This window comes from Elgaria multicarinata, chromosome 1 (genome assembly GCF_023053635.1).
Source record: "Elgaria multicarinata webbii isolate HBS135686 ecotype San Diego chromosome 1, rElgMul1.1.pri, whole genome shotgun sequence".
Classification (NCBI taxonomy): Eukaryota; Metazoa; Chordata; class Lepidosauria; order Squamata; family Anguidae; genus Elgaria; species Elgaria multicarinata.
In genome coordinates, this window is record NC_086171.1 from 22,346,295 (window position 1) to 22,418,383 (window position 72,089).

The following is a 72,089-nucleotide window of genomic DNA, read 5'->3' on the forward strand; positions in this document are numbered from 1 at the left end:
GATAGCTAAAATCCAACACCCGGACTTACTTCTTTTAAAAGTTTTCATTTCAAAATGTGTGTGTCCTAACCACTTTGTAAACACATCTGCCTTCAATTTCACAAACCTATATATTTTAGCTTGTCTTACAAATGTGGCTCCCAAATGCTAGAAGTTTCAAACTTTGAAAAAGGTTTAACATAAACAAGCAAAATATTTTGTTCCAGTGCCAAAGAAAGGATGCTGACATCCTACCAGGATTTGCTCCAGTAGGGATAAGTCCAAAAAATACATTAACTTGAGGAGTTGAGTTGTTGTGGAACCTTGTTTGTTGTGTTGGGTACAGTATTCCACTCAAGAGGGTGTGGGGGCAGAACCCTAGGCTCAGAATCACCACGAACTACAGACAGACCGCTCATCACTGAATATATATATATCAGCCCACTTCTTTGAAAAGATAGGTTCAAATCTAGGCTCCAGATTTAAGTATGATCCTGTTCAGACGACACACTAAGCCACGTGGGTTAAGAAGTTTGAGCTAAACATTATGATTTAGTGCAGCCTTCCTCAACCTGGAGCGCTCCAGATGTGTTGGACTGCACCTCCCAGAATGCCCCATGGCTGGGGCATTCTGGGAGTTGTAGTCCAACACATCTGGAGAGCCCCAGGTTGAGGAAGGCTGATTTAGTGTGTCATGTGAACCATTCCTAACCATGGTGGCTACATAACCACAAGTTTAAACATGCTCACTAACCATTTACTGCAAAAGGGTTAGTGGCCTAACCCTGGCTTGGCGTGTTGTCTGACCAGGCCCTGTCATTTCAAAGAAGGGAGGATGCAATAGCAAGAACATGTTGGCTTGGGGAAATTTTTAATAGGTATATAAACACTTTGGGTTGGATCCAGATTTAAGATGGATCAAGTACGCTGGCAGAGGTGGACTTCCCTTCCCCCTCCTTCCCATGAAAATGCTACACAGTGGGCCCCTTTGCATGTCACGCTAAGCCACCATGGGTTCATTACCCACAAGGCTTCTCAGTGTGTTTGGCTAGGTGGCCATTTTGTACATTCAAGCTGCAAACTTGGCTTATCGTGTCATGTGAATCCAGTAACGGTGGGTTGTTGCTGTGCTTAACAAACCACCCAGGACCCATGGGCTGTTTTAGGTTTGTGTGTGGTTTATTAACCGTGCCAACAGCCCACCCTTGCTGTGTTTGCATGACACGACAGGTTGAGGTCAGGACTTGAACAGGCAACCTGGCAGCCACAGCAATTGTTCAAAACTGGTGACTTGAGTCAGGAGACCCTGCTGAAGGGGGTGAACTGTAGTGCATGGGGAGGAGCCCCCCCCTGCTAAAAACAAGCAGATGGACCTTCTGCGAGAGGAACCGTTGCTCTTGTAAGAGGTCCCTTCCTCTCACCGAAGGCAGATCCTGGATCCAACCCATTATATTTATCAATGATAGGAGAGATGACAGTAGCTTGTTGTGTTACGGAGAATGCTTTGTTTTAAACCTAGATATTTTGCAAAATGTTTGAAACGTGATTTTTATCTAAATCGTGTTTGTGTTTTTAGAAAACCCTGAAGAAGGAATTGTATTTCCAAAACATGAGGGCCAGAAAAAAAATATTTCAGGCACTTCTTTGAGAGTCACTTCTCCTTTGTTTGTGAATGCACAAATGACATCGATCATATAGTTGGACCCTGAGTGCTTGCTTTTTCTAAATCAAAGAGCAGCTGCACCAAAAATAGGTTGGGGGAGAAATTGGAATTGATACCCTGGTGAGGCTGGAAGGGGTATTTAACACTTTGCCCCAAGCACCCGCAGTCTTAATCTCGATGACTCCCCCCCCTGCCCAGCTGTTATTTGGGGCGTCATCAGATAAGTGTTTTATAGCACACTCATTACTGGCTACTCATGAATGTTCACGGGTCCTTTTGATGATGCCGTCTGCCTCCTTTTTTCAGTTTCAGCGTCACAAAATAACCCTCTTTTAATCCAACTCTTCAGAGGTTGTGCTATAAAATGCCCACTAGAGGGTGCTGTCTCTGTTGAAATCTGCAGACCACATGGTTGCTGGTCTCTTCTCTGTAAAAAGTGCTCATTTCAGATGCGGAAGAGAACGAGAAAGAGAGCCCACGGTAAGGGAATGCGATTCCCCACCCCCATGCAGCCATCTGATGATCCTCTCAGTAAAGACAAAACAAGCACACAAGAGCCAATTATGTCACATCTAGCCTGGGCCCCTCTTTTACACTACACTACCCCCAAATTGCTGCGAGGTGATCAAATTCAAGAGACATTGGGTTGAACCCAGGCTCAGTTATACTTAGAGTAGGCCCATCAGTGGGATGTAGGTTAGTTATAACTAATTTTGGTGCATTGATTTCAGTGAATTGGCTCCAAGCATGACTAAGACTGGATGCAGCCCCATGTCAATAACAAAATATCAAAGAAAACTGGAGCTAAAAACAATTTATGTATGGTTTATATGTAGCTCTATCTGGTGCGTGTTCAGAAGCAAGACCTGCTCCATTCCAGGGGGCTTACTCTCATAGAAATCTTCTGAGAATTGTAGGCTTCATTCTCCCAGCAAATGTCAACCTATAGGCACAAGAGATGCTCCATTTAGCTATTACAAGGGGAAATGTTGTATCTCTTTACCGTCTCATCCTTGGTTTGGAGGGAGGATGTGGGGAAGAGACCGCCATTACCTTTGCATGAAATCTCTATTCCCACATCTCAGTAGTACCGTAAGAACTGCAGCCAGGCCAGATTTTAATTAACTACATGGGGAAGGAAACAGAGACAGCTCATTGTTACACAGTTCATTTTAGTAACCTCTCCTAAGTTTCCACACTTTCTGTTCTCAGTGGTTTATTTCTGGAGAATACGAGGGGGCAGACAAAGGGCAGAGTTGTGCTCTTCAGAATTGTCAAGTTGCATTTGTGATTTTTTATTTATTTATTTAACGCTTCCACTGAGCTTTAAGAACAGGAGGCGGAAAGCATAAAGACTAATAAAAGGCTTTGATGCAGAAATCCTGGGATTGTATCAAAGGACATGTTTGAAAATGAAATGCACTATATCAAACAGTCTCGGGCTATGCAGAATAGACTATTTTGTTTATTCATGGCCTCTGAGGTGTTACTTTTTAGAGAGGGAAAAACTAGCTCCCACCTGAGAAACAGAAAATAAAAGAAACCTTTCCTGAACATGATTCACTAAATCAATATCCTTGATCCAGTATATCAATAGCCTTTCTATCTGTGGACACAATTTCTGTGTTATATAAATTATCCTGCTTTCAGATTTGTTCATTTATTTATTTAAAATCCAAATGGGATAGAAAGACTATTCCATCTGTCAAGAAGACATGGGCAAACATCCCATGATGCCTTTCAATTAATGCTAATAGGAAGTCAGTGTTATACCACAATTCTTCTTAATCTGTAGTCATGGGTTATCCCTGACCAGGGCCACCATTTAGACAGGACAGAGTACAGCAGTCAGTCCCCAAATCCATATTTTAGCTGGTGGGTAATTAAGGTTCAAGCACGCTTTCTACACACTGGCTCTAGATATCCAATGTTGCCACTGCCCCCACTAAAATCTGAAATGGCAACCCTGTTCCTGACCTACCTCATCAGAAACAAATTAGGTAATAATTTCTGGGTTCACACAACATCACTGTGGGTTGAACTGTGGGTTGTTTGTTGAACTGTGTTGTCTGAACCCAAGGCATTTTCCACATGGGTGTGTTAAACATGCAGTGTTGCTTATTTTTCTAAAATAGAAAAAAAAAAGGTGTAGTTCTTAACAAACAAAAACACAATGCTCAACCAAAAGTTAAGGGTTTATATACAATGAAACCATAATATTTAATGTACAAAAAAGGAAAATAAAGATTATCAATAATATCACATTAAAAGTACAATAGTATATTGCACAGATCACAGTGTGTCTAAAACTTCAAAGAAAGAGGCCAAATGCGTTTCGATGGAAAAAGTCTTCGTCAGTGGCCGATACGGGCTGCTGTTTATTCCCTGCAGGTTTACTGGGGCTAACTTTACAATTCTCACACATGTGTGATATAAGATATAAGATGTCACTCCCCTTTAAAAGTATGTCGGGATTCAGCCTTTTACACTGCCTAGGTCATAGTCTGTAGAAGAATGGCTTCTAAAGACTATGGCCTAGGCATTGTAAAAGGCTGAATCCCAACATACTTTTAAAGGGGAGTGACATCTTATATCTTATGTAAGATCCTTGAAGGGATCTTTGAACACTGAGCGTCCCAAAGTTAAGCACCTTAATTATTATTATTAATTATTATTATAAAATATTTTAAAATAATTGGTTTGGGAATATGAGAGAACGGTAAACAAATTATATTTAATAGAAGCAAAATCAACATTCTTCTAGGGATGAATTTCTTCTGCAGTATTTAAATTAATCCTTTAAATTTCACAGATTTTGCCAGCCTGTTCCCCTGCACCACCATCTCTGCTTCGTATTCAAGCAGCAGAGATATGAAAACTGAATAATTAAATTGTGTTGATAAATAAATCTCATATCCCTTGAGATTAAAATTACCACTACTCCAACCAAATGTCAGAAATATGGAAACATGTAGCAGGAGGTTTGACAGGTGGGAAAACATTTCTGGCACACATTTTCCTGCAAGACTCTAGTTGAGATTAATTGCCCGGCTGCAGTCCTCAGTGTAACAATGAAATTGAATTCAAAATCAATCAGGCAGAAGGAAGAGGTAGGTTTTAAAGAAATGTATCTTTGAATCGTCTCCTAATCCCCTTTTACTGTCTCTGCAAGATTTCACCTCTGAACAGCTCCAGTGATTTTCATACTTGTGTATACAAGCATCTGTATAAATCTACTGAATATGCATAAGAGAGCAACAGGTCAACCGAGACACCATGCACTATCCTGTTGAGTCTGCTGCCTGGATGGGGAGAGGTTTAAGATTGGGGTTCAGGTTAGGGTTAGTGATACCTGAGATCAAGGACTTGGATCAAGCCTATGTATGTCAAACAAAGTGAGCATCCAACCAGGACACTGTGCAAGCTGCCTTTTAGTAGTCTGACCTGGGAAGATCAGGTATGGACTACATTTCTCAGACAAAGCGAGTAGTCAGGAAGGAAACCCTGCGCCAGGCCTGTGAGTATGTGGCCTAGTAGTGGAGAGGTTTAAGCTTTGGACGAGGGTTAGGGTTAAGGTTTGAGTTAGGATTAGGGTAGGTGAAATCTGGGTCCCTGTGCAGGTACAGAGACCTGGTTTAAGCCTATATTTTTCAGACAAAACGAGTAGTTAGCAAGAAACCTTGCGGCAGGCCTTGTGTCTATGCAGCTTGCTAGGGATGAGGATTAGGGTTAAGACAACCATCTGTCATGTATGCTGGACAACCAACTGTCAGGCATGCTTTAGGGTGGATTCCTCCATTGAGCAGGGGGTTGGACTTGATGGCCTTTTAGGCCCCTTCCAACTCTACTATTCTATGTTTCTAAGATATGAGTTAGGCCTTGTGAAACCTGTGCCCCTATACACATATCGGGGCTTGCATCAAGTTTATATTTGTCAGAGAGTGAGCAGTTGTTCAGGACACCCTGTGTGCTGCCTTTGAGTATGGCACCTGGATGGGGAGAGATGTAAATGTTGGGTGAGGGTTAAGCGCAGGTTAGGGTTACACAAACCTGGGGCCCTGTGCAGGTGCCTGGATCAATCTTATCTTTAGCAGAAAGTGTGAGCAGTCAGCAGAACATCGTGGCCCTTTTAGACCATGGTGGTTAAGACTTTTTTGTTAACAAAAAAAGCCTTAACTGCAGTGGTTTAAGGTGTCTTCTGAACAGGGCCCATGCATGCTGACTGAGGAGAGTTTTAAAGTTTACTGTGAGGTTTTACTGTGAGGGTAAAGTTCTGGTTAGGGTTAGGTTCGTAAATCTGCATCCCTGAGCAGGAACTGAGCCTGGATCAAGCCTGTTTTGCTGCCTGAGGAGGACCAGCAACTGCATCCCATTTCTCACGGGATTGTTTGGTCCTATCAGTACTTCCCAGCTTAATCTACCTCACAGGATTGTTGTGATAGTAAAAATGGGGAGACCTTTCATTTCTGGAGGAGAGGCAAAAGGTAAATATAATAAAATAAATCTTTCCATTCCAGAAAGCCATTATTGTCTTACACGAGTTTCATAACAAGCCCTGCTAGCATGTAAAATGGCCATCTGTGCATTTCCTTGCTGTGTGGCTCATTTAGATGCATGTGCAGTGAAGACAAGATGCATGAAGTACCCCACTTGGAATCTAGAGACCCTGGGGAGCGAGCCTGAAGATTGATGCAGCTCTTACAACTCACATTAAATATTCAAAATTGGAAAAACATCCTCTTGTTTCTCATATCCCCCACCCATATGCCTCCACCGTCCACACAAACATCAGTTGAAAGAAAAGTTATTAACAGCAGAAACAGCGGAGAGTCTTGTGGTACCTCAACAACTAACACATTTATTGTGGCAAAGCTTTGGTGGAGGATAGCCCACTTCATCAGATGTATGGCGTATTATGGGTATTTTCAGTTTGGGGGACTGTAAAAAGTGAGTCTGAAAGGAAATAAAGTGCAGAAAGTATGAAACCAAGGAAAGAAAGCTTCCGTGGCAAAAGCTATGGTAGTTTGTGAAGCAATGTTGAACTAAACACACAAAAGCTGGGAGATCCTTTTCCCAACCACAATGTCAGGCCCCTTTCAAACCACAATGCGCCTTGGGCAAAGGGACCAGCACACGTGTGACAAGTGATGAAGCACAGGAGCCCATTGGGATACACACTTGATTGTTGAACCACAGGGCTCCAGGACCTATCAGTCAACAGCCGGGCCTCAGAGGTTTTGTGAGGGAGGTTTTTAAGACAAGTCCATGGTCCGTCCCGTCCCGTCCCGTCCCCCCCCCCCCCGCTTCACTCCTGCCTCTCCACAAGTATTGCAGCATGGATGTAAGAGCACAAAGGGGGTGTCTATCAACACTAGAGATTTCCCCACAGCTAGAGCATGGGGATACACCAGCCAGACTACTCCACACAATGGCAATAGGCTTTTTTTAAAAAAGGGTACTAATGCATTTTTGGTTTTGCATGAAATAAGATCTGATTGGAAAGAAGATGAACTCCTGTCATTCCTGCTATTCATTATTTGGGGCTTGATATGCTACTGGCCAATCACAACTATACTAAAATTCTGGATTTCCCAGCTGTTTTCTATGGGCAGTTATAATAATCAATTATATATAATACAAGGGTAGATTAAAAAACAAACGAACAGGGGTGGGGAGGTCCAAACTGAACTTAGAGGTCCTTTCTGCAGACAAGCCTTCACTCTATATTTGTCTCTATGGCCAAATGTTGATCATAGCTGGAGCTGCACTCACTGGCTAACCACACTGAAAGGTGGTAGCAAGCACATCCACACAAAATGATTACAAAAGGTTACAACATTTATCACAAAACAATTAGAATGTGCCTGAACGTTTTGCCTTAGATCTCTGGGTTTACAAGGATTAGAAATTTTCTTTTTTATTATTTGAAAACTGGAAGTGTGAGCTAGCTAATGGCCCCCTGAAATGTTGAGCTGGGGCTTACAGCCTACTTAGCCCAGTGGTTAATCCTGCTCCGCCCTCTGCTGGTCAGCAACAAGCGGAGAGGGCTTTTGCTTTCCAGTATTCTCCATCAGTATGCCTATGTACACCAGTTACTGGGGAACATGGGCAGGAGGGTGCTGTTGCACTTGTGTCCTGCATCTGGGTTCCTGGTCGACAACTGATTGGCCACTGTGTAGGGTGACCATATGAAAAGGAGGAGAGGGCTCCTGCATCTTTAACAGTTGCATAGAAAAGGGAATTTCAGCAGGTGTCATTTGTATGTGTGGGGAACCTGGTGAAATTCCCTCTTCATCACAACAGTTAAAGGTGCAGGAGTTATACTAGAGTAACCAGATTTAAAAGAGGGCAGGGCACCTGCAGCTTTAACTGTTGTGAGGAAGAGGAAATTTCACCAGGTTCCCCATATATACAAATGACACCAGCTGAAATTTCCTTTTCAATACAACTGCTAAAGATACAAGAGCCCTGTCCTTCTTTTCATGTGGTCACCCTACCACTGTGTGATCAGAATGCCAGACTAGATGGACTCTTGGCCTGATTCTGTATTGCTCTTCTTAGGTTCTTAAGCAAAGTAGGGGCAGGAGAAGAGAAGAAAAAGGCTGGCTCAATATTGAAGTCACAGGTCTGCATTAAGTCACAAACTTAAAATACAGTGTAGGATACATCACAGGCAATTGGATTAAGCTCTACCAAGCATTATGCAGGTTTCAAGTTTCATCTAGGTTTTCTGGGAGGGATAAACACCCAAAGGCTGGGTTCCTCATTTTTGCAGCTGCAGAATCCAGCAATTACTTGAATCTGTCTCGCCAACCTTAAGCAACACACATTCCATGTTAAGTAGGGTAACCAGATACAAAAGAGGGCAAGGCTCCTGCAGCTTTTAACTGTTGGGATGAAGAGGGAATTTCACCAGGTGTTGCATGCATACCAATGACACCTGCTGAAATTCCCTTTTCTATACAACTGTTAAAGATACAGGAGCCCTGTCCTCCTTTCCATGTGGTAAAGAGAAACATAGTAGCTCTTCGTCTGCTTAAGCTTGTTTCTGATAGACAGATGAACTGAGAAAGTTGATGAACACAGGTTGAAGCCTAACAGTGGCTTAGGCCTTAGCTAGACCTAAGGTTTATCCCGGGATCATCCCGGGGTCATCCCTGCCTGCTCCCGGGATATCCTGTGTGTCATTTACATGAACAGGGATGACCCCAGGACAATCCCGGGATAAACCTTAGGTCTAGCTAAGGCCTTAGTCTCTGAAATCTAGCTGTGAAAGACACAACCTTCATTACTAAGGCTTGCTCCTAGAGCTGCTGTCTGGACCTTATCTTCAGAGTTAACTGAGCAGAAAGTAGGTTGTGACTCATAGATGTGGGGGTCTGGGGATTTTGAAGGATAATCAAAAACACCCCACAGAAGGAGCGCCTGATGAAATCTATTTTGGGCCCTACTTCCCATGGCAGCCCAAGTCAATTCGCTGAATGAGGCAGGAAAGCAAATGGTGTGCCCCCTCTCTCCCCAAGTCAAGGTACATCATACCCAAGGCTGGCCAAGATATTTTGGCACCTGAAACAAGCAAACAAACAAAAATCCCACAAATGGCCCTCCCTAGAGTAAAAATATAATGGGTTGGATCCAGATTCAGCCCCAAATCATACTTTGGGTAGACACATTGAAATCAAAGGGAAGCTAGACCCATCAGTTAAAATAGACCCACTGGAATCAGTGGGAAGTTGGTTAAGTCCCATTTATTTCAATAGGTCTACTCCAAGTATGACTAAACCTGGATCCAACTCAATAATAGCAATTTGCTGCCTTTTCTTGAGACCCCTCATCAGTTGCCTCAGTCAGCCGCCTCGCTCTGCCTTATATCCTTCTCTCTATCACCAACCGTATACAGCACTGGACTAATAATGCAAGTGCTTGAGATGAAGATCTCTGAAAGAAAGAATACGATGAGGTGAGAAGCGAATGATAAACAATAGGCAAACATCTTGGCACCTACACAAATTTGTCAACATCGCTGGTGAAAATATTTCTGAATTGGATCCACAAGGATCAAAAGGGCGAGAACAGTAGCAGGCCCCTCCCCCCTGTCCTTCATCTTCTTATCAGTGAAAAAACCCTCACATACACACAGTCCTTTCACTAAGCTTCTGCTGGAAGGTGGTCCAGTCTCCCTTCTTGTCTAGGCTGAACAATTCTGATTATTCTAATCCAGATCTACCATATATTTCCCACTAACAAGACATGCAGATGATATTTTTTAAGGCCACCTTCCCCAGCCTGGTGCCCTCCAGACCGTTGATACTTCAACTCCCATCAGCCCCAGCCAGCATAGCCAGTGGTCTAGAATGCTGGGAGTTGTAGTCCCAACTGTGTGGCTACATCAGTTTCTGTAACTGAGGATCTGGCCCACAGCTGTTCCAGCTTACATTTTGAAGATGGAGGCTTATAAAAAGCTGTTCCCCCCCCCCACCCGCTTTTGCACAGATGGGATTGCATTCCACACCTCCCTAATCACAGATGGGCTTTAAGTCATGATGCTGGATATACTTTTTTAAAAACAACAACACCACCCACATTTCTAATCCAAATGCACAAGTGGGGGTGGGGAATCATGTTCTTTTAACACCTTAATCCTACACTCTTTTACAATGCATAGGAATCAAAATATTTTAGAAATAAATCTGCTACGTTTAGAGAGCTCAGCCATCATGTTTTTACCCCCAACTTCAAAAGACTGACGTTGTTATGGTTCATGCTGAGTAATTGTTTGGGGCTTGCATAAAATTGCAGGCCCTAAAATACTCTGTAAAAGGCTGAGCCAGCCTGGTGGCCTCCATTTCACAGGGAGATGAAATTTGCGCCTAGGGGGGTGATTGCCTATCCATCAAGACAATGTCTGCTCTATTGTCTTGCCACTCTCAATACACCTGCATGGGTGAAAGCTTCTAAAAGGTTTAGTGTAGCAAAACAAAGGACTAAATTAAACAGGGTTAGGGTGAAGTCACACACAACAGAGGAGAGAGACGATAGCTCAGCCACAAAACACATACTTTGCATGCAGAAGGCAAGGTCTCCAGTTAATTCCATGGCATCTCGAGTTTAAGGGGATTGGTTAAATTCCTGGAGGCAAAGGCTATCAATGGCTAGTAGCCCTGATGGTTGTGTATTATCTCCAGTATTCGAGGCAGTAAGCCTGTGTGCACCAGTTACTGGGGAACATGAGTGGGAGTGTGCTGTTGCACCATGTCCTGCTTGTTGGTCCCTGGCCGATGGCTGGTTGGCCGCTGTGTGAACAGAGTGCTGGACTAGATGGACCCTTGGTCTGATCCAGCATCAGGGCACTTCTTAGGTTCTTAAGGATCAAGTGGTAGGTGAAAATCCAGGAGAAACACTGCCAGACAGGGTAGGCTATACTGGGTTAGATATACCAACGGTCTGACTAGGTATAAAGCCAGTGGAGGCTGGTGCTCCAATGTTAGTGGGACAATAAATTCACTCCGGATTTCAGTCAGAACTCTAAAGGAGCTACCCAAGGTGCCTCCGCATCTTGGATAGCTCCTTTAAAGTTCTGACTGAAGCTCAGAGTAGATCTTTCCAAGATACATTAGTTTGGCATAGAGAAGCACTCAATCATGCAATCCCACACCTCCACTTTGAAATGCTCACAGACATGAACACCTCAGCAGTGAAACCCACTGACCAGCTTAGGGGAACTGGCCATCCTCTATGGTGTTTGTGACGCTAGCCAGCTCCCTTTGAGTTCATTGCAGGAAGAGTCATAACAAATTATTTGATAATAAAGAAAAATAAAGTTTTACGTTTACGCATCCTGTCTGGCACTTCCATACATCTGACCACTGGAGATTGCATCACTGCATGTTGATAGCCCATCTTGTGAGCCACATCCCATTATGGCGTCTCAGTGATAGGCTCCAGTACAGAATATTTAAATAGAAGGCAAAGTAGAGGAGAGAAATCTCTTTTGGCTTAAGAGCCAGATTGCATCACAGAGTCTGTGTGACAGCAGTGGGCACAGCCAGAACCCCAAGTGCTTTCTTCTGCTTGTACAAGGCCACCCAATTTCTAAGGATGTACAATGTCCACTATCCTGATCCTAAGATAGATCAGCTGGTATATTTGCCTATCATGATGTAAAATGTTATTGTAATACCAATAGAGCACTGTTTTGTGGCATTGCTTCGGCACAGCTGGCCCCATTCACACATTGCAACAAGCCAGAGGTTTTTTATGTGATGCCCAATCACTCCTGTTGAAAGCAGGAACAGCTACACTTGGTTCTAACTCTGGCTTGAATCACCCCTGACAAGCCTGAGTTCCTGGTTCACCCATTCTGCTAAACAATCCAGGGACAAAACAACTTAAGGTTGTCATTCCATAAAATCCAGGCTGATCCCAGGATCAGACCATTAGCTCTGTTTACTTTCATGTCCACTGAAGACAATGGCCCGTAATGTAATTCCTTTTTATTTTAAAACATATATACCTCTATATGAGACACTGAAGGTGGTTCATTCATAAAGGATCTGAAAACCAACATGTTTCCAAAAGAAAAACAAAAGACATTTCCATAAAACAATGCTCCTTCCATAAAATATGTCATTAACATGCATTAAAAAGTAATAATAACGATGTAATTTAGCATTCAGTCTTGGGGCTGTGAACTTTTGCTGACTTATTTGGGTAAGAGCACCACTGAACTCAGTGCTGCTTAGTTCTCAGTAAACATGCAGAAGATTGAAAAAAAATGCCCTAAGATAGAGACCTAGTTCTCGTGGTGATGATGATGAAAACATTTTTATAGAGCCACCTCACTCTTTCTGGCATCATGGTGCTTTAAACAGTTACCATTAAAATTCAAACCACCACTTCTCCAAACTCTTGTGTAAATAAAATCGCCTTACATAGAGGTTTAAGACGGTGCACAGTTAGAGCCTAACTTCCACGGGGGAATCGTTCCATAGCCAGGGCCCAGAAACCCGAAAAGCCCTGTCCCCCGCAGATTCTAATTTGTAGCTGGGGACCATCAGGGCGCCCTGCTCCTGTGAACGAGTTTGCCGGTAGTGGGACACCAGGGCTAGGCAGGCACTCAAGTAACCAGGGCCTAAGCAGGGCAGGGCTAACTGTTAACAAAACCTTGTAGCGCACCCTAGCAGCCAGTGAAACTCTTGAATCCCCAAACAGATAGAAGACCACTTTGGGAGCCCCTCGACCAACCTGGCTGCCACATTTTGCACAGCCTGAAGGCACTGGATTTGCTTCAAGGGAAGCCCTGTATACAGCAGGTTGCAATAAATGGTAACTTTGTTTCTGAGCTTTGGATTGCAAGCAAGGGGAAATCACAGGACTGAATCCTCCTCTACAGAAAAATTCCCTGACATATCAAAGGGAAGACAACTCCCAGAACCTTTCCTCCTGACATCACTTTTCTTTTTGGAAGGAATTTGGAATTTTTTGTTTTGAGTCTTTTGTATGGAGGATCTTTCAACTGCGCAAACTGAAGTGGCACAGGAGAAACAACGGCTTGCCACTTCAATGGGAACTAGGCCATTGTGTAGTGAGTCAGAGCTCCTGAAACCTAGAAGAGAAAGAAGATACAGCCCACAGGGGTCTCATCCGATCTCATTAAACCTAATATAAATATATGACTTGAAATAGTTGACAGATGCTAATGGATAAATGAAAGCCCAAAGGAGGCCATTATTCTTCAGTGAGCCTTCTCCTTGCTCACAGTGTGGTGTGCCTCTTTAATGGCTATTGAAATCCGTTTCCACGCAGGTTGCTCTCAGTGGAACTCCAGAAGTGAAGCAGCCATGCATTGCCATGGCTGGAGGAAAAGCAGGGGGAAAGAAAGAAAAGAATAAGCCATTCTACAGCATCATATCTGAAAAATGAGCATGCATGTGTGAATCTCCAGGTGAGTTGGGCTTCAACTCCTATCATCCCCAGACAATATCACTGCTGGGTAGAGATGATGGGAGCTGTAGTCCAACACAACAGGAGGGCTACCCGGCTAGGAGAAGGCTGAGCTTGCTAATGTCCATTAACAATTACGCAGTTGCTGTGATCCGACATTTCTCTGATGTCAGTTGACCTGTTTCTCATTTGGACCAAAATCTGTATTAGATAGCCATCATTAGAGCTGGATCTGAGAAGCTGGATCTCCAAAGAGCTGCAAGGTGGTGTGGGAAGGAGCAGAAGAAGGATGGCATGCACGGTCATATGCTCAAACTTTGATGGGCCCACCAGACCCTCTCCCTTCAGCCACTTTCCCACGTAACGTGAGAAACACTCATCTGGAATCCCAACAAGGACTACTGGTAACAAGAGAAGCGTCTTCGCCAACTTGCTGCATCTCCATTACAAATCACACCCACCCACTATTGCTTTGCAGCTGTTCAGTGTTGACCCGGATTTGCCCAAGGGCTCTATTTAAACACAATAGGATGTAGCCAAGGTTAATCTAACTTGAGCCCTATTTCTTTCAATGGGTCTACTCTAAGTAGGACTAACATTAGATACAACCCAATGTGTCTCGCAACTGCAAGGTGACGCTATCATACCTATCAATGCAGCCAGAAGTGATCAGTGAAGGTGTCTGCTTAATACATGACAACCACTTACGTGTGAACTGTGGTATCGTGTGATGTTCAGGAAGAAATTGAATTGTTCCTAAGCATAGTATCTTCTTATTTTAAGATGTTCAATTGGCAAGAGATGCCCAGAATGGGTCAAGAAGCAATACAAAGCTAGGTATTGGCTTCCCAAGTTCCATGTGCCAAAATTCATTAGACTGTTAAATTTGCAAACATGTTTTGAAGAGAGGAAAAAACACTCCCATTCAATTTACTCTACCTACCTTCCAAAATTTGAGCTTCGTAATTCTAGTATGAGACTGAACGATGCTCAAATTTATATGGGGTCTGGAACTGTTCACTGATATTCAACATCTAAGGTCCTCCTCCGAGTGCCTACTCTGAGGGAAGCTCGGAGGATGGCAACAAGGGAGAGGGACTTTTCAGTGGTGGCCCCTAATTATGGAATGATCTCCCTGACAAGGCTCGCCTGGTGCCAACATTGTTATCTTTTCAGTGCCAGGTCAAGACTTTTCTCTTCTCCCAGGCAGTTAACAACATATGCTGAGGTTTTTTTTTAACTGACCCCAGAATAGTTGTTTTAAATCGATATTGTTGTTTTTATGCTTTTGATGGTTTAAATTTTTTGTATATTTGTTTTTAATGTTCACTGTTTTTAACTTTTGTAAACCACCCAGAGAGCTTCAGCTATGAGTTGGTACATAAATGAAATAAATAAATAAATAAATAAATAAATAAATAAAGCAAGCATTATAATGAATTAACTGAAAATGTGTGTTACTTAGAACCACTGCTATCTAAAAAAGGCCAGCACATTTTGCGCAAATTTAGTACCAGATCCACCTTGGATTTAATACGTTCAATAAAAGCTCAGTCTTTTGCTTCTTTGGTTTGTCAGTTAGCTCAAAGAAAAACAAAGCCGGAAAGGTGAACACATTACTCTCATCTACTCCAAGCTACAGAACTGAAGTCCTGAGAGCAGAATATTAAAATCTGCTTACCCCTTATCATGGCTGCTTATATGCCAGAGATGGGGAACCTGCGGCTTGTCAGATGTTGGACTATAACTCCCATCATCCCTGACCACTGGCCTTTCTGGTTGGGGCTAATGGGAGTTGGAGTCCATCATCATCTGAAGGGTTCTCCACCCCTGACTTATGTGGTCCAGCTACACACAATTTTGCTCATCAGTCTTTTCCAACCATCACGTCAGTGCTAAAGCGACATTATGCTGCCATTCATTGCACAGAAGCCTGGTTCTGAATGTTTTAGCCATTTCCTTTCAAAATGTGAAAGTGACATATGTCACTATAGTTGCACACACTTTTGTCCTCTATGACTTCTTCCACATTTTAATGACAGCCTCCTTGAGTTCAGCCTTTATATTTTTTATTGCTTGACCACAACCAGGCCTTGGGTTTTGACAGAAAGGATAGCCATCACTACCTTGATATCTGGCCAATACAAAAAACAGGATTATAAACTAATAGCAATTTATTAACTAATTAAATTTATTTCCTGCCCAACTGGTAGATGTCCTTGGAGCAGTTTCCAATCATAAAACCAAAGCACCAAAGCAATAAAACAACAACCAATACAACAATGAAAATATCAAAACATGAAAATATGAAAATGCTAACGATTGAAGTAATAAAAATCACACACACACACACACACGCCTCACCATTTTCTGGGAAATAGTCATTCATATACAAATAACCATTTGGGGGGCATCAAAGAAAGAGAAAGTGCTTGAACAGGTTTTCAACAATTTAATGAATACTCTGGTACCAAATATTTTGCTCTAGGATACAGATATTTTGAGGGAGCAGAAAAATAAATAAAAATAACATTAAACAATGGAGAATACGAAAAAGATTGCCCATCCAGTGATATAATCAAATTCCATTATAAAGCTGGGTTGAAAACATTCACCACACAAGAGAGAGATTCATGTAACTAACAAAGTACAACAGATACTTTCCACTCCGATTTCACTTTTGTAGCCTCATGCCGGTAGCCGTCTTTCAAGGCCCAAAGAGAGTTCACACACCGACTGGAAATAACGCTGCCAATACAGACACACTGGATGCAATCAAAGAGACACTTAGGCACTAGCATGGTCTGCAAGTCCTTGTCAGCCCTCTTAAAAGCTACAGGACAACGGGGTTGGGCTTGTTGCATTGAAACCGACTTGCCAGAGCCGAATTTGCACGGCATGACGGAACTGTTATGTACTGCACAACAGCACGTCCGCAAAGGGCCCCAGGAGATTTTTGTTGAAAATACAGCGGATCCACACCAGGTAGTTCGTGAAGGGCTTGATGTTGTCTGAAAAGGTATGGTTCTGATGGGACAAGATGTAAGGCATGTATGTGTTTTCCCCTTGCTCCTGGATCCACACTTCGTATCTCACTTCCCGGACCTTCAGGTACTTAAGGTTCCAAGGGATCTGCCAAGACACAGAGAGTTTCGCCTCGCTGGTACCCTGGACAGAGGCTTGGCATTTGGCATCTCGGACTTTGCCTGGGTAGAGACCACGCGTCCACTTTTGCCTCTTCGGCCCAGGCTTCGTTTTGACCGTCTGCCTGATCGCCTGGATAAGGGAAGCAGTGTTGATTTTTGTGTCCTGGTAGATACGGAAAAGCCACTCTGGGTTTCGGCAACAGAGATGCCGAGGGACCTCTCTGCTTTTTGTGATGCGGTCTTGCTCTGCCTTGTCCAAATGGGCAATTCCTCCTTGATCCCAGGGCCTGTCTGGGTAGGTTATGGTGTTCTCCTTCTCAGCATTCTGCCAGGCAATGTATTGAAGGTCCATGCCAGGAAGAGTAGTCAACGTTTTGTAAGGTGTGTAATGTTCAGGGTTTATGGCATAAGGGAAGAGTTCCACCACAGTGGCTCCTCTTGGCAGGAAGAGCGACATCACTAGCTGGGCTCCGTGCATGCTGACGAGCATGGACGCATTGCTAATCAAGCGGACAATGTCAGAGAATGTATGGTCTTCAATAGAAACCGTGATGGTTTTCATCTGAAACTCTTGGGCAAGTGCCAAGATAAGTTCTGCCTCATTTAGAATTAGTCTGTTTATGGTTCGACTAAACACTACAATATATTCCTCACTGGGCATCCCTTCCATGCTCACGTTCAGCTTCTCCGTCATGAATTTAGTGAATTGTCGGATCTCATTGCCAGAGACCAGGATGTTGGCTTTTGGCCCCTGAGGCTGAACAAAGCCGTACTGATACCACGTCGTGATTTTGGACAGGCCCACATACGACTTGGTAAAGCACAGAAGCCGCCCGAGGGCTTTAAGCTGCTCCCTCAGGAGAGGTTGCTTGCTGCTCAGCAGTCGGTAGAGTTCAAAGTGTAGGCCTTCACCCCACCCTTCCATGAAAAACAACCGGGTCTCCAGGTCCAAATCTGGGAACTGCTGCATGGTGTAGAAGATTGGGAGGAGGTCATCATGAAAGACATGCATCAAGTTGTCTGGGTTGAACCTATTCACAATCAATGCCACGTCAGGGACGAAGACAGGCTTTGGCATAAATTTCAGCGCCGCCGCTGGCAGCTCAACAAAGTTGAAGTACTGCGTGTTGTGGTCCTCCACCGATGAGAGGTCAAGCAGGGCAGGCTGGAATCGCCGGGAGCCCAGGTTCGGGAGCATGACGGAGGAGTTGCTGTGGAAGAAGACAAACTCCTCGGCCTCAGTGGAGTAACAGAGGGACTCGAAACGGCAGATACGGTCAGTGTGCATCCGGCCGGTGCACACCATCCTGGTGCCATCTTCCAGCAGGGCTTGAAGGGCAGCATGGTAATCGATGCGGACCTGGGAGAGTTCCTGGGACTGGCGGGTGAGGACTAGCTCTTCCTCCAGCACAAAGACGTGGTCGCGCAGCTTGATGTATTTCCACAGCACAGCTGCAAGAACAGACACTAGCAAGGCATTAAACACTGCCGCTATGTTCATTCTGGACCCAGATCCTAGCAAGAGGGCAGGTGGCGAACGCAAAGGAAGAGGGAGGCATCCTTAGTCCTCTTTAACATGGTGGAAGAGAGACCTAAAAGAAAATAATGAGAGAAACAGAGCACACTTAAAGTACAATTTTCATAACATTACTGTAAAGGTTTATAATGTCACTGCAAATATCCACGGGGTTCCCACCCACTCCTAATTTGGTTCGTAAGTCCTTCAGCTCTCATGCAAGGAGGAAGGCGTGCAGATAAAATTTAAAAATACTCCTTGGAACAGCTGCCCCAAACAGAATCCTCTCTAATTTTAGCTGTGCTGCTCTCGACGCAAAAAATCATGCTGCAGACTGAATCACAGACGCTACAGCAGCCTTTCCCAAGCTGGCAGCCTTCAGACTGTTTGGACTCAAACTCCCATCATCCTTAGCCCAGCATAGCCAATGGGGAAAGACTAACTTGACAAATAATTTCTATTTTCAAAACGTGTATTGGACTATTATTTATTTATTTTATTTTATTGCATTTGTATTCCACCCCATAGCTGAAGCTCTCTGGGCGGTTCACATAAGGACTATAAGTCCCATTATTCTCAGCCAGCCAGACTTTTATGTTATCGTCACAACAACAGAATACATGGAACCCTGTGGTTACATCCACCCTATGTTAATTGATACAAAATATCAAGGCGGGAACGAACAAAACATGGATATAGCCACTGAGTACAGTGGAAAGTTACTAAAGAAAAGCCTTTACTGATAGCAATATTATTTACATGAGTAAGGAAGCCAATTAGTGCTATCTTTCCCCTAATTGTGTCAATAGGAATTGAGCTATTAGCTTCCATAATATCAGGACTGCAGGTAAGTAGCCTGACTGGGTGTATGAAACTAGGCAAACAAGAGTCCCTAAAGGGCTGTGTTTGGACATCACGATAAACCTAACCCTAACTCACCCCTAGCTTGTGCGCTACTCCCACCCTAGCCCATCCCAGTTTAGCAGTGATGAAGAGTTGGGAGGCTTTTGCCTATGTTTTAGATGAATCTCAGTTTAGCGTGTACTGAACACAGACAACCTACAGTTAATCTTAACTCGAATTTATGAAGATGGCTTGTTTCCACTAGCCATAATCAAGATGAAACAGTTTGTCTGGGTTTAGACAGCACATTAAACCGTGTTAATCTAAAATAGAAGCGAACATTTCTAATCTCTTTGTGACGAGCAATGGAAAGGGGAAATGTATAAGCAAAAGAGAGGCTCGTTCCCAAAACAACAAACCAAAGTTGGTCATGTTCAAATGCAGCCCTTGTTTCCCCAAGCATTTTTAGGGCTGTTGCCTTGTTCTGGCAGAACTAAGAACACATACAATTCACATGACAAGATACCGGACTGAAAGGTGAGTGGCAAGCTGAAACTCAATACACACAACCTTTCCTGACACAGCATAGCAACCATGGGAATAGTTTCACCTGCATTTCTGCTTTTCAAAGGGCTCAGGCAGCGATCCCAGTAAACAGGGCAACCTTAAATAACTGAAGATAAAAACAAGGCTGGAACCCTTGTTTGTTTTAACTGGAAACTTATTTATTTATTGCATCTCTATACCGCCCAATAGCCAAAGCTCTCTGGGCAGTTCACAAAAACCATGAGCCTTACTGGATCCATAAGGCTTACGTCCAAGTAAACATAGGTTCAGGCTGCAAGTCTATTAGTTAGGAAAGACTTCGAATACTAGCAATGGAAGTCTAGCAAACTAGCACAATGTCGCACATGAAAACAAAAGAATTGTCGTTCTGTCTGAAAATGAAATTATACAGCTTAGAATTGTGTGAATGGTTAGGAACTATACACTAAACAACCCGAGTCTCCCAGGCATTTTAACAGCATTTAACAATGTTAAGTTTGTTTTTAATGGACCCCAGAATCGTTTTTAAATGGATACTGTTGTTTTTATACTGTTTTTTATGTTTTTGATGGTTTTTAAATTTTGTATACTTTTAATGTTTACCATTTTTAATTGTTGTAAACCGCCCAGAGAGCTCTGGCTGTGGGGCGGTATATAAATGTAATAAAATAAATAAATAAATAAAATGAGTCTCCAGTTCATTTGCATGCTACATTTCATCTCCTTCCACCAGGGATAGGGAACATGTGGCCATGCAGATGGTCTTGGACTGCAACTCCCACCATCCATCACCATTGAACATGTTAGCTACGGATGATGGGAGTTGCAGTCCAAGAACAACTGGAGGGCCACACATTGCCCAGTCTTGCCTTACACAAAACCACAACCTCAATGGAATCTTTAGACTGGATTTAAACATTAGTTTGTCATTTTAATGTACCAGTCTATTTCCTGTGCAAGAAATTCTCCTCATGACCCCAAAGCATTAGCTGCTATGTCAATGGTAATGTGCAGAATCCTTCCCACAATCATGTGGGTGTTAACAATAAAGCTCTGCATGTTGAGTAAGACTCTAATGTAGAGAATTGAAAAGAAAAATAAAGTCACCCTGACCCAGTCTTTATTACAGTTCTCTTCTCAGCCTACAGGTCAGAGGTTGGTGCAGAAAAACACAGCATGGTTCAATTAAATACTGGGCCTGTTCAGACAACACAATAAGGGAGCATGTTTAAACTCTGGTTATAGAGCCACCATGGTTAGGATTGATTCACTATTATTATTATTATTATTATTACTATTATTATTAATTTATTTATATAGCACCATCAATGTACATGGTGCTGTACAGAGTAAAACAGTAAATAGCAAGACCCTGCCGCATAGGCTTACATTCTAATAAAATCATAATAAAACAATAAGGAGGGGAAGAGAATGCAAACAGGCACCGGGTAGGGTAAACAGGCACCGGGTAGGGTAAAACTAACAGTATAAAGTCAGAACAAGATCAAGTTTTAAAAGCTTTAGGAAAAAGAAAAGTTTTTAGCTGAGCTTTAAAAGCTACGTTTGAACTTGTAGTTCTCAAATGTTCTGGAAGAGCGTTCCAGGCATAAGGGGCAGCAGAAGAAAATGGACGAAGCCGAGCAAGGGAAGTAGAGACCCTTGGGCAGGCAAGAAACATGGCATCAGAGGAGCGAAGAGCACGAGCGGGGCAACAGTGTGAGATGAGAGAGGAGAGATAGGAAGGAGCTAGACAATGAAAAGCTTTGTAGGTCAACAGGAGAAGTTTATATTGGATTCTGAAGTGAATTGGAAGCCAATGAAGAGATTTCAGAAGTGGAGTTACATGGTTGGAGCGGCGAGCCAAGAAGATGATCTTAGCAGCAGAGTGGTGAACAGAAACCAATGGACTGATGTGAGAAGAAGGAAGGCCGGTGAGAAGAAGGAAGGCCAGTGAGAAGAAGGTTGCAGTAGTCCAACCGAGAAACAACCAATGCATGAACAAGAGTCTTGGCAGAAGAGACAGACAAAAATGATCGAATCTTGGCAATATTATACAGGAAAAAAACAACAGGATTTAGCTACTGTCTCAATATGAGGAATAAAGGAGAGCGAGGAATCAAATATAAAGCCAAGACTACGAGCTTCCTTGACTGGAGTAAGTGTAACATCATTGACAGTAAGAGAGAATGAGAGATGAGGAGAAGGTTTAGGAGGAAAAACAAGCAATTCAGTCTTTGCCATATTAAGTTTCAAACGACGATGAAGCAACCAAGCTGAGATATCTGAAAGACATGCCGAGATACGATCGTGAACATCAGGAGAAAGATCCGGAGATGAAAGATATAATTGTGTATCATTGGCATACAGATGATATTGGAGGCCATGAGACTGAATAAGATTACCCAAGGGCAACATGTATAAAGAAAACAACAACGGACCAAGCACCGAGCCTTGCGGAACCCCTACTGAAAGGGGAAAAGAAGAAGATGAGCTGCCATTACCCAACACGCTGAAAGAGCGACCCGCTAGATAGGAGGCAAACCAGTTATAGACAGAGCCACAAAATCCAAGGTCATGAAGGGAATCTAAAAGAAGATCATGATCAACCGTGTCAAAGGCAAGGAGAATAAGATCGGAATAAAGGCCTTTAGACTTGGCAGTAAGAAGATCATTGGTAATCTTAGTAAGGGCTGTTTCAGTGGAATGCAAAGGACGGAATCCAGATTGAAAAGGATCCAGAGCAGAGTTACTAGAAAGAAAAACAAGACAACGAGAGTAGACCACATGCTCCAGGATCTTTGAAACAAACGGCAACAAAGAGACAGGTCGGTAGTTAGACAGAGATAGCCTATCAAGAGTAGGTTTCTTGAGAATAGGAGAGACTGTAGCATGTTTAAAAGCAGAAGGAAATGAACCAGATGACAGAGAAAAATTAATAATATGAAGCAAGGAAGGGAGGATAGCAGGGATAAGATTAATAAAGACGCGAGAAGGAATCGGATCACGAGAACAAGTGGAAGGCTTCGAAGAGCGCAGTATTGTAGACAGTTCATCAGCTGAGACTGAAGGAAACACAGAGAAATTTGCAGGAGGAGCTGACAGATGGGGAACAGGAACTGGAAGAGGAGCAGAGCTGGCCAGATCAGAGCGAATAGTTTGGATTTTAGCATTGAAAAAAGAGGCAAAGTTATTAGCAGACAGAGAGGCGGGGAGAGATGGTGGATTAGGCTTCAGAAGAGAATTGAAGGACGCAAAGAGCCGCTGAGGATGCCTAGCATTTGACTGGATCAACATTGAGTAATACTGCTGTTTGGCCAATGAAATGGCAGAAGAGAAAGAGGAGAGTACAAATTTGTAATGGACAAAGTCCGCCCAGTCCCTGGTCCTACGCCAAAGGCGTTCAGCTGCCTGGGAACAAGAGCGAAGGTAGCGGAGGAAAGAGGTGAGCCGCGGTTGGGGTTGAGAAGGGCGAACTATCCGAGTTGTAGATGGAGCAAGATTATCAAGAGTTGAAGATAAGGAGGAATTAAAGAAGGAGACACCTGAGTCCAAGGAGACAGCCAAAAAGACAGAAGGAAGAGAGGAGGCTAGAGACTGAGAAAAAGCCTCATAATTGATAGATTGCAAGTCACGACAAGAGCGAGAAGCGGGACGTGAAGGAGGAGGATTATGAGTAATATTGAAAGAAACTAGGTGATGATCTGACAACAGAAAGTGAGCAGTAGAAAAGTCCAACACAGAGCAATTCCGAGTGAGAACAAGATCCAGACAGTGTCCAAGGGAATGTGTGGGTACATCAGACCAAAGCTTAAGATCATAAGAGGAAGATAATGAGTGAAATCATAGAGCTGCAGCGTCTTGAGGGTCATCCACATGAATATTGAAATCACCCAGAATAAGAGTAGGACAGTTATCAGAGAGGAAAAAGGACAGCCACGAATCAAAGTCAGAGATAAATTTTGAGGACGAGCCTGGGGGGCGGTACAGAACTGCACTCCGCAGTCGCAATGGAGCGAAAAGCCTCACCACATGTACCTCAAAGGAGGAAAAACAATGTGAAGGTGGAATGGAAAGAGGCTGGAACTGGCACAAACTAGATAATAAAAGACCCACACCACCACCCCGACCCTCTGGGCGACTAGTGTGAGAGAAAGAGAGTCCTCCAAGAGAGAGGGCAGCAGAGATGGCGGTATCATGGGCAGGAAGCCAGGTTTCAGTAAGAGCAAGGAGGTGGAGAGACCTAGAGATAAACAAGTCCTGAATGACAAGGGCCTTAGAAGCAACAGAGCGACAGTTCCATAAGGAACACGAAAAAGGCAGCTGAGAAGAGGGGAGACACCGAATAGGAACTAAGTTGGGAGAGACGAAATTGGAACGAGCCATAAGGAACAGATATGAGGAGAAAAGAATTGAGAGGAGAAAATGAGAAGATTGTGTCCTGAATCAGAAAGTAGCAGCGACCGGACCGCGGCTGGGGTTAGGGTGACATGACACCCTAACCATTCACATGACATGCTGAGCCATAACGTTTAGCTCAAAGTGCTTAACCACCCTGGCTTAGCATGTCCTCTGAATAGAGTCAATGTGTAGTGCACATATACATAGACCCTGTTCAGACAATATGCTAGACCATGCTCATTAACCAATTTGGGCTAACCATGAGGGCTTAATATATCATGTGCAAGGCGTTTCCCTAACTGCGTTCTAAGCATCTTCACTGTGGTTTCATGGTTGTGTGCAAAAGAACTACACATGACTAGTGGAAACCACAGTGAGATGTGGTTAGCATAACCACATTCCCCAAAGTGTCATTTGAACAGGGTGGTCATTCACACCCAAACACACACACTCTACAGAGAGGGTGGGGAAATGGCAAAATGATCCATTTCAATGATAGCATATGTTAGACCAGCCTTCCCCAACCTGGAGCCCTCGAGGTGTGTTGGACTACAACTCTCACCATCTCCAGCCAGCAGGGACCATCTGGTTCAGGGGTAATGGGAGTTGTAGTCCAACACATCTGGAGGGCAACAGGTTGGGGAGAACAGTCCAACATACACTAAAAAAATCAGGATGCTGCAGTGATGGTTGAAACTGTCAATTTTGGCTTCTCTCCACAACTCATTTTTCCATTCTTATGTTTGGTTCATCTGAAACTTTGAGAATTTCTCCAGGCTTCAGTCTGGATTGCCAGAACTTTGAGAATTAAAAAAAAAATGTCTGCATGAAAATTCATAAGCATTATTGTGCATGTTTTCCTAATTCATGCATTTTTATGCTTCTTAAAAATGTAATATACATATTTTTTTGCAAGCAGTCTACCTAACATAATGCATCCTCGAACTTCCTCTAATATATACATTTTGGGATTGGAGAACGCCATTGCAGAATTTGAAGAAGTGCACATTTCAAAGGATAAAAGAGTTTCGATTCGCAAAGTGGTTCAAAAGGGTGAAACTAGGTAGGTTCCCATGAATTTCTCGCCTGCTCCTACCTTGCTGCAGCCCAAGCATCCAGCAGAATCAAAGTGGTGTCTGTGTAATCAGCAGATCTAATAGCGATTGCAATTAACACTCACCCAGGAAGCATATTAATTTCCAGCAGCCGCCTCTTTTTACTCCGCGGAAGATTAAATCACTGGCAGATTAAGGTTTCAAGGTATGTATGGATGCACACTTGAGGCTGCTTCAGCAAAGGAAACATGATACCCAGGCCAAAAAAGAAAGAAAGAAAGAAAGAAAGAAAGAAAGAGAGAGAGAGAGAGAGAGAGAGAGAGAGAGAGAGAAAGGCTTTCTTGCAAGGAAATATGCTCTGCAGTCTTCCTTTTCGCCCCCACTCACCCCTGAACGAAACGTAACAGCTGTCAGGGCAGGCGTTTGGGTTTCACCTGCAACCCCCAAACTGCCTGCTCTTTACCCCTCCCACCCAGTCTCTCTCTCTCTCTCTCTCTGAGCATGCTCCCTCCATCAGCGGTATCCTATTGCTCCAGCTGGCTCACCTCAATTTGCCAGCCTCCCCGAGGTCAGACCCGTGCGCCGCATCATTTGCAGCAGTCTTCTGGAAAACCCACAAAGGGCAGCGCGATTGAAACAAACAGGCTGGTGCCGTTTTATCAAACTATAGAGTGGGTGTCTGGGAGACAGGCGGGAAGCTGGTTATGCTTTTAGGCAATTAAAAAGAAAGAGAAAGCGGGGGGGGGCGAAGAAGCACGGGCAGACACCAAATTATTAGAACAGAAAGAGACCTTGGCCAGAGGAAAAGAGAAAGCAGCTGAAACTGTCCTTTCGTTCCAACTTGGCATTCCGCCTGGCTGTTTGTAAGAGCTACGCTTACCTATCTAGGGTGGTCAGGGAAAAGGCTCAGTACGGACATTTCCCTCAAGAATGACATTTTTTAGCGATGGGGCAGAAAATCCATTTCCCTAGGCTGCAGGCTTCCACACGCTCGCTTAGGAGTGAGCTGCTTTGATCCCACGCCAGGGTACGGGAAGATGGCAGCCTTCGACACGACATCAGAAAGGAAGAGAAAATACATCTAATAGTACTATTGCTCTAGTTCTCATTGGAGGAGGCAAACCAGAGTCTGCCTGCACCGCGTCAGGCTACAGGTGAGCGCTCACACAATGGAACACTACATCATGCATTCTCTCTCTCTCTCTCTCTCTCTCACACACACAGACACACACTCAGAAGATCATATCTCAGCTAAGTAAGCAGAGATACAAATGAGCCTTTTGTCATGTGCCTACAGCCCCCTTTGCAGGAATATACAAACTACCTGGACTGAAAGGGGTTTTTCCAGGACAACAAAGTGCTGTGGGGAAGCTGGGTGATTTGCTTCCTTGAAAGCGTTCAAGAAATGGTGGACAGGACAGATGGACTGTCAGGTGTGCTTTTTAGGATCAAGGTACCGTCTCTTAGGGCAGGTGGCTGGACATAAGACTAGCTTCCGGATCCCTCCCAATTCGGATTCTGTTATGTACCCTGACCTTTACTAATGCCAATAGCAATGCCACGTTTCAAATTAACATATGCACATGCTTCTAGTCAGCAGAGTAGGTTGATTTTAGGCCGCGAAGAAGAGAGCACCAGAGCCTCAGAAGAGGCATTTGAGGGTGCAAGCATCACATCTTGCCTGTTGCACAACAAATCACAAAGGTCACAAGGCTGCCAAGACAGAGCTTATTTGTGATCTGGAAGAAAACAACAGATCCTCAGAGGGTTGGTGACCAGATTCATCACAGCGCCACTCCTCAAAGGCTTTTGGGGAGGAGGTTAGCACAATACCAAGAGCTAGAGAAGGCTCAAAATCCATAAGAATTAATTAATCCCAGAAGAAGGAGGAGGAGGAGGAGGAGGAGGAGGAGGAGGAGGGATGGAACTGCATTTGTTAGCCTCCGTGAAATCAAGAGGACAGAATGGTACCTTCCTTTGGTTCTTTCTGCCAAAGCTGTTTAAAATAGTCTGAAAGATAACATGGTACATCCCTCCCAGGACTGTATCATTCAGATTAAAGGGGGTGAGGAGAGAAAGCAAGCAAGCAAGCAAGATTATATAGCTGAACTCCCTTCATCTGGAAAGCTACCTCTAACCTAAGTTTCTTGCTGGCATACTAGCTTTCATCCATGGAGTTTTTAACATGTAAAAAATCCTTAGCCACGACTATATCATTCAGAATTCAGGCAGCAAAGACAGCCCTGAGTGCTGGGGTAGCTCCAAGAAACTCCTTTATCCCACATGAATGTCAGAGCTTTGCATATATAAATTCTCCAAGAAAGGGCCAATCATGTCATAAGTGAAATCATGCACGCTCATAGCAAACAGTTTTGCACATACCTGCTGGTGTTTGAAAATGCAAAACAGGTTGATTTTCTTATTCCTCTTCAGGAGCTGAATATCCAGCCTACTATATTCCTTGTATCATCTGACCACGGTCGTCAAATAAATGCTGGTCTCAATATGCTGAAAATACAGTCAATACCGATCGATCAGGTACTTGTCATATCTGCATTTCTTGCAATCACATCACTAAATTTTCTGGAAAGTGTTGACATCATAAACCATTCTTGTTGCTTTTCCATTTCATTTTATCTATTTCTGTGTTTATAGGCCGCCCTTTAGAGCGACCCCTCTCAAAGCAGCTTACAACATATTAAAACAACCTATCGCGACATATTACAAACCATACCATCATAAGGTAAAACACACTAAAAAGTATGACAGCAGCAGAGAACAAAGTCAAGAGCTGACTTGTAGCTGACCTCTTGACAGGGCTTAATGTGAGAGGGCAATAAAATGGCAACTGTGGTTCAATGTAAACAAGCGTAAAGCGATGCAGATTAGGGCAAAAAATCCTAACCGTATATACGTGGATGGGTCTGAGCTGCCGGTGACCAAAAGAAAGGGATTCTGGGTTATGATGGATAAGTTAATGAAAACGTCGACCCTGTGTACAGCTGCAGTGCTGAAGGCAAATTCCATGCTAGGAAACATTAGGAAAGAGACTGAAAAATAAAACTGCCAATTTCACAATCCCTTTAGAGATTTAAAAGCAGAGTGTAGATAGCCACCTATTGAGGATAAGAACATAAGTGCCTTGGTGAATCAGACCAGAATTTGGTTCAGACAGTGGCCAACCAACTACCTGTGAGAAGCCCATGAGTAGCACAGCACTATTCCACTCATGTTCCTCAGCAGCTGTTCTTTCCCAACCCTACCATTCTGGGAGTCTAAGACTATGGGATGATTATATTTGGATTATTTTGTACAGTTCTGGTCGCCTTTTAGCTTAGAAAAAGAAGAAGAGTAAAGGGAGACACGATAGAGGTGTACAGAATTATGCAAGGTGTGGAGGAAGTAGACAGGGAGAGATTTTTCTTCCTCCCTCGTAATGGACCTGTTCAACCATGGCTAGGATGCTAGCCCTTTCGCAGCAAGTGGTTAATGAGTGTGTTGTGGTTATATAGCCACCATGGTTAGGAATGGTTCACATGACACACTAAGCCATAATGTTTAGCTCAAAATGCTTAACCATCATGGTTTAGTGTGTTGTCTGAACAGGGCCAGTATTAGAACTTGCGGTCATCCCATGAAGCTGAATGGTGGAGGATTCAAGACAGATAAAAGTACTTCTTCACACAGCAGATAGTTTAACTATGGAATTGGCTGCTGCAAGATGCATTGATAGCCACCAACTTGGGTGGCTTTAAAAGGTGATTGGATAAATTCATAGAGCTATCAATGCCTATATGCTCCCTTCAGGAACAGAGGCATTATGGCTATGTATACAAGTTGTTGGGGGCTTCCCAGAGGCATCTGGTGGACCACTTTTGGATGCAGGATGCTGGACTAGATATAGGCTTTTGATCTGATCTAGCAGGGCTTTTCTTACATTCTCTTATTCAGGCACTGAGCAGACCCAGATCTGCTGAATTTCAGCAAGGTTCAGTCCACAGCTCCAGTTCTTCAGTACTGTCTACAATGGTTAATAAAGGCTAACTGGATTTTCAGCATTATGCTTTTCCTATGCCTAACATTACACAGGCATCAATGCTCGGAAGACTGGCTACATCCAAGGATGAAATCCATTGATGACTGTTCTGCGGCATACCTGGCTGAAACAAAGAGATGAAACTACCTTATATTGATCCAGACCATTGGTCTATCTGTCCCCACCACACTGCCTATGATTGTCAGCAGCAATCAGGCAGGGGACTTGCCCAGACCTGCTACCCAAGACTCTTTAACTGAGATGCCAGGGACTGAACTCTGAGGAGGGGGCATGGCTCAGTGGGAGAGCACCTGCTTTGCATGCAGACGGTCCCAGGTTCCATCTCCTGTATCTCCAGTTAAGGTAGGAAAAACATCTGCCTCAAACCCTGGACAGTCATTGCTGCCAGTCAGTGCCAACAATAGTGGGCTAGATGGACCAGGGGTCTGACCTAGTATAAGGCAGCTTCATGCATTCCTGTGACTTCCTGTATGCAAAGAATATCCTCTGCCACCGAGATGTGGATGAGTACTGTTAAGTCAACTGGCCTTAAAATCCTTTTCATTGTTTATCTTTTTTTCAGTGGGGCAGGGGGTAGGACAGAATGTTCCTAAATAGCTAACAATATTAATAAGAGTTTGTATTATTTATTCACTTTATTTATTTAGAATATTTATATACTGCTCCCCACTGAAAAATTTCGGAGCGGTGTACAAGATAAAATGAAAATAAAAACAGAATATTAGAATATTAGAAATAAGAACACAAGAAGAAGGTGGACCAAGGATCCATCTAGTCCAACACTCTGCCACACAGTGGCCAACCAGCTGTTGGCCAGGGACCCACGAGCAGGACATGGTGCAACAGCATGTTCCCCAGGAACTAGCGCACACAGGCTTATTGCCTGTGTTACTGGTGGTAGCACAGAGCCCTCGGGACTAGCAGCCATTGATAGTCTTCTCCTCCAGGAATTTATCCAACCCCCATTTAAAGCCAACCAAATTGTTGGCCATCACAACATCTTTTGGTAGCAAATTCCATAGTTTACTATGCACTGTAGGAAGAAGTCCTTCCTTTTATCTGTCCTGAATCTCCCACCAATCAGCTTCATGGCATGACCCCGGGTTCTAGTATCATGGGAGAGCAAAAAAGTGTTTCCCTGTCCTCCACACCATGCATAATTTTGCAAACCTCTATCATGTCTCCCATTACCCAGCCTTTTTCCAAGCCATAATATTATTTTATTATAAATAAAATTATATTATAATACTAGCTGATGTAGCTGGCTCTGCATGGGTTGGAATTGGAATAGCCTTTAACTTGATGGAACGAAGCCTTCATGCAAAATTATGCAGCTGCTAGAGTTGGGGACATTGTGGCCGGCCTTGTCTGAGTGAACCCATGGCTGTTGGCACCCCTAGGCATGGTCCCTACAGACCCGGAGGAAGGGATCTGCCCACTCATTTCCTATGAGGGGGGCAGCCCAACAACAGGGGCAGAGCAGGTGTATAACTCTGCCCCTCGGACTCTGCCCCCCCCCCCCCCCGTGTCCAACTGCATGGACTTCAAAGCTATACACTGATTAGGAACATTTGCCACCTAGTGACTAAAGCTGGTTCTGCAGGTTTCAAACACATGGGCACATTAAAGTTAAAATTTATTAGTTGTAGTATTCCCCCCCCCCTCTAAATATGCATATGATTGCATCTTAATGTGTTTTAGAAACCAAATAATCCCAAGGCTGCATTTTTTAGGCTCGCCTTAGTACACATGTCAAGCTTCAGGTGCCTAGATTTCACAGTGTTGTGAAACACAGACAGATGTCCTAATTTATTAATATAATTATATGATAATTATTATAACAGATTATATTATACTACACAAGAAACTTACATTAGCATATGTGCACACACTTCCAGCTCAGCTTATGCTCGAGACACAAGCTGTGCTGACCAAGAAAGTAACGTAACCAGATATTTCAAGGTATATACATATGTAGACAAAAATGAATTGTTTTGTTTGTTTTTAAACTTGGAAGGAGGCAGCAGACTATAAATTCCTAACTGCTCGCATTCACAGTCTGAGCAGTAAAGCATCTCCTGACTCTTAAAAGATGCAGTCACTCCATAATAAAGCACTGGTGATGATTTATTTATTAGATGGGCCATTAATGAGCTCCACTCACCATTTCTGGGACACGCTACTTTTCAAAGCGATAGAGAAAAGACTAATGGCAGCGGCCCAGACTTTCCCCCTGAAGTTCAGAGTCAGGTTATCAGGCAGGCTGGAGAGGCAACTTCCATGGGCTGGATTCTGCCCACGGGTCAGAGGTTGCCAACACATGGTCTGAACCCACTTGCAAGTGGCATAAAACCATGTCAGGGATTCTTCTTTCCCCAGTTAACAGGTGGCTATGAGAACTCCTTAACAGAGGCTATGTAATGCTGGTATTATGCCCCACCCACTATTCATCAGGCCCCTCCTACACTACCCTGCAATGCAAATATGCCACAGTTAGTGGGGGTGACAGAGGATCTGTAAAGAAGCCCCCATCCAGTTTGCTTGACGAGACAGATGTGGGGGTGGGGAAAGCTGTTTGGCCAAGAAGTAGACTGAGCTTTACTGCAAACATGGTACAATCACGAAGGAATGTTGTTGATCCATTACAACTCACAAGAAGCCCCATTTTACGTAAATGGCTGACACTGCCAAGATAGAGTCCTTCAAGCCAGAGGCAGAAATTGTGTTTGGCCATTTACGCACAAACCAAATCCTCACTAGGTGCTTTTGTAGCAATTAATTAGGAATAAGCATATACAGCCCTTTATTCTTCACAGGTAGAGGAATGTATGTATCATTTTGGTCTAGTTTGGTCCTTACCCTCATGAGGCAAGGGCTCCAAATGTAGAAAAGGGTGTGTGTGTGTCCAACTGTAAAAACAAGAGGCACATGCCAGTGAAGAGTACCAGGGAGAGTGCCAAAGGGGTCCTTATCCACATTGGTTGCTTACTTCCTCAAAGCACTCTCCCCAAGGGCTTTCCTCCCAGCCAAGTCCCAGTAAGACAGGGGTGTAGAACCTCTTTCAGCCTGAGGGCCAAATTCCATTCCAGAGAACCTCTCGGGGGCCACATGCAAAAGGGATGGGGCCAAAAATACCCTAAATCTTCTCTTAAAGCTCTTACCGCTTATAACTAAGCCTTAGGAAAGGGAGTTCAATCTTTTAAAACAAGGGAAAGGCTGCACAACAGCCTGGACACCACCAATAGTTGGCACTTGGGGAAAGGGGGTGGAGTCAGAAGAAGGGGCGTGGCCACAGAGGAACCCCAGAGAGCCAGATTTCGTCCCTTGGCCCAAGTTTCTGCACTGCTGCAGTAAGAGTTCTGTGAAGGAGAAAAGAGCTTGAGAAGAGAAGCTACTGAGCGGTAAGATCCGTTTGCGCATGTGACTGCTGCCTTTCTTACCTATGTGCTTCTTTTGTGTTTAAAATTGAACTCCCGACTTAGCTTAAACAAAAGGAACTGCCGCCCACTGTTGCATCTAGCTTGGCCTAAGTATTTCATTTCATTTCATTTATTACATTTCTATACCACCCCATAGCTGAAGCCCTTTGGGTGGTTCACAAAAATTAAAAACCATTAAAATACTTTTTATATATAATATAATGTATATCCTTCAAGGAAGAGTACTGGGACTAGCACGGAGACCCAACAGGCGATCCATTTCAAAATGGAGCTGCAACACCTGCCAGAGGTGGCTATCGGCAGGCAAGAAAGGAAAAAAACTGCTCAATGTCCGTGTGAATCGTTGCACACACAAAACCGAGCGCCATCTAAGCCTTTGCGGCAAGCAGCCCCGAGTCTATTGGGTGCATATGCAAGCATTTACAGCCCCACAGCTAATCGAAGACCTGTGCACACCTTTGGACGGACAGAAAATTGCAGGGTAGGTACTCTTGGAGGCATGTTTATTCATCAGGGCCAGAACCGTAAAGCCAACCCTATTTGAAAGGCTTCTTGTTTTATTTGCTTAGCTTTATTCATCATTAAAGCCTCCGGGATGAAAGCAGAGATGAAACTGACAAAGTCAAGGGGGACATATTACCTTAAGCGGTTTGGAGAACATCAATAACACCGCTGTAGGTCGTTTGTGCTGGGAGAAACACTCCCTCCTTCGCTCCTCTGGATTTGATTTCCTAATGCAGTCACATCACAATCAAGCCTCTAGCCTGGCGTTCCAGGAAAAAAGGCTGTACCGTCACTAAATGAAAAGGCAAGGCAGAATTGCATTTTGCTTAATAAAATTGCCTCATACCCAAGACCCTTGGCCCCACTGTTAAGGCCTAGTTGAATAAATTGTGTTTGTTCTGCACAGGCATTCACCAATGCTGGAGCTCCCAACGTGGTGCCTCCGGGGGGGCCCTTGAGTTTTATTTTATACTTCACTGCTGAGGCCTCTGTTTCTGGGTGTGACGACTGATCCAGCCTGGCATCCCGTATCTAGATCTAGACCTTAGCAGCCCCGCACAACAGAAAGCAACAGCAGTCTTCACCACCGGTTCACTACTCCCTGCATGAACATGAGTAGCAGCCAGAGGCACAGAGAACAAATAACGAAAACCACAGCACAAGAACCAGCCATATTCAAAAGCCAACAGATTTCAACTGAGTGAAAGAATAAAAGCAAAAAGAGCCCAACTACCCCAAACCGTGCGCTTATTCTCTGTATGAACTTTGGGCCTGCAGCAACGCCTTACCATTTTTTATGGCCTGTTTTAATTTCTATGCGACTCGGTTTTACTGCCTTCTATCTATTTTAGTGAAATTGTAATTTATTTATTTTTACAGAATTTTATTCTAAGGCGGTATAATAGGGTTGGGGTGAGGGGACAGATTGGATTGGACATCCGGGGGAAAAACTGGCTAATTGTGGAGGCATCAGAAGGAGCACACTGCTTTTAGAGTGGAGTCTCTTCAAAATTTGTCCAGGATGGTGCACCTAGGGCCATCTATGGAAATTAATGTGTTCCCTCCCATGTTCGCTTGCTCAGTTACTTCGCATCTACACAAGACCACTTGCTACAACAGAGCTGCCGCGTGGCGGAGGTGCGAAGTTGAACCCACACGTCGGTCGCCCTTTCACACGCTATCCAAGTGAAAGTGTTGCCTGCGATTCTAGCAGCCTTCCCAGCCTGGCACCCTCCAGATGTGTTGGACTACAAACACCAGCATCCCCAGCCATGAGGATGCTGGGAACTGTAGTCCAACACACCTGAAGGGAGCCAGGTTGGGAAAGCCTGCATAAAAAGCTAGCTGTTTTGCATCCCTGACATTAGGGTGGTCTTGCGACTAATTTTAATTGCTGTCCAGTTTAAAGTTTATAAAAAAAACCCAAGAAAGAAACGAGGGGCCAAGAAGTATTTATTTATTTAATTACTAAATCTATATCCCACCTTTTTCCCTCTTGAAAGGACCACAAGGCAGCTTACCTGGTCCTCCTCCTCTCTGTTATCCCCACAACAACCCTGTGAGGTAAATTAGGCTGAGTCAATGACTAGGCCGGGGGGGAATATGTAGGGGAGCGTTGAAAGCAGGGGTGTTGAACCTCTGGCCCACAGGCCAAATGTGGCCTGCTTGGGTCCCAATCGGGTCCTCCGGGTGGTCCCAATCGGGTCACACACCCTTCTCCTGTCCATAACCCCTTCTCCTGGCCACAGCCCTTTCCCCAGACTGCCAATAGTTTGGTGTTTTCTTGGCTTTTGAAGTTTTTTCCCTCCCTTTTTAAAACATGCCTCTCCTAAGGCCTGGGCAGGATCTACACTACTGCTTTAAAATGGTTTATAACAGTAGTGACAACTGTTGGGGCCCAGGACACACTCCAGATACAGTTTTCAAAACACTTTCCAAGAGTTTTATCTTGCTTGGTGTAGATTTGGCCAGCAGTAAGAGCTTGAAGCTAAAATATGCTGGCTTTGGGGTATTTTGGGCCCACCCACCACTAGAATGTAGCCTGAGGGCACAATCCTAAGCATGCTTAGAGGGAGGAAAGTCCTACAACTTCCAGCATTCCCCAGCCACCATGGCTGGCTGGGGAATGCTGGGAGTTGTAGGCCTTTTATTCTCTTTGAACATGCGTAGGATTGCACCCTAAGAGCTCCTCTGAAATTGAGTGTGGCCCTTGGACTAAAAAAAAAGTTTGATACCATTCTTTTAAGGCTCCTTTTTGCAGTATTTGTTCTGAACATGAGCATAAAATCAAGAAATTGACAAAATCAGGCGTGTAGGAAATTGACAAAGGGGGCCACGGCAGGTAACAGAACTAAGTGGACAACAGGAAGATCTAAAGGTCCGTGCCTGTGGAAAGAAGTGACAAGCTAACCCAAAGCAAGAATTCTGCCACACAGATGACATGGCCTATTCTAGTCCTGCAATGCAGGCAGGTAAAGGACCAACATCAGCTAAAACACGGACAGAGAGTGTGGCTGGGGATGATGGGGGTTGCCAGGATGAGGAAGGCTGCTCTAGGCCATCAGGTTTTTAACAGCACTTTCAGAAACAAAGGGAGAGATTTGTCCTGAAGAAGCGAGTAACTCTTATTTTTATTATCCCAACGCTCCTCAACACCTCACTATGAACTTCAGTATGAAAAGCTGAAGAGCCACTCTGCATTTTTTGCCTGGGTTAAGAAGAGTTCAGCTGTCTCCAACAATCTACCTCCCCGTTGAAATATTACACAGCTGAGAGAGAGAGAAAGAAAGAAAGAGAGAGAGAGAGAGAGAGAGAGAGAGAGAGAATGAATGAAGACACTGGTGAGGATCTTTTGAAAAGATGAGTCAAAATATTTTTATAGCATGATGAAATGGTGTCTTCAGGTTAATGTAACTGAGACAAAGAAAGAAAGAGAGAGAGAGAGAGAGAGAGAGAGAGAGAGAGAGATCTTCCCATTCCAGTAAGCAAGCAAGGTTGTATACCTCCAAATGAAGCAGTAGTAGAAGTGAACATTGCAGCAATAAGGCTGTAGCTGCTGACAACACACTTGCAAGATTCAGGCAGTCAAGAGATTCATCCTGCTCGGCGATGCTACCATCCCATCTGCATTAAAGCATCCCTTTCTGTAGACATTCAGAAGCTGGAGAACATCACCCAAACACAAAGGTGGCGTTTCAGTTTTTAAAAATCAATCCCTCTTCCTAAGCTATTCATTTCTGCAAACTGTAGTCAGGATGGAAAACCTGGCCCACTGGCAGCATCAGTGAGCTTTTCAGATAGGAAACTCCAGGTCAGATCATTGGTTCATCTAATTCATCACTGTCTACACTGATTGGGATCCAGACAGGGATCTCCCAGCTGGGGATGTCACAGCTTGAACCTGGAACCTTCTGCACAAAAACCAAGTGCAATGCCCCTTCTTCTTCTTTTAATCTTTCACCTGTTTTTGTTCTTTTGAATTTTGTGTGTTTTCCTGACCTTGGATGGTGAAAAACAGATCAATAAAATCAATTTAAGCACCTGTTGTTTAGGCTACTGCAGATGATGGTTAATAGCTTTTTAAAACAGCCATTTGTATTGGAGATATTGTTCCCAGCTGACTATCTTAGAGAGGCATTCTTGGGTAGAATAAGACCTGCGAAAGATAGAGGGGCAGTCCATTGACCATCAGTCAGCTTAAGTATCATCACATACTATACTGAGAGATGCCACTACTGTGATTCAGAGGAGGTAAGCGTGCACTCCGCTTTCTGGTGCCGTTACAGCACACACAAAATAAGCCTGAAAGGGTGCCCTTATAACTGCTCAGAATGATGTGTGGAAGCATATCTGACACTTTGAAAACAATGGCTTTGGTGCACAGTAGCCATGACTTACTTCAGAGTAAGTACTTGGGAATGAATCCCTGAGAGCCAATGTTTGTACCCTTTGGGTTTTCTGCCAAGAATGGCGACTTTGGACAAGCAGATTGTGTTAAGCTAGTCCGTTAAGAGTAGTTGCTATGGGAAGATCATTGTGGAGTTCAGCATTCCCTAAAATGACCCCACTTGAGGTCTAGACATATGTTGAATTACTCAAGGCTCCATATTTCCAAATTTAGCATACGCTGGTTGATTTGGCTTGAAAACAGTTGCAAATATTTTGGGGGAGGGGAATTTGACCCAATTCCACCTGGGCTCTTCTTCAATCCGCCAACATGTTAATGGGCCAGATTAGAAACAGGTTGTTATATCCAACATTTTCACTCTGCGGAAGGAAAAGTGGAGCTCCTTTCTGCCTTCTGCCTGATGAAGAGCCCTGTGTAGTTCAAAACCCTCCATATTCCTACACCAACAGAAGTTAGTCCAGTTATAACATCTAGGCCATTTTGTATTTCTTCTACACACAAACAGGCCTTGTTTCTATTGATGTCAGCCACCTAGCACAGCTGTCAATTTCAGGCACACACCTTTCTCAGACAGGACAGGAATCTCTCTCTCTTCCACCCCACACTTATTTTTGCCAAGGCTAAGGGATAGTGGCTTGCTTAAAGCTTAATCACGATTTCATGCTTGAGATAAGATTTGAATGGAGGATTCCGAAGCTCCGCCCTGGGCCCAGTGCCACAGGTGCTCTCTGAAGGTCTTTGGGACTCTCCTTGCATGGCTGCATTTTATTTTATTTATTTATTATTTACAATATTTATATACTGCTCCCCATTCCAAATTTCGGAGCGTGTACAAGATAAAATAAAATAAAAACAGAATAAAAACACATTAAAATAGATTTTTAAAAGAAGCAAAATGCAAAGCGAACCGTAGTGAGTCATTAAGGGAAGGCTTCCTGGAACAATGACATTTCAGGAGGTGTCGAAAGGAATACAAAGTTGGCACCTGCCTGACCTCCAGAGGCAGGGAATTGCATAGGAGGTAATCCAATGTTGAGGTTACCAATGCCTGTACCACCGTGGCCAGGCTATCCCTGTCCAGGAGAGGCCGTAGTTGGCGAACCAGCTGAAGCCGGTAAAAGGCACTCTGAACTGCTGTGGCCACTTGAGTCTCCAACGACAGAGATGGATCTAAGAGTACCCCCAAACTACGAACCTGATCTTGCAACAGGAGTGCAACGCCATCCAGAACAGGCAATGAGCCTGTCTCCTGGACTCGAGAATCACTCACCCACAGGGCTTCCGTCTTGCCAGGATTTAGTTTCAGTTTATTGGCCCTCATCCAGCCCATACTGAGTCTAGGCACCGGTCCAGGACCTGCACAGCCTCACCTGATTCAGTTGCCACAGGGAGATATTGGTGTGTATCGTCCGCATATTGATGGTATTTAGCTCCAAATCCCCTAACGACTGTTCTCAGCAGCTTCATATAGACATTAAATAACATTGGGGACAAGATGGTGCCGTGTGGCACCCCATAGCTCAATTGCCAAGGGGACAAGGTATGGTCGCCCAATGTTACTCTCTGAAAACAACCCCATAGGTAGGACTGGAACCACTGTAGCATAGTGCCTCTGATGCCCATCCCACAGTGTTGATCCAGGAAGATACCATGGTCGATGGTATCAAAAGCCACCCCCAAACATGCAGGCCAGGATTATGCATGTTTCCTTGGAAGTCAGTCCTCCTCGATTCATTGAGATTTATTCCCAGATAAGTCCTCTGTCCTTCTCAGGGCCGGTGAACAACCGATCACTCAGAAGTCTGTGCTTAAAGTATCCAAATACATGTCCTATAATTTGAAAGCAGAGTATATTAAATGCACTTTTAAAACCTTTATTTGCTTTTTGGGTCCCTCACCCACCCACCAATTATTCAGCCTTGAACCCTCCTGCAAAAAGTGCCTACTTCTCTCACCTATACGACACAGAATTATTCCCTGGGGGCGGGCCTATGGACCTGTGCCCCAGATCTTTCCAAGTGCCTAGCAATGCCTCCATAACACTGCACAGCGACTGCATGGGCCACCTTTGGGCTCATCCAAACAACCAATGGGGGAGTTTAATTCAGGCTGGCAATCAGCCATTCGCTTGATCGTCTCCTGTAATAGCCAGAATGAGAAAACAGCAGGTCATCTGCATACATAAGCAAGGAAACAGGCCTGTTCGTGATGTGCAGAAGAAAACAAGTAAATGTCGATATCTTGGCTGAGTCTGTGTCAGAGGTGGCTCCTGAGGATCTCTTCTAATGTGTCGATCCCAAAGGCGAGTTCAGAGACTTCACTCCATGAATGAAACATCCAGGGATACGTGGAGTGTGAAAAAGCCATCAGAGATCAAAACACAGACGGAGCTTTCATAACACGTCACATCACCTCAGACATCCTTCTACATCAACAGAGGCAGTTCATGTTCCAAACCTCAGAGCATGAGCCAGGAGACATCAAGGCTGCAGACCTATACACACTTCCCTAAGCATAAGTCCCATTGAACGCAACAGGCCTTACTTCTGAGCAGATATGTAGAGGATTGCACAGCTGGTGATGTACACCCACGATGTGAAATACAGTCTACCATTTGATCTGGGTCATACAGAGACTGAAGACAAGTCACAAATATGACAGAAACCATACATGTGTCCATGTGCGGACACAAATACAACAATTTGGCTACTATGCCCAAAGGGGAGGTACCGGCCCTTCTTTAGCGGCTTACAAGCTTGGGTACGTCAGATGACACAACCTGAAAGAAGAGGAACAGTAGAACTTGGGGTCCCCCATGAGTCTTTATAGCACCCCACCTTCCCCAATTTGGTGCTGTGCAGATATGTCAGGCTACAACTCCCGCTCTCCCAACCAGGCTGTGAATGATGGGAGTTGTAGTGCAACTCATTAGAAGAACTCCTGTTGGAAGAGGCTGCTAAGCTGTATAAACGAGGGAGTGTTCAACACAGGGTAGAAAAATCTTTCCTTGCTGAGTGTCGCCTGCCTATGAAATACTGCGAATGAGGCTGCTGTGTAAACTGTATTCCTTCTCATTTAAAGCATGGGTTATGATACTTGAGTGTCATTTAGATAGCACCGGCTGAGTAATGCAGGAATATATTTTCAGATTCAAGGAAGGAAGGAAAGAGACCTATTGGCCACACACAATCCCTTCCCCTTTTCAAAAGCAGTGTTGGAATGTTGCAATTTTTATAAAGCACTGTGTGCGATTGTGATTTTTTTTTATTAAAAAAAAACTGCATTCCAAAGGGAAATAAACACCATTAAAATTCAGCAACATCCCACCCTGAAACTTATTGCAACCGCAATTGACATTATTACGTTTGACGTCGGCGTTTTACCCTTCGTAAACAGATGGCACTCACTCCACCACCCTCTCCCAGCGGCCCCTTCAAGCCCCAGTCACACAAACACTACACCTCAGCCTCCTCCAACTCGGGGCCCTCCAGAGATGTTGGACTACAACTCCCATCATCAGGGGTGATGGGGGTTGTAGTCACGTACATCTGGAGGGTGTCAGTTTGAGGAAAGCTGGCGTTGCAGCAAGCCACCAAACCAGAGACTGATCTCTGGCAATCAGCGGCTGCTTCTTAACGCCATCAAAAGAAAAAGGAAAAAACACCCACCACCGCCGGAGCTTAGCAAGGAGAGTTATTAGTAGTAGTATTATTTTTGCACATCTGGAATGTTGGTCGAGAATAGAACAGCATTCGAATGCGAGCGTAAGTGCCGTTTCTCATGCCCTCTATTGCCGCCGCCCGCCTCCATCCCTGCAGCACCCCCTACCGGCCAGACGGCAAAGCAGCTCCTCACCTCCCGCTGCGGGCGATGATAGCCGCGGCGGCGGCGGTGGTAGCGGTGGCGCTGGTGCCTAGGACACTGCCGCAGTTCTTTGCCGCGCCGTGCTGCCGCCGCCGCCGCCGCCGCCGCCGCTCTTTCTCGGCCGCCGTTTCAACAGCAGCCCGGTCTCCGCCCAGGAGTGGCAACGCACAACTTTGCCTCGCGCAACGCAGCAGCAGCAGCAGCCTGCAATCGCTGGGCGAGATTTCTTCTCCCGGCCGCTTCTTCGGCTGCGCTGCGCAAGAACAGGTGCGGACTCGTCCTCCTTCCGTGCGTTCTTGTTTATGGCCAGTTCTTTCCGTCCGGCACTGCTCGCAGGCAGGACACACGCATGCTCAGGCTCAGTCCCGGCATGGTCGGTTGGTCCGCTCTGCCCGGCGCCAAGGAGCATGCTGGGGGATGTAGTTTTCCCTCTGCTCCCAAATTAGCGTGTGGCTTTGTATTTGCCTTGCTTGGACTCCTTAAGAGAGGAAAAGGGGGGAAACATAGATGCCGTCATCACTATCGTTATCAATTTTGTCACTTCTTCATTTAAAGTATCATGAGGCTTTAGTCCCAAAATGTGTTTCAAACTGAAACAATCCTATAACCACTTACCTGGAAGTAAGTTCCACTGATCTCAAAGGGTCTTACTTCTGAGTAGGCATTGCGTCGTCAAATGTGAGAGTCCTGAAACATATATGAGATAACAGAAGAAGAGTCTTGCTGGTACAGAACAATGTCCCATCTGGAGTTGTTGTTGTTATTGTTATTAAATGCATAGTGCTTTTAAGTATTCAAAACAATTCACAAGTATTAAGTTGCAATCCTTACTGCCGCCACCCAATCTTGTGGCAGTGAGTTCCATAAATTAGTTACATGCAGTGTGAAGAGGTCCTTTTTTCCTGTCTGTTTAGTTATAAGTACCAGTATTAAAGAAGCAAGTTAACACTTGAATGTGTGCCAGTCCTCTCTCTCTTTGCTGTGCAGCCTCTTCTGTGTGGGGTATTAAGGGGCAGGTTGCCAAGTCATGGATTTTAGAAAGGGTTCATTCAGGGTTGTAGAAGATCACAGCAGGATCCAAAGAGCCTGCTCTTGCTCCTAGATATTTTCAAGATAAAGAACACAATCCTATGCATGTTTACAATACTTGGAAATAAATCCCGCTGCAGCTGGATCAGATGTTCTGGGAGCCAACTGAGGCTCCCCAGCTAAGCAACTTTTCAACCAGACATAACTGTTCTGCAGCAATAGATATCAACTGTAGATATAGACCCGTGGAAATCAATGGGACAAGTTACTCATGGTTAACTTAAGACCTATAGATTTCAGTGGGTCTACTCTACGTACGACTAAATCTGGATGCATACGAACTTAAGAAGAGCTGGATCAGGCCAAATGCTTATTTAACCCAGCATTCTGTTCACCCACTGGCCGGCCAGCTGCCTGTGCAGAATCCACATGTAGGACCTGACTGCAATAGCATCCTCCCATTTGCCTTCCCCAGCAATTTGGTATACAGGGGCATACTTTTAAAACCATCCAACTACATCAGGCTACTAGTAGACAGAGGGTACAAGGCAAAGAACATGCAAATCTATGTCCCAGTGCAGTCATTTGGACTAACAGGCTATGCACACGTCTTTTATGTATCTATAATATGGGGCAGGAGGTGGGGGGGAGTCAGTGTTTGTATCTGCTTCATGTCTTGCTGGCTGGTTTGATCCCTAAGGCTGCAATCTCATACACACTTGCCTGGGAGTAAGTTCCATTAAATTCAATGAGCCTTACTTCTGTCCAGCATTGTGCTAATAGTCTATTTTGATGTTTGTGAAATTTATTTATTTATTTATTTATTTATTGCATTTCTATACCACCCAATAGCCGAAGCTCTCTGGACAGTTCACAAATGTGCTTTTCAGATTTTGCAATGTCAGCCTCTATGAGCTTTACCACACCAGCATTATACTGTGCAATCACTGCGAATTGCGTGCAAAGGACTCTAAAGTTTTCCAGTTTATAATCTGTTTGACTGTGTACTCCCATGCATCCTGCTTTAATTGTGCTATAAAGGGAAAAGAATCGAGGTATTTTGGTACTAGTTTTCGAGCGAATCATCTGTTGTTTTCTGAGCGGCCATTGGCGGTGCAGGAGCAGGATTTGATGTGTTTAAAGAAAAATTAAACAAATGCTTACATCTGCGTAAGTTTTAAAGATAAAGACATCAAAACTGGCACAGTAATAGAAATTAAGGAGAGCTTTAAGCATAACAAAATTGAATCGGATTGGGTCATCCGTTGATTTTTAATGATTTTTTACATTTCTCCCCTTAAACCCATTTCCTGGTATGCAGAGGATCTTAGGGGCGCTGCCGCCTGGGGTGTGATTTAGCTAACAACAACAACAATGGTGACAGCTTAGCGCTGTAGGGGATAATTCGAGGGAAACAGGTACATGGGCTGAAGCTCTATATATGCATGTTTTGCAAGGCAGGCAGGTTTGTAGTTAGAATAATTCCGTTTGATTCAGACAGCGGGGTAGAGCCTCCTTCAGCCCAAGGGGTGGATTTTATTCCAGGGAAGCTCTTGGGGCTGCCCTCCACTGGTGGGCGGGGCGAAAGGCAAAAGGGCAGGGCCAGGATACCAAAACAAACAAACAAACAAACACCAGCATGTTCTGGTTTAAGGGTGCAACCCTCTGCATGTTTAGACAGGGGGGAAATCCAACAATTCCCAGCATGGCTGGCTGGGGAATGCTGGGAGTTGTAGGACTCTTTTTTTCCCTCCTCCTCCCCCCCCCTCGGGGCTCTTAGTGCCTGTCACTAAGTCTTAGGAGAAGCATTTCAACCTTTTAGAATGGGGAACATGCACAAAAGCAGGGAAACCACTGAATGCCTAGTGGTAAGAAGAAAGGGGCATGGGCATCTGGAGAATGTCCATGGATGGCTGGATTTGGACCCTGGATTGGGTTTCTGCACCCCTGGGTTAGGGTCACTTAGGTCCTCTTGACAACAGCAGCAGCAGGGATTAGGGTTGCTAACTTTTGAAACGGCACCTGCTCCTGTGACTTTAACATCCACTTGTTCTGCAGACATTAACAAGGGATCATGCTTATGCTGATGCTATGGAAAGCTTCATCTGCTGATTTCTGCAGGTCAGGGTGCGGTTAAAGGCACACAGTCCAAGTCATTTTTCCTGGTAAACTGGGAAGCCTTGCGGTGACCAAGGATGGCCCTCTCATGAGGTGGGGTCAGGCCCAGCCCAATCAAAGTTTCCGCCACAAGTGTGCGGCCCCCCTCCACCCCACCATCCCCCTACCTTCTCTTGCGTGGTGGCAGCACCCAGCTCCCCCCTCCCCCCTTGCGCTGTAGTGGGGGGACTCCTGGTTTGCAGCTCCCCACTCCCTGCTCTTGCAGGGCAGCAGCTCTGCCTCTCTTCACAAGCCAGCTGGGAAACTCTGCCGAACTAACTTGAAAGGTCTTGCGATATTTTGGCTGAGTCTCCCAGCCAGGAGTCCTGCAGCTGAGGCAGAAGGTGGGAACCGCTGGCCAGGGGGGGTGGCCACAAGCTGTTGGCCAACTGGCCAAGCAAGCGGGCAGCTAGAGAGGGAGGCGGTGAGAGCGAGCGAGTGGCTGGCCAAGAAGCAATGGACCCTTTTGGGTGGGAAGGATGGAACAATTTGCCGCTCTTTCCAGCCTGCGCCGCCTGCTGCGTCCTCCTGCTGCTGCTTAATTGCAGGGCCGGCCCTGGGTAGGGTAAACCTCCCGCCTCAGGCAGCAGAACAGTAGGAGTGGCAAATTGTGTGCTCCCCTCCCCACCCCTGTGGGCCGCTCACCCACTTGGCTTCTATATGCGGAATGAGTTAAGGATGGGGCGCCATTTTGTCCTCTGCCTCAGGCAGCAAAATGTCTTGGGCTAGCCTTCAATATTGACCTCGTAGCAAGAAGGAATTTGCATCATCATTCAGTATCTGTTGCTCAGTAAAAGAATAACAATTGTAGGCTCGGAACTGTGTCTCATATCAGCTCATGTTTGTATGCATAATTAGATATTCCCAAGGTGACAAGATAGTTAAATATCTTTTCAGTAAATTAATGTCAGGCTTTAACTGCTGAAGAGTTTGGCCCTGGTAAGTTGATGCTCATCTGGGGAAAACTAAGTTTTAATAGCTGAGCACTCTCCCAACAACATTCCCCCCCTCCAACTTGTGGATTTTGGATGCAATATATGCATGTAATGACCTAGTCTTCTAAAGTAGAGAATTATTTATTTTAAGCATTTATATCGTGCTCTTCAGACTTCAAAGGTCCCAGAGCGACTTACATAAAGTTAATAAGAACAATAACATGTAATTAAAACAGTGAGTTATTTAAAGGCCATTCCCATATTTCTTCCTCTCCTGCTCACGGGATGGTTAGTTCTGATGGCTTCCAGGAGTGAGGAAGGGGCCCAATCCCAGCTTGGCAAAACAGCAGCAGCTGATAAAGAAGCTGAGGGTGGCAGTTCTCCTTGCTGGCTTCTTAAAGGGCTAATAGGTGGGGCCCCAAAAGAAACTGCGCCCCTAAATTCCTGTGTGGGTTTGTCATAAAGGCTTAAAAATGCACAAACTCCATTTATTATACACATTTTCAATGGAACTTAAAGTTTTTTTCCCTTCAGACTAATGCAGAAATGCGAACATTATAGGGAGTGAAACAGACAAATTCATCAGTCCCTACTTGTGGGTCAATTTTGTGACTTCTAAAGTAGCATTCTCATATTGTTTAAGGAACAGATTGCTGAATACATGCACGTGCGTGCGCGTGCACACACGCACACACAATTCCAAACAAAGCCACATAATCTAAATCACTTGATGGCTCGAAATTCTGGGAATGATGATGAATAATCTCCTCACGTTGACACTAATTCCCTCTTACCCAGGCCAGAAATGATGGATTTGAATATGCGCCTGATGTTAATATAGCCTCATTGTCATGATTATACCCAATCTCCTCCTTACAGTCGAGCTATAATTGACATGAATGCCTCTGATAATTTATGTAGCTACCAGATTTTTACACTTTCCTGATTCCCCACAGTTGCTAATATTTCAGAAGTCAACCCATCCATTAGGCGACTCCACTTTATTCATCTGTTACTATCACAGGATTATGATCATCTAGGTGCAATCTGTTTATGATTTACTCTCTTCAGTGTTTTTCTAGATGATTGTCTTTACCAGCAAACTCCTTTCATTACTCATTACTCCTTCTTTTGTGTTGTGCAGTTCTTTTTAAAGACATGGAATAGCATCAGTATAAATCTGTATAGTAGACAAAAGCAAAGATCGATTACCTTTCGAAGACAAAATCCTATGCATGTTTATCCCACAAAAGCTTATGCCAGAGTTTGACCCTGTTCAGACGACATGCTAAGCTATGGTGGTCAAGCATTTTGAGCTAAACAATATGGCTTAGTGTGTCGTGTGAATCATTCCTAACCGGGATGGCTACATAACCATGGTTTAAACACGCTTACTAACCATTTGCTGCAAAAGGCTTAGTGGCCTAACCAGGTCTTAGCATCTTGTCTGAAGCAGACCCATTATGTATTACCCTATTTCTCCGATTCTAAGACACACTTCCCCCCCCCCATATAAACATCTCTAAAAATGGGGTGCGTCTTAGGCCACAGCTAGATCTAAGGTTTATCCTGGGATCATCCAGGGTTCACCCCTGCCTGAGTACTGGATCCCCTGTGTGTCACCTAGATGAACAGATTTGACCCCTGGATGATTCAGGGATAAACCTTAGGTCTAACTATGGCCTTAGAATTGCGGGTGTGTCTTAGGTTTTTTTTTTCTGTTGGTGGTACTGAAATTAGTATGCATCTTACAATCGATGGCGTCTTAAAATTGAAGAAATACGGTAGTAAGTTATCACAAGACCTTGCTGTTAGTACTCCAGTGAGTATGGATGGCACAAATGGAGTTGAGCTCACAAAAAGGAAAATGGAAGTTTGGTACTAGATGATGAGACTTTGTTCCTCTGTTCTACATTAGAATTTCTACACACTGTTCTGTTTGCCGCGTTATTTATTTATTTACAATATTTATATACCACTCCCCATTCAAAATTTCAGAGTGGTGTAAAGATAAAATAAAATAAAAACAATAAAAACATGTTAAAATTGAACTAATCTTGGATGAACTTTTCTTTACTGTCTTCAGAAGATCCTCAGACATAGCAGGATTATTTTCTGACAATTCCTTGCAATATAATAATAATAATAATAATAATAATAATAATTTGGGGGACTATATTAAAGCTTCTCTAACTACACAGCCAAATTCCTCTGAGATAAATTGCTAGGAGCCAGTAGAATGTATTTTTGGAAACTTGGCTTAGACAGGTGAACTTGACCAACATTGACTTTTGAGTTTTGGTAGGAATTCTAGCGTGAACTGGGGGGAATCCACACGTCGTTCCCAGGGCGCTTCTAAGCGACCCCAGTGTGGCCCCAAAGCGATAATGTAACTTACCTGGAGAAGAGCCGAGGAAGAGACGTCCTTGCCGCCGCCGCTGCCACCCAACTCCCTCCTCGCCGGCCTGGGAAGCGCCCTGGGAACGACGTGCGGATCCCCCCCAGAGCTAACCGTGACAGACTGCAGCTGTATAAAGCATAAAATTTGCTGCTGATCACAATGAACTATATTAAATATTGGCATTTCACTAATGGTAAGAGAGGTACCATTAGTGAGGCATACTGGTGCCCTCTCAATGGGTTGGAATACAACTCCCAGCATCTCCCGATCAATTGGATCAACATATCTGGAGGGCACCAAGTTGGGGAAGGGCACTTGGATCACAGCGATAACAAATGATGCAATATCAGACAGCCAATTTAGCCAGATTATGGGTAGGGTTCAAAAAGAACAAGGCCTTTGCCTTTAGAAATTTGTTTAAGTGCTGGCAGAGTGGTGAGGTGGCATTAAGACTGTACCTACATGCAAGCCAAATATTAAATCCAGGTTGCAAATTAAGAGGGGAGTCACCTGATCATTAAGGGATTAAATGTATTATTATGGGCTGGAGTGAACCCTAAATTACACCAAGCAGGATATAGCACTATGAAAGCCATATATAAAAGGCAAGGAGCCACACCAAGCCAGATATAGTGGTATGAAAGCGGTATATGGTCTGTGTCAATGGGCCCCAGCAGTTGTCAGTGCACTTCAATACGGCTATAAAGCTGTAGTGTGGCTCCTGCCTTGCCCCAAGTCTGCATTTATGTCCATTTATGACAGGGAAATGTCTCCACAAAGTGATTTCCCTCATATTCTTCTGAGAGTTGATGGCTGTCAACTCAAAACAAGAAAGAAAGATTACTCAGTGCAATTTTAGCCTTTACTTACTGGACACAGAATAACGGGCTGAAGTTACAAGAAGCCAGATTCCGGCTGGACATCAGGAAAAACTTCCTGACTGTTAGAGCAGTACGACAATGGAACCAGTTACCTAGGGAGGTTGTGGGCTCTCCCACACTAGAGGCATTCAAGAGGCAGCTGGACAACCATCTGTCAGGTATGTTTAGGGTGGATTCCTGCACTGAGCGGGGGGTTGGATTCGATGGCCTTATAGGCTCCTTCCAACTCTACTATTCTATGATTCTATATATCGCTTTCATAGTGCTATATATCCTGCTTGGTGTAGATCTGGCCTGAGACTCCATCCTTAGATTTTTCTTTTCAGTCCCTTTCAGTTTCTGTCCAGTGTTATCCCTGCAATAAACAGCCTGTTTTGTTATCTTACAAATAAAGGGAGTAGGAGTTTTATTTATATGTAAAATGCTGTTCCTATATATTAAAAAAGTGTCTCACTTGGTTTCCAAGCAATAGCTGTACTGCTTAGCAAATTCTGATAACTTTTAAAAAATAAAACCGTAGGCGCATCTGATATTCTTATAATGAGAAAGGGAGACAGCATGAAACACATAGTGCTTCAAGCTCCTACTGAGTCTCATTCTATTTTTTTCATAAATATCTACAGTATCCCACTGTGTTATTAAAATAAAAGAGAGAGAATGTATCAAAAGAACACCTGTAGATTGGTACAGGAGTTCATGGATATCCTAGTAGGAATACAATTGTTCTGATTTCTGCAGACACAAGAAATAAGTAACTTGCAAAAATATGCATCAAGAGGAATTCTTACAAAAATCTACATGACATTGAAGTGTCATGACATTCTCCCACCAAAAGGTAGAAGAAAATATTGACCAGTTTTGATTTGTTTTTTAAAAGAACTGTGCAGCATCAAATTGAACATTTGACATTTCAAAAAATAACTCAGCTTCTTCTGAGAGTGTAAAATCTGAAATCAAATTTTTAGGAAATACTGGATATTGAGTGTAATAATAAACCAGCTGAGTTTGGGGCTGATTGACAAGTGCACAACCATTAGTAGGAAACCAATTGGACCTGCAGCAAAATATTGCATTATATTCTCCCTCCTTAAAGAAGTGTTTCTGTTCAATGTTCCAGCCAGCCATTCTCCACTAGCAGGGCATGCCATTCCCTCAAGGTCCTTTCTTCTTTTCCTACTCTGAGTATCCTCAATCCTCATTGTACTGTGTGCTTGGGTAGAGAGTTGCCCATTAGTTAAAAAAAAAAAAAAGATTTCATGTACTTCTGTAAACCTCCAAGCCTGTTAATGACTTTTATGTTTCTCAGTTTTGGCTACAGTCTTGGTGGTGCTCATCACTTTTTTCGCTATTAGAAGGACTGATACTTTTTACTTACTTCTGACTGCTGGCTCTGTGACCCAAGTTCGCATGACACATCAACCCATGATGAATTAGCATGTTGTTCCATCCTGGACAGCTTCCTGTGAGGTAGGTTATTTTTTTGAAACAACCTCAGTAACAACTAATGGCTTGTTGTAGGGGTTGTTTTAGGGTTGGAGTGTTGTCCGAATCCAGGACACCCAATTCATCGTGGATTGAGGGAAGGAGCGAGCAAGTCACTTGGCAAGTTCGACAAAAACCTCTGCCACTCTTCCTGATAGTGGCCAAGCCGTTTCACACCTCCCTCACTAGGTGGCAGCCCCCTTAACGGTGCCCAAATGGAACTTTGAAGTCTCTATCACTGGGTCCCCACTTTTATACAAACTGTTTGTGCAAATGGACTTAAAAAAAAAAAGTTGTAGCGCCATGAAGAATTTTTTTTAAAGGAGAAAAGCAGCCAAGGAGAATGGGAATGAAACTGACCAAGACATTGACAGAATGGGGAAAGTAGTGAAAACAACATCACCTACCCACAGTACAATGTAAGGGGAACTGAACAGGAATGCAGTGTCCCCAGCACTCCACCAGAATAGCACTATAGCACCATGAAGATGCTTTTTAAAAAGGGGAAAGCATGTCACATTACTCAAGGGGATTCCTAGAATTTTAAGGGTGGAGCAGACCCCTGAGGGCGTCCCCCTCGTGGCCTACACCTCCCAAAGTCGGCACCGCCACTTTTTCATAGAAAAGTGTGCTCCACCCCACTTATCCCTTTATTATTATTATTATTATTATTATTTATTTATATAGCACCATCAATGTACATGGTGCTGTACAGAGTAAAACAGTAAATAGCAAGACTCTGCCGCATAGGCTTACAATCTAATAAAATCATAGTAAAACAATAAGGAGGGGAAGAGAATGCAAACAGGCACAGGGTAGGGTAAGCAGGCACAGGGTAGGGTAAAACTAACAGTTTTTCCCTTCCAAAAGAGGGGGGGGCGCACACTTTTCCATGAAAAAGTAGGGGGTGCCGACTTTGGGAGGCGTAGACCACAAGGGGGACACCCTCAGGGGTCTGGTCCACTCTCCCACAACCTCCTTGGCTTTCTCATAAGTAAGGTAAGCACAAGAACACTGAACCAAACCCCTGAGAATTTTTCAGAAATTTGCTTCTCCTTTGACTGTATTTCTGAAAGCAATTTCTTTTCTATCAAATTGAATGAGAATAGTAAAAAACAACAACAATGAAAAGAAGAAAAATTTGGTACAGCACTAGTTTTGATAAATAGTATTCTCGTGGTGTGACACATGAAATGACTGTATTGATGTGTATTTAGAGGACATCTGTGTGTAGAAAGTTGCGATTCAGTTTCATTAAACGGAAAGTGTGCCATTTTTATTTTTAAAAATCCAGACTGTATCTTATGAGGTTTGGCATATCTAGTATATGAACCAATTTCAAACAGGCTGAACAGTGTCAATCATGAAAAATATGGGTGATTTCTTGGACAGCAGAAATTCCTAATTTTCAGGCTGCACCCTGCATCTGGAGGAGCTGAGGGGGAGACATACATGACCCTCCTCCTAGGTTTTGTAGAGCAGAGGAAGGAAACCTGGTGCCCTCCAGGTATTTTGGATTATAACTCCCATAATCCTTGACCCATGCCGGCTGGGGCTGATGGGAATTGTAGTCCCACACAATTGGAGGGCAACTGATTGCCTACTCCTGCAGCAGAACATTGGGACTAGTGGGTTATTCAGAAGGCATCCATTTTTCAAAACACCCCTGCATCCTGACAGCCAGAGATGTGCCTTAAACAGTCATCTAATTTTGGAATCCTTCCTTAAGTAAGCAAGTAATATTTCATTTACAGTCTTTATGTTGCTAACATGTCTCACAATTTTCAGAATTGGGCCCTGAAATTGCTAGGCAGACATCTCACATTTTCTATTAACAGCAGAACTACAAAGTACTGGATGGCAAAATTATCATAGGCAATGATGCCCCCTACTGATATTACAGATTTTCTAATCTAAATCAGGGATTCAATACAGTTCACATCAGAAGCTGAACAATAGCGTACAAAACAACAACAGCACATTAGCAAGAATGCAGCTAGGAAGTTTCATCTTGAAGATTGTGAGTGTGTATGATTAAAAGAGCAATGTACAAAAAGCAGTCCTTTAACAAAATGAGATCGCTTTGACACAATAGGACACGTAACCTTTATTTCTCCCATTGCATAATGTAAGAATTCATCAACAGATTTTGATATGAAGCACAGACCGTACTATTGAGCCTGGCAATCCTGTAATTGTAATAATTAGCTACTGTTAAACCTCGCATGAAAATGTTATTAGCGACTTTGTTTTTGCTCCGGAATTTAGTGGCACGATTTAAAATTGTGGCCATTTCAAGCTGTCATATATTTTGATTTGCAACTTTTGAAAAAGAAGAAAATGGATCGTCACTGTCACCGTGCCAAATGCCCACCCTTGAGGGTTGCAGACACGCTTCACACCCGCTCTCTTGCCACAACCTAGGCACAGTGCCAATAAAACTGCATCCTAATTTAGGGTGCTGCCAGATGATCATGTGCATGGATGATTTTGACCCATTTTGTTGCTGCTGGACTAGAACTCCCATCCCCCCCAGCCAGATTGAGGATGATAGGGGTTGTAGTCCAACACATCTGGAGGGCATCAGGTTAGGAAGGCTGCTTTATGCAATCCATACAGATATTGTGCAAAATATTAACCTAGCCAGATTAGTTGGATCGGGACAGATGTCACACATCACTGCAAGAGTAGCACTGTTGCAGAAGGAGGCTGCCAGCTACACACAGTCCTATAAAACAGTAGGTTTGTCTGTCTCAGTTAAAGTTTGTGAATCACTCACTGATCTATGCCTACAGGGTGACATTTCCAAGGCCATGGCATAAACAATCCCCCTCTCCAGCACCATTTAATTTAGCCCAGTGTTATCCCTAGGACTCAGAATTCAATTTTTTTATTAAGAAAATCCCTATCACTCTTAAGTTTGACTGAGGGCACTAAAACCCTCTGTGATATCAGAGCAACTCAGCCAATGGCAGCCAAAGGGGCTGTCATAAATGCGTCCTCTACCTGTCAGTTGACTTGCTTGCAGCAAGAGTAACAAGAGGTCCATAGAGACATATGCAGAGAAAGGCTAAGAGCACAACAAGAGGCAGGGCAAGCAGAAAAGACAGTTGTTGGCAATCTTTTCTGTAACAGCAGGAGGACATTCAGCAGCACACATGGTCTGTGGAATGCTAGGTTCTTCAATGTATGTATGTAGCCCATACACCTGTGAGATGCTCCTACCATCTCCAAAAAAAAAACCCCTCTATGGACCAGACTTGTTGTTCCAAACTTGACTGCTCCGTTTGAAGTCTGCCCAGACCAGATACAAAAGAGGGCAGGGCTCCTGCAACTTTAACTGTTGTGATGAAGAGGGAATTTCACCAGATGCTGCATGCATACAAATGACACCGTCTGAAATTCCCTTTTCTATGCAACTGTTAAAGATACAGGAGACCTGTCCTCCTTTCCACATGGTCACCCTACATTTGTACACAATATAGCATTTTGGTTCATATACAAACCAGGGACAGACACAGCAACCTCAATCAAAGCTTTTCCTCTGATTATAAAAAAGAGACTAAATATAATTTGTTATTATGGCAGACTATAAAGAAAATTGCCAAGCCGCCAAGAGATTCCACCCATTTTGGGGCTGTAAAGTAAAAGGGATTAAAAAAAAAAAAAAAGCGCACTATTGTCTGTCAACAACTAGATTTAAACTTAATGCAGTTTTATTTTCTTTTTTGTTTATTTCTTCGTATTTGGAAAATTAATGAGATTTTTTTAAATAATAATAATAATAATAATAATATTCCTATAATTTTTATTCACAAGTATGTTCTTTTCAGCCAAAGTCCATGACAACGTCAACTTCAACTGAAAGTGGGCTGCTGGCAGCTTCAGCCTGCTACTGTTGTTTCTTGCTGATCCTGGCTGGGGCATTATTGATGGATAGCCTGTTAATTGGCCTCTGGGTAGCCCCGCTGCATTACCCCAATGTCCATTTGTGCCTGAGGGGATAATATTTTAATTATTTCTTCTCACTTTTTTCTTTAGATTTTTACAGCAAAATAGCACTATTTCACTATTTCTACAAGGAAAAGAAAAATGGCAAGAAAATCATTCATTATAGTGTTGTGGGAACAAAAAATGCCGTTAGAGGAATTGAGAGCTCCATCAGACGAGTGTTTTATTGCACGCTCGTTACTGGGCACTCATGGATTTTCACGAGTCCCTCTCACAACGCCATCTGCCTTCTGCGCGCGTCCCACTCCTAGCCTTCTTCGCGCCACAAAAAACACCCCAGTACGGCTGATTTATTTTAAAGACGGACGTTGCTGCTCTCTTCTGCTGTGTGCTGGTGAAACCGTGGGATCAAAATGGCCCACTGAATGGGCCACATGCAAGTTATTTACTTCCTCTTTCAAAAGAGGAAGTAATGAGGGACAATCATGCAGGCAGAGAAGTGATGGTAAGCAAATGCAATTTCTGATTATGAGAGAGGCTACTCCCAGCCAGGATCCAAATGTACATAAGAATATCAGAGCTGTGTTGGATCAGCCTAAAGGCCAATCTAGTCCAACATTCTGTTTTCACAGCAGGCAAGCAGATGCCTATGGGAAGCCCACAAGCAGGACATGAGGACAATAGTACTGTTCTGCTCACGTTCCCCAGCATACTGCCTCTGATACTAAAAGTAATATATTTTGTAATCCACCAAAAAATTTTTGTTATTGGACAGATAAAAAGACAATAATAAATATTGGCCACAGCTAAACTGGGCGATATCCCAGGGCGATCCCCAGAATCATCCCTGTGCATTCACATGACGCACAGGGGATCCCGGGAGCAGGGAGGAATGATACCTCCCTTGCCCTGGGATCTCGCCCTCCACTTCTAGCCTGCTTTTTCCATGGTCTTGGGCTGATCCCGAGACTGTGGAATGTGCGCACGGGCGCGCGGTTCGTCCCGGCTCCTCACGAGTAACCGCAAAGAGCCGAGATCCGGGCACAGGCCATAGAGCTCCTCAGGAGCTCTGTGCCCATTGGGGGTGGGGTGGGGGGGAGCGGGGATTTTTTTTGGAAAGAAGACTTACCTTCTGCACACAAGCGCTCGTGTGCTCCTTCTTCTTTAAAACAAAAAAAATTGGCAGCCACGATATCACGCGTTGCGTGTAGACCAGTGCGACAATCTCGCGATCATAAAATTGTGAGATCGTCATGGTAAAAACCCCTGGTCTAGCTGAGGCCATTGTTTTTATGACTAATAGCCATGGAAGTACTTTCTTTTATTTGTTCTGAATCTCCTGCCATTCAGCTTCATTGGAAGGAAGAGCAACAAAACAGGGTGAACATGATTTTATTTAGGTTCTATTGTAACCCTTGCCTAGATGCCCAACATGCAATTCACAACACAAGGTGCAAAAGACCTAACAGAACTGCACTAAACCAATAAGATGATTTTATACAGTATTAATAAATAGAGCACTTGATGGTAAACATCAAATAATCAAGGCTGTGGTATGGCTAATGGGAGTTGGAGTTCATCAAAATCTGGAGTGCTAGTGTTACCTAGCATAGATAAATAACCAGAGCAACAGATCTGTCCTCCCGCTGGGGCATCACGTCTTTCCCTAGCTACCAAGATTAGTCTTATTTATTTATTTATTTATTTATTTATTTATTTATTTATTTATTTCATTTTTATACCACCCAATAGGTGAAGCTCTCTGGGCGGTTCACAAAGCTTAGGGGCTTCCAGAGCCGAGAGTATGATGTCTTTTCGTACTTGAGTCATCACGGCATGCCGTTTTAGAAATGAAAGGCTGTGTATACAGCCTGAAATCAATACACTTTTCTAGCACTTTTTGGATATGTAAACAATACATTCTACCCACTTTTCAATACAAAACTTGCTAACTAATTATACTCAGAACACCACAAGGTCACTCTTGCAACAACAAGACTCATCACGGCTTTCCTTTTTCAGTGCATCGGTAGCCATAGCAACTCTGGAGATGCCATTTACTTTCAATCGGGAAAAGAAGGAAAAAACGGCACCCAGAGCGTTGTGGGGAAATGTCACATATCAGATATCTTGGGACATGTTTTTAATTACTGTCCTCACTTAATTACTGCAGCAGATTTTCTCTGGTGATTTGTGCTTTTTGTAAACTGAGTCGCTCATTGGACACTGAGATCAATCAGCTGCTTCTTTAGCCACATTTAGTCTTAATAGCAGAAATTAAACCCATTTGGGGATCTGTGCGTAGCGTTCAACACCATTTATGTTGCAGCCATATTCTGAAAAGTAAAACGTCGAAGGCTTTGTTGTTGGCGTCCCTTGAGTGACTCCATATCCCACAGACCAGCTTTCTTCTTCCCTGTCCACCTGGCCTAGTGGCTGCCTTGCCAGACCAATGTGAAAACTGAATCGCCCCTCCTCATACATCATCACTAAGTGCTCTACTGAGAGAACCAAGACTCTTCCTATAAAGCTCTGCATTCTCAGTCGTTCCATTGACTGTAGTTTTATAACCTAACCAGCTTTCATAAGAATGATTGGTCCAGACTTCATAAGCAATTGTCGTGGTGATGCTGGAGAAGAAACAGAAACCATTTCACTCACTCGTCTTGGTTATTTTTAGAGATGCTGCTGAAACATGGATTTCCTAACTTGGAAATATGGACTGCGGGGGCTGATAATGCTCCTCTCAAATACAGGGTGACTATTATAACCCCATAATTATTCTCTTGATCTGATTTAAATCTGAGCTTCAGAATAATTCGACTCTTTTCCCCTTCACACACGCTGTAATGATTCAGGTTTCTATAACCAGGATGAGGAAAGGCAGATTACAGTCACTCCAGAGACCAACAAAATATGTATTTAACAAAATTTACTTTGATTTAGAAGGTTTAAGAAATACTAACACGAACAAAACAATTAACACAACTATGAATCAACTATATCCAACTCCTTTCTTTAACCCATAGTTCTCTTCCAGATGTTAGTGTCAGGTTTACTGGACCAGCGACAGATGTGTATCTCTAGACTCTAGTCCCTGGTCGCTTGTCTGTCTTGTGGGGGGTGCACTCTTCAGTGACTGCAGCCTGTTGCCTTCCCCGTCTCACGGCGTTGTTGATTTCTGCTTGGCTATTTCTACACCAGCCTGAGAATCTGGGCTGGTCACGGCCGAGTCCATGTGCATCCAAATGACACACAGGGACTCCCGGGAGGAAGGTGGGACAAGAACGGGGTTTCCCATGGATATGTACTCCCTGGGAAAACCCGATTCTTCCCACAGTCTTGGGATTGTCCAGAGACCATGGGAGGTGTGGTCACCCGTCCCAGCCTCTTCCCTCCTCCCCACGAGTAGAAGGGATCAGTAGAGAGAAGGAACCCGGCCAGGAGGAATCGGGGGTGGGGGGGAGCAGGGTCGGGGCTTTTTTTAAAAACAAACAACTTACGTTTAGTTGGAGCGCACGTGCGCTCATCTCCTTTAAAAAATAATAATGACAGGTGCGACATCCTCCTTCCTTCCCAGATGTCGCGCCCGCATGTGAACTAAGGGAGGCCTGAGGAGAAGGGTAGCAGCAGGGAGGGTGTGTGTGTTGCAGTGGCCACTACATTATACAAGCAAACATGGGCCAGATCTACACCAAGCAGGATATGACACATTGAAAATGTTTTGAAAAGCTCATGCTGAGAGGGGGAGGGGGGTGGACAGTGGGTGTACAATGCTGCTGACATCCGATAACATCCCCCCCAGGCTCCACCCTGGGTAGGGTTGCCATACATCCCGGAAAACCGGGAACGTCCCGATTTCCAGGAGATTCTGAAATGTTCCGAATCCCGGATTCCTGGTCCAGCTGGCCAGAGAAATTCTGACCTCCAAAATGGTGCCTTGAGCCTGATCAGCGAAGCAACAGCAGCAGTGAAAAAGATGCATTGATCTGGCACCTTTTCCGGAGCATCACCGCTCCTCCACAGGCTCATATGAGTCACGCACCGTGACTCACCTTATTGTGCTTGCGGATGCATAGAAGAGGAACAACAGCGAGGAAAGGTGCACATGCTCTCCTCAGGCTACCTGAGTCCCATGCAATGCAAAGGATCTTGGTGAGCTTGGATGGTTGTGGTCAGACCTTTAGGGTAAGCGCAGGGTGCAGCTGCTGGGTTATTTTGGGGGGAAGAAAGAGAGTTTTCTGGGGGAGAGGAGGAAGAGGGAGCGAGTGGGGGATGAGATGGGTGTAGGAGAGGAAAGGAGAGAGGGGAGAAAGGAAAGAAAAGTCACTCCCCCAAAAATTGCCCTTCAAAAATCCACCTCCTTGGATTTGGGTTGCAAGCCTCAAATCTGTTACTTGGAAGTAAGTTGCAGTGAATTTAAGATGTCTGGTTGTACAGTTGTTGATGTTTTAATTGAAAAATTGAGCTTTCCCTAGATCTTTACAGATTGCTCAGTTTTTTAAAAAAATCCTATCCCCCCCCCAAAAAAAAATATGTCCCGTTTTTGTGGATTCAAAATATGGCAACCCTAACCCCGGGAGGCAGGTAGCATTGTGCAGTAAAAGAATATCCGTCTGTGTAAAGAACAGATTTAAATGGCTTGGGACCACAATACGTGACGGAACGCCTCTCCCAACATGAACCTACCCGTACACTACGCTCAACATCTAAGGTCCTCCTCCGAGTGCCTACTCCGAGGGAAGCTCAGGGGATGGCGACAAGGGAGAGTGGAACGATCTCCCCGACGAGGCTTGCCTGGCACCAACATTGTTACCTTTTCGGGGCCAGGTCAAGACTTTTCCCCCAGGCATTTAACAACATATGCAGAGGTTTTTTTTCTTAACTGACCCCAGAATAGTTGTTTTAAATGGATATTGTCTGTTTTTATGCTTTTTATGATCATTTTTGTCCGTCTCTTCCGCCAAGACGCTTGTTTATGCACTGGTTATTTCACGGTTGGACTACTGCAACCTTCTTCTCTCTGGCCTTCCTTCCTCTCACATCAGTCCGCTGGTTTCTGTTCACCACTCTGCCGCTAAGATCATCTTCTTGGCCCGCCGCTCTGACCATGTTACTCCGCTTCTGAAATCTCTTCATTGGCTTCCAATTCACTTCAGAATCCACTATAAACTTCTCCTGTTAACCTTCAAAGCTTTTCACGGTCTAGCTCCTTCCTATCTCTCCTCTCTCATCTCACACTATTGCCCCGCTCGTGCTCTTCGCTCCTCTGATGCCATGTTTCTCGCCTGCCCAAGGGCCTCTACTTCCCTTGCTCGGCTCCGTCCATTTTCTTCTGCTGCCCCTTACGCCTGGAACGCTCTTCCAGAACATTTGAGAACTACAAGTTCAATCGCAGCTTTTAAAGCTCAACTAAAAACTTTTCTTTTTCCTAAAGCTTTTAAAACTTGATGTTGTGCAGACTTTATACTGTTAGTTTTACCCTACTCTGTGCCTGTTTGCATTCTCTTCCCCTCCTTATTGTTTTACTATGATTTTATTAGATTGTAAGCCTATGCGGCAGAGTCTTGCTATTTACTGTTTTACTCTGTACAGCACCATGTACATTGATGGTGCTATATAAATAATAATAATAATAATAATAATAATAATAATAATAAATTTTGTATATTAGGTTTTAATGTTCACTTTTTTAACCTTTGTAAACCGCCCAGAGAGCTTCGGCTATGGGGTGGTATATAAATGTCAAATAATAATAATAATAATAATAATAATAATAATAATAATAATAGGTACAAAGAATCCAGAAACTGAAACCCTGGTGAGATAAAAAGTCCCAAGATAAAACCAGCAGCAATGAATGAATGAAACTCTCAGCACATAAAACCAAAGTAAAAGCAACAGCAAAATAAAGTACATAAAGCACTAAAAACAGTTCTTAAAATGTCTGGGAGATTCAAAAGATCTTCACCCAGTGTCCAGAATACCATAATGTAGGCACTAGGCAAGCCTCTCCGCGGAGACCATTCCACAAACTCTGAATCCTGTGCTGGTGCTGGTGCCCCCTGTGCCGTGGAATGCAACAAGCAGAGACCGCCAAGTCCCACCATCACCACCATGACCAAAGCTGACAGCCAGGTAAGTAGTGGGAAAGGGTTTTGGTGGGTGAGAATGAAGGAGAAGGGGGTTCAGAAGCTTCTGGTTGAAAGAAAGGGAAGGGGGTTTGTGGGAGGATGTCAGAGAACTCCTCAATTGATTCAAATCCATTCGGATGCCTATGAATCTGAACTGCAGATTTTGCAGTAGACCGACTTTTTCTGAGTTGCATGGATCCCATTGCAGACTGTTTTTTCTTCCTTTTTGCTTTTAGGGAGAGTGGATTGTGTAATTTTGTTCATTTGCAACTGTGCACTGTGCTAATGCAGATTAGCACAAATGTAAATTAGTGCAAGGGCACATTTGCAAATGGATGAAATTCTCATGCATAAAGGCTGATTCTATCCATAAGCGGATGACAGAACAATAGATGCCTGATGATCCATGTACATTGATGGTGCTATATAAATAAATAAATTAATAATAATAATAAAACACAGATAGAATAGATCTAGCAAAATCCGTACATTCCGAGGGCCTTTGACTCTCACTGGTGAGGGATTGAGCCCTATTATGCTCCTGATGACATTGTCCAGAGCATGATATGGGCTAGTTTGGACCACAATTGAACTTAGATTAAATTCAGCTATTTTCCTAATTTTGTGAGCAGGGGTGTTTTGCCAGGAAAGATAAGTTGGGGGGGCACATTTATTTATTTATTTATTTATTCATTTATTGCATTCGGCAATAGCCGAAGCTCTCTGGGTGGTTTACAAAAAGAGTCTCTTCAACTCAGTTCTTTATAACAGCCAAGTACATAGATGAGAAGGGGAAGTTATCAGAAATGCAAGTCCATTTTCTCTAAGGCCATAGCTAGACTTAAGGTTCATCCCAGGATCATCCCGGATTTGTCCCTGCCTGAGCGCTGGATGCCCTGTGTGGCACTTAGATGAACAGGTTTGACCCCAGGACAATCCTGGGATAAACCTTAGATCTAGCTACGGCCTAAATGTCCAGAAGAGCTCAGCAAGAACTGAGGAAGTTTTATATTATGGTTTTAGTTGTTGTGAACCACCCAGAGAGCTTTAACTGTTGGGTGGTATAGTCAAGTAATATATAAAATTAGTATGCTAATAGTATGAATCACACACATGAAGCTAATAGTATGAATCACACACATGAAGATGTGGAGTCAGGTGAAGAGTAAGCAACCAGTGATTTGCAGTTGTGTCAGAATCAATGAGAGAGAACTTGATAGTTCCTGGTACTGTTTGCAGTGCTCATCGATTGGATGATCAGAAGAAGAAGAAGGAGGAGGCGGAGGAGGAGGAGGCATGGCTTCCTCTTGTGTGTTTGCACTATTTTCCTATACCACAGTGCCACCTAGAGTTATGTAGCAGAAAAGCAGGATAGGAAACAGTCCTCATGTCCTTGGATCTCAACTATGCAATGAAATCACAACTAGATAAAGCAGATTGTGTAGAAAATCTCTTTATTCCCTGATGTGATGGGTAGGGATAAGTGGGAGGGTGCTGTTGCACCATGTCCTGCTTTGTTGGTCCCTGGTTGACAGCTGGTTGACCACTGTGTGAACAGAGTGCTGGACTAGATGGACCCTTGGTCTGACCCAGCATGGCATTTCTTAGGTTTTTAGGTTCTTACCATTTCCATTCAGGTTTCTTAAAAAAATCTGCATAAATTTAATATATTATGAAAAGTACTTATGATGTATTCCAAGGGCTGACTCCTTCCTCCCTCCCTTCCTTCCTTCCTTCCTTCCTTCCTTCCTTCCTTCCTTCCTTCCTTCCTTCCTTCCTTCCTTCCTTTTGTAGTAGCTGTCTAAAGGGGCTAGAAAGCATTGCTGCTGCCATGCCATGCAATACAAATGTCCCTAGGAGCAATGGCATATAATGATGTGCTGTCCCTCCCAAAGACATTTATGGCCACAGTTGCAACATGTGCAGCAACAGCCATGCTTTCTAGGCAGTCTGTATCTGCAAAAAGGGGTTCAAGACATAGCACGTACATGCATGCACACATACACATGTGACAATGTTAATCTGGAGTAGGGGTGGGCAATGTGCGGCACTCCAAATGTTTTAATCTGTGACTCCCATAAGCCCCAGCCAGGATAACCAATAGTGAGGGATGATGGGAGTTGTAAGCCAAAACATCTGGAAAGCCACATGTTACACACTCTAATCTAGAGAAGCTTTCCCCTGGTGCCCTCCAGACATTTTTGGACTTCAACTTCCATCAATCTGTGCCAGTATGGCCAACAGTCAGGAATGCTGGGAGTTTTAGTCCGAAAAATCTGGAGGGCACCAGGTTGGGGAAGGTTGATCTAGAACATGTGGCCCAGGAAAGATGAGTATCAGAATTCCTGCCTAGGGTATCTTGACCATGCTAAAGTCTTGACTGAGCCTAACCAAAGCCCTGATTATGTTTTATTTATTTTTATTTTATTGCTGTACTTAGATGAAAATGAAACACAATCTCAGCCTGAGATCAATGTACATTAAAACGTGTGTGATGAGGGGGGTGTTAACAGATGGATTAGAGAAAGAAAAAGACATTAAAAGGTCGTGAAGGGGATATAAACAAAGGGGGGAAGGCCTCTGGAACAGTACCACCGCAATTCTGACAGAGGGCAGTCTTTAGTTTATCTTCACAACAAAAATATTCCTGGGCTCTGAACTCGCAGTGCTGCTCAGGGAGAGAGAAATCACTGGAGAAGGAGTTTTTGATCAGACAGGATCAACCCTTATTTTAATGTGCACCATTAATTAAACCATTAGCCACAGTGTCCAAAAAGTCCTAGGTACTCCAAGTTGCAGAAGGCCGCCCATCTCCTGTTTAAAAAATCAGGAGGTAATTTTGAGGAAAGCTTTGGTTGAACATGGAACTCATTACTCAGCAGTAAAATTTTCATTTCTATGGAACTGCAGCATCTAAAGAGCTTGACCCTGTTGCAATTTAGTCAATGAGATTTGGCCTTAAAAGGGCATAGAATAAATCCCATGGCTTCGTTCCTGGAGAAAGGCTTACCCTGCAGTAGCAGAAGCAGTGCCTTGCGCTGCTGCAGCTGAGCTGGGATCTTATGCCATGGGCGCATTTGCCAGGAAATCTCTGTCCTTTCCTTTAATCTCAGGAGTCGTCAGTGCTCGCACTGCACCCCCACAGCACGCTGTGCGTGTGCAAGGGAGGAGATCGGCCACCAACTCTCCCAACTACGGCGGTGCAAAAAGCCTTGTGTTAGACCCAGTCAGAGGGTGGCCATGTGTCCTCTTTTACAGAGGACTGCCCCTTATTGGAAGGCATCCTTTAAATCGCCCTCAACTGGAATGGCTGACCTGTCCAATTCCAGTTTAGAGATAAAGAACTGTCATAGCTATCACCTGCGATCAGTTAGCACCTGGGCAGCAGGCTGAGCAGCAAGCACACAGGGCGTCTGGTGACAGTCTTCCACATTACGGTAAGACGGACTGCATTTCTATGTAATTCTAATACTTATTTCCAAATTTGCATCTATGCCTATAAAAGAGCACATGCACATTTTATGCAAATGCATGTGCTCTTTTGCCATCTTTATTGGGTGATGTGTTCCCTCTCTTTTTTGGTGATTCATACATGGCAGTCAATTAAAACAGGCCAAAATAGACCTGAAGTTTGTGTGTGTAGCTGCCACTAGCAAAGGCAATCTAGCTCCATTTTGTAAAACATCCCATCAGGGCTGATGTTGGCACTTGGGACCTTGGTTTTATAAATATTACACTTCAACAAAAGTTTCCAGGGTAGATAACCAAATTACATTTAAAATGGTAAGAGAACATCCAAAGCTAAAATACCATCATAAACATTACATATGTTGATGTTTGGACCACTTCCTCCGCTCTAAGAGCTCATCTACACCAAGCAGGAGATTCCGCTATGAAAGTGGTATCTAAAAGGCAGGAGCCACACTACTGCTTTATAGTGGCATTGAAGTGCACTGACAGCTGTTGGGGCCCATTGACACATCTACACCAAGCAGGATATAATACTATGAAAGTGGTGTGAAAGCGATATATGGTACCTGTCAATGGCCCCCAACAGTTGTCAGTGCACTTCAGTACCACTATAAAGCAGTAGTGTGGCTCCTGCCTTTTATATACCACTTTCATACCACTTTCATAGTGGAATATCTGCTCGGTGTAGATGAGCCCTCTATTACAGTGACTTCCCTGAACTACAAGGTATATTTTGTCAAAACAGAGATTGCAGAAGTTGCCACAGCTGAGTTCCATCAGGTGTGTCCCAACCTCTTGTGAAGCTTCTCTTCATTTCTCATTTTTCTAATCTGAAATTCGGTTCATCTCAAACTTTGAGAATTTCTCCAGTCTTAAGTCTGGTTCATCCTGAACTTTGAGAATTCTTTTTTTAAAAAAAGTTTACATGAAAACCCACCATCTTTTTTTGTACACATTTCTTCTAATCTGTACATTTCTAAACATCATTGTCCTCTAATATACACATTCTGTGATTGGAAAGGTCCGCTGCAAAATTTGAAGGCGTGCGAATTTCAAAGGGTAATTGAATTTTGGTTCACATTGTGATTTGAAAGGGCGAAATTAAGACATGAACAGAACAAATTTCTCCCCCCCATCTTTAGAAGCCAGGTACCCAAGCAGACAAGTCTACAATTATAATGACATAGCCAAATATTTAATACTCCAGAGAAAGGATGGGAAGAAATAAAAAGAAGCAGCAAAAGGCCCTGTCTCAGTCATGCTTGCCCCAGGCTCTCCTAAACCTAGATCTGTGCTTGGGAACTATTTACATAATGCAGTGATTTAACACTGAATGAGTGTCAAATGACCCATTCTCGGATGAGGTGTGCTCTGCTCTCTGCAAAAAAGAAAAGAAAGGCATTTAGCCCTTCTTTAGTCCAAAACTTGGGATAAATAGACAAGAAGGCTTAAAAGCTGTTGTTCTTTTTAGCTGATCTTGTTTGGTCAGCTGTTGATATGAAATCTGAATTAGACGTTAGGACCGAATCCTTTATTCCCCAGCTGTGAGATGCCATGGAGTGGGGGCGAGGTCGCTGTGGGGGTAGAGAGCTCTTCGCATCATTCGGAAACTGATACTCCCCTTGGCCATTTCAGAAACGTAACTGATGGCCTCTTGAGGTTACTCGATCCAGCATTACATAATCAGGGCAATGGAAAAATTGATGTACCATAAAGATCTGAAGGGACAAAGCCAAGAATAAAAGCAAAATTGGAGGGGGAGGGAATGGGCTCTGTGTGTTTTTTGGATGAATGGTATTATAGGGAAAAGACTGGGAAAAATTTGTTAAGATTAATAAGCTTTCTCATTCTCACTCAATCTCTCCATAGGTACAAAACTGGAATGCTAGCATGGACCCGAGCCATATCTTGTTTGTCATCACTAATAATGTTTGCATGAGGCTTTGTTTGGAGTGGATTTAAAATAAATAAATAAAACTCAGATGGCTGTCCAATATCTAAGCGCTAGCTTAGTCAATGGGGGAAAAATCAATGGGTATCTGACTGTCAGTTTCACCTTTTAAAAAAGCAACCTTTCTCTGATTTCTCATTGTACTGAAAATCCTGAGAGAATTCAAGCTGGCATGTCAAGTGGATGAAATGATGAAAAGTGTGTGTGTGTGGGGGGGGACTTCAGAGGTGAAGAACAAACCACCTCCTCTTGTTTTTCTGTCATAGCTGCTAAGAGAATTTATGGATCCCAAGCAAATGTGAGCCTCCTCCTCAGATTATGAAACTTGGGCCTAATCTACACCAAGCAGGATATTTCACTATGAAAGTGGTATGAAAGCGGTATATAAAAGGTAGGAGCTACACTACTGCTTTGTAGCGGTATTGAAGTGCACTGACAACTGTTGGGGCCCATTGGCACCTACCATACGCCACTTTCATAGTGCTATATCCTGCCTGGTGTGGCTCCTGCCTTTTATATGTCGCTTTCATACCTCTTTCATAGTGCAATATCCAGCTTGGTGTATATAAAGCCTCGATCAGGGTGCCATCAGGGTAGGGCTCCATGGCCCTACTCAGCAAAATGAGCAAGAGGGCTGGCTCACCACTTGAAGGAAGTGAGGTAGTATAACCTAGGTCATGGTCTAAAAGGATATGATGTAGGGTGACCATATGAAAAGGAGGACAGGGCTCCTGTATCTTTAACAGTTGCATAGAAAAGGAAATTTCAGATGTCATTTGTATATATGGAGAACCTGGTGAAATTTCCTCTTCATCACAACAGTTAAAGCTGCAGGAGCTATACTAGGGTGACCAGATTTAAAAGAGGGCAGAGCACCTGCAGCTTTAACTGTTGTGAGGAAGAGGAAATTTCACCAGGTTCCCCATATATACAAATGACACCTGCTGAAATTCCCTTTTCAATACAACTGTTAAAGATACAGGAGCCCTGTCTTCCTTTTCATATGGTCACCCTATATGATGCAGCTATTTTGCTGAATTGAAACAGTTTTAGGTCTGGTTAGTGCTTGGATAGGAGACTGCCAGGAGCCCCTTATATATGTCACCTTGAGTTCAGTGATGGAAGAAAGGTGATCACACACACCACCATCTAAAGTGGGTGTGCAAAACAGAGTGGGCAGATACAAAAATAATGTGTGCTCTAACAATCAAAGTGCTGGAGCCCTGCCTGTTTTCTTTTTTGCATCTGGCCCTACTGTAAGATGGCCCTGCCATAATATAATGGAACCTGGAGTCTAAAATTACCAAACTGCATCATTGAAGTTGGCATTGGGCCCAGTTTTGGCCTATTCCCTGCTGTCTGGCTGTGCTGTCCAAGTCCAGTCTAAAGTAGGGTGACCATATGAAAAGGAGGACAGGGCTCCTGTATCTTTAACAGTTGCATAGAAAAGGGAATTTCAGCAGGTGTCCTTTGTATATATGGAGAACCTGGTGAAATTTCCTCTTCATCACAACAGTTAAAGCTGCAGGTGCCCTGCCCTCTTTTAAATCTGGTCATAGTATAGCTGCAGTATAGCTCCTGCAGCTTTAACTGTTGTGATGAAGAGGAAATTTCACCAGGTTCCCCATATATACAAATGACACCTGCTGAAATTCACTTTTCTATGCAACTGTTAAAGATACAGGAGCCCTGTCCTCCTTTTCATATGGTCACCCTAGTCTAAAGATAAAGAACCATAGTTGTTTTAAATGGACATTGTATATAATCTGTTTTTATGCTTTTCATGGTTTTAAATTTTGTATATCAGTTTTTAACGTTCATTGTTTTAATCTTTGTAAACTGCCCAGAGACCTTCGGCTATGGTGCAGTATATAAATGTAATAAATAATAAACAACAAGAAGAACTATCACCCATCACCAGCAGTTAGTACTTGGAGAACAACCTGAAAAGGAGGGCATGCAGCTCATCATTTCCCACACTATGGTGAGATGTACTGTATTTCTATTTCAATTATAACAATTATTTGTAAATTTCCATCTATAAATATCCATCAGCATATGCTAATAGATATTTATAGATGTATGCATATATGTGTGTCTTCTTTTTTTGGAGGGGGGCGGGATTCATAACTGGCTACCCAACTTTACTGTAGCAATTTTTGTAAAAAAGAAAAGAAAAAAAGTTAAAAATAACAATGCTATCTACATTTGAACGGGTGTTATATAGGCGCAACTTGCAAGTGGATAAATATATGGGTATTTGGTCTGCTTTTCTTGAAACCTATGTATAATTCCTATGTGTGTTTTTAAAGAATGGTGCACTTGATGGAAAAATGATGACATTCCTATGTACGTAATGTTTATTTTTTCTTTCTCTTTCATGACTGCTTTTGTTGTTGTTGTTCTGTCTTGTTATTATTCACAATAAAAAGTAATAATGTGAGGTGCACCTATAAATTCTGACGCTGTTCTGTTCCTTCAGACACCTTAATGAGCGGGAATGGGGGGGGGCACTCCTGCCAAGCTCTCAGACAGGAGGTGGGGGGGAAATCTGACAGTTTCAAAGCAAACAGTACTTTCATACGGATCTCTGACATAACGTTGGCACCTTTGACAAGCATTGTTAAGTTGTGTTTTATTTTCTAACCAGCGGAATTCATAGTCCAGTGTTTATATTCCTCCTGGCCTGGCTTTGAAATATGTGTTAAAGGTCTTTTGCTGTATAAAGTTCGCCCTTCAGAGGAGCAGTGTTCCTGTTTAGTTTCTCCTTCCATCACAAGGCAACGGCCACATCAACGAATTCAGACATTCAAGAACAATGATGTGTGGTAAACCTCAATGATGCTTCACAAACCGGGGTTCAAATTTTCTTGGGATTTTCATGGTTAGCTGATCTTCACAGTATATGATCAATGCACTCACTTCCAACAGTTTTCAGTGGACACTGTGCAAAGATAAAAAGCCTTTTGTATCCCTCAGTTAATGCAGGTCATGATGTGACTTGTACCAGTTTCCTTTAGCAATCAGCTTGAATGTGTGGATCAGTCTTGTTCCCAGGCCTATGCCTTATAAAGCCTGCCACAATAAGGTAGGGTGACCATATGACCGCTTCTGCCCGGTTTTGTCCGGGTTTTTGATGGCAAATCCGGGTGGGGGAGGGGAAATCCGGGTTTTTTCCAAAGAGCAACTCTATGGGAATTAACATAAATGCTTATAACTCTGTCATTTTTTAAGATAAAGACATGAAACTTGGCACAATGGTAGCTCTTAGGAAGGGCTTTAGTCATACCAAATTTGAAAGAGATCCGTTCATCCATTGATTTTTAAGGCATTTTTAAAAATTGAGGTTTTTAAATTATTATTTTTAAAATCATCATTTTTAAAGTTAAAGAGATGAAACTTTGTACCATGATAGGGTTTAGGTAGAGCTTTAGCCACACCAAATTTGAAACAGATCCGTTCATCCATTGATTTTTTAGGAATTTTTTTAAAATGGAGGTTTTAAAATTATTATGTTTAAAATCGTCATTTTTAATGATAAAGTGCTGAAACTTTGTACCATGATAGGGTTTAGGTAGAGCTTTAGCCATACCAAATTTGAAACAGATCTGGGGCCAGTAGCAAACCCTGTTAACAACAACAGCAGCTTGCAATGAGTGAAGATACAGTCAGAAAAGATATTTGAGGGAAGGGGAGAATGTAACACACAGAGTATAGCAAAAGCTTCAAAGTACAGCAAAACCTACAAAAGTAGGAGTGAGTGAAGTTAATTTCAGATACATTGAATCTCTCGCTTGTTCTTTATTTCAGTGATTTTAACATTAAGATGTTATGTAGAACAGATTTGTCTTTAATGTGTGCTGTAAAATCAGACATGTGACCAAGACTATGTTCGGGTGGGCACGCCCCCTTGGTACTGGACACGCCCCCTTGGGGGCGACCATGTTGTCCTCCTTTTTGGTTTCCAAAATATGGTCACCCTACAATAAGGGATAACCTGGGCTGCGGAAATTATCTTTCTCACTTGCAAAATATCCAACCCTTACATTGCACTGCTAAATGCAACACATTAGTTCTATGCCAACTGCATTGATTGTCTATTCATTTCCATGCTTGATTCAAAGTGCTGGTTCTTATCTTTACAGTCTGCATAGTCTGTGACCAGGATAACTTATGGGCCACCTCTTACAAGATGTACTTCCCTGGACGCTTAGATCAACATCAGAAGTTCTGCTTTATTCACTGTCTGAAGTTTGTTAGATAGGTGCATTAGGCAGGGCCTTTTCAGTTGCAGCACCTGAGTTATGGAATGCCCACCTGGTTGCGTCATTGTGCTGCTTTTGCTGGATGGTGAAGATGAAGGTTTTGAAGAGAGCCTTTGGGGCTTTGGTGAACAGACCTGATTTGTTCTACTGCTTTGTTGTGCGGTTTGATTCAGCAAAGACGTTACTGCTAACAACTTGGGTTCTTAAGTAATTTGATATCTTTGATATTGTGATTTGTTTTGATGTGGAGTTCCTTTGTTGACCTCCTTGGTTTCCAAAAAGTGGAAATAGAGATAGATAGATAGATAGATAGATAGATAGATAGATAGATAGGTAGGTAGATGATACATGTGGATATAGGTAATCTTTCCTGACATTTGCCTCTCTCAATACCAATGATCTGCCCAACCAGATCAGACCAAAGATCCATATGGTCTAGAGTTCTGTTCTTTTTCTCCTAATGTTCAACTAAGATCTACTCTCCTGTAACTCAAGCCCATCCTCTCTGAACAGTGATCAAGTTGTACTTCCCACTCATCTCTGAGAACCTGCAGGTAGAGCCAAACAAAATTTGGGGGCTCAGGCGACAATTTTTTTTCCTAACATAAATTTCTAAAAGTGTATCAATGAGTAAAGATTTATAAGGGGATGAGGATTTTGTATAGAGCATGGATCCTTAGTATCTGAAAAGTGGTTGAACAGAAGAGCTTTTCATACGGTGTCTTAAAAAGTAAAATATCTCCATTTGGACAAGAATCTGGCAACTTTGCCACCTGATCCAGGAAAGGAGCCAGGAAATGATTTGGTAGGAACATGCTTAGTCCAGGAGCCATTTTCACCCCATGACCTCCCTGCCCCTCAGACTGCATCCCCACTGCCCACTGCACCAAAAAAAAAATGGTGTCCGGAGTAGCTATGAAGTGCCAAAAGTAGCCATGAAACCACAAAAGTAGCAGCTCCTGAGCACTAAAAAGGTAAACAAAGGATTTCAAGATGGACACTCAATAGGTTTTAAAAATAATTTGGGGGCACCCCTGCCTTTTAGAGCGATCTGTCCTACTTAGCTTTTTCTGGTGCTTGCATCACTGCAGGATCTAGATTCATTCTCTTTGCCTTTGAATTGCATCTCTTTACATTTCCAAAAATGTGAAGAAAAGCATAACATTTCCCCTACTTTAACAGGTTCTTTATCAGTGGTGCAATCCCAGGAAGCCTAACACTTGCTTTAACCATCAGTCACTGTCATATTGATATGTTTCTTCCACCATCTTACAAAATAAACTCACAAAATCACAGGATGGGGACTGGGTGGGCAAGGTGTGCTGGTGACATCTCAGGTACCAGCCAAATGGGGCCACTCACCATCACCTTTTCTCTGGTTGAAGATGAACAATGCTATAAACTTGCAGGATGGGTTGGTCCGAGTTCACCTTGGGAATTCACCTACTCCTGAACGTGGCAAAGGCTCTTTGGCCAGTCTCACATCTCTTAAAAATGTTACATCTTCGCCTTTAGTTCTCTTTTGTCTTTCTATTACTCACCAGACCACCATCCACTCTGGCCATCTTCCTGGGCTCTGTCTGGTGATCCGTTAGGAAGGACAGAGCGTACATTCACAAAGAAGATGACAACAACCCCACAAAAAAACCAAAAACCACTCCACTGATATTATCTAGCCTCTGGGAATGTCCTGGGTGTTGTTCTCTCATAAATCATGTGTGTGACATTAAATGAACCTTTTTTTTAAAGTGAGCAAATATTTTAATTCTCTCTTGCCAGCATCTTCCTCTGTCCTTTCCTGACCTAATGAATTCCATCGTAAGAGTTGTCACATTCCAGGTTTACTCATTTTAATAACCTGCTCTTATGAGCGCTTGGCTAAGACAAATAGCAGAGATGTTATATCATAGTGCAAATAAGAGCAGGACAAAACAACGGGCTTGTTCAGAGAGAAGCATCACTTTCAGAGATGCTGTTCATAGATTAAGGATTCAGTGAGCACAATAACAAAGACCCACAGTGCATTTTCCTTCTTAATTCTTCCTCCAATATGACCTCTGCATGCCTTCTGCAAGAATGATCAAGTCAGCCGATCAATTGTGCAACAGCAGCGGCCTGAACAGAAGAGATTCCATTGATGCAAATAAAGACACAGAAGACCGCAACATGGATCCAGTCATACGCTATTATGATTTCTTTTAAAAAGCAGTACAGAGATGGTTATTACTGGTATTGCTAAACTGATTGCGTTGCTAAGAAGAGCTCTTTTACTGAATTATAAGAATAATAATCCACAACATGTCGTCTGGTACTCACCATCTACAGCAGGGGTGAGCAATATGCAGCTCATGGATCTCATGAGCCCCCCCCCCCCCAGCCCTACAGTGCAGCCTCTACCACCCCACAAAATTCAGGCATACTCAATTAAAACAAACACACATAAACAAAATGGCATCCAGAGCTGCTGTAGAGTGTCAAAGGGGTCAAAATCAGCTTGTTTGCAGCTATGGAACACTGTTTTGTTTTGTTTTTCATTCCCCCTCCACTTTTGGCACACACCAATGTGTGTGT

The 72,089-nt window shown here is 43.6% G+C and overlaps 1 protein-coding gene across 2 annotated transcripts; it reads right to left on the reverse strand.

The window, feature by feature from the left end:
* Nucleotides 1-15,958: 15,958 nt before the first annotated feature.
* On the reverse strand, nt 15,959-40,938 carry POMGNT2 (protein O-linked mannose N-acetylglucosaminyltransferase 2 (beta 1,4-)). Of its 2 annotated transcripts, none has more exons than XM_063124497.1 (3): nt 40,853-40,938; nt 27,472-27,597; nt 15,959-18,323 (listed from the first exon to the last, which is right to left on the reverse strand). In XM_063124497.1, exon 3 carries the CDS (start codon nt 18,230-18,232, stop codon nt 16,496-16,498), a length of 1,737 nt encoding a protein of 578 aa, XP_062980567.1. In that variant the 5' UTR covers nt 18,233-18,323; nt 27,472-27,597; nt 40,853-40,938; the 3' UTR covers nt 15,959-16,495. The 2 variants fall into 2 exon arrangements, with proteins under 2 accessions (XP_062980567.1, XP_062980576.1); XM_063124506.1 differs by lacking the exons at nt 27,472-27,597; nt 40,853-40,938 and adding exons at nt 25,215-25,321; nt 25,635-25,817.
* Nucleotides 40,939-72,089: the final 31,151 nt, after the last annotated feature.

What these genes read in the sequence shown, in the direction of transcription:
- POMGNT2 (XM_063124497.1), bottom strand. Translation starts at nt 18,232, where the DNA reads ATGAACATAGCGGCAGTGTTTAATGCCTTGCTAGTGTCTGTTCTTGCA.